Source organism: Aedes aegypti, chromosome 2 (genome assembly GCF_002204515.2).
Source record: "Aedes aegypti strain LVP_AGWG chromosome 2, AaegL5.0 Primary Assembly, whole genome shotgun sequence".
In the NCBI taxonomy this organism is placed as follows: domain Eukaryota; kingdom Metazoa; phylum Arthropoda; class Insecta; order Diptera; family Culicidae; genus Aedes; species Aedes aegypti.
In genome coordinates this window covers 242,183,736-242,235,328 of record NC_035108.1, presented here as the reverse complement: position 1 = coordinate 242,235,328, position 51,593 = coordinate 242,183,736, and the positions used below count along the sequence as shown (strand labels likewise).

At 37.5% G+C, this 51,593-nt stretch overlaps 2 protein-coding genes across 17 annotated transcripts; one reads left to right on the top strand and one right to left on the bottom strand.

Annotated features, from left to right (window-relative positions):
• Positions 1–4,908: 4,908 nt before the first annotated feature.
• LOC5568646 (cilia- and flagella-associated protein 53) lies at positions 4,909–17,902 on the bottom strand. The gene is made up of 7 exons (XM_001652425.2): positions 17,624–17,902; positions 17,504–17,556; positions 17,267–17,443; positions 17,040–17,202; positions 5,534–5,962; positions 5,387–5,473; positions 4,909–5,318 (listed from the first exon to the last, which is right to left on the bottom strand). Exons 1-7 carry the CDS (start codon positions 17,687–17,689, stop codon positions 4,953–4,955), a joined length of 1,341 nt encoding a protein of 446 aa, XP_001652475.2. The 5' UTR covers positions 17,690–17,902; the 3' UTR covers positions 4,909–4,952.
• Positions 17,903–20,986: 3,084 nt separating this feature from the next.
• On the top strand, positions 20,987–49,756 carry LOC5568648 (store-operated calcium entry regulator STIMATE). 16 transcript variants are annotated; one of them, XM_021844660.1, is made up of 7 exons: positions 20,987–21,309; positions 29,692–30,097; positions 37,155–37,299; positions 37,364–37,485; positions 48,188–48,375; positions 48,441–48,548; positions 48,825–49,756. In XM_021844660.1, the coding sequence occupies exons 2-7, from the start codon at positions 29,965–29,967 to the stop codon at positions 49,080–49,082; spliced, it is 954 nt and encodes a 317-aa protein (XP_021700352.1). In that variant the 5' UTR covers positions 20,987–21,309; positions 29,692–29,964; the 3' UTR covers positions 49,083–49,756. The 16 variants fall into 16 exon arrangements, with proteins under 16 accessions (XP_021700352.1, XP_021700348.1, XP_021700346.1 ...); XM_021844656.1 differs by having other exon boundaries at positions 29,681–30,097; XM_021844654.1 differs by having other exon boundaries at positions 20,987–21,369; positions 29,681–30,097.
• The last annotated feature ends 1,837 nt before the right edge of the window (positions 49,757–51,593 follow it).

The following is a 51,593-nucleotide window of genomic DNA, read 5'->3' as shown; positions in this document are numbered from 1 at the left end:
AGATAATTTCCAAAAGGGCTTAGAGCCGGGGTCCAATTGAGAAATTTTATTTTCGAAATTTTTGTTTCTTAAATCTGCAAAACGTTTCTTGATTTCTTTCTGCAAATCCTGCCATATAATTTTCATAGCAGGATCACGAGTGCGTTGAAATTGCCTTCTCCTCACGTTTTTTAAGACGGATCAAGAGTTTAAGATCATCGTCTATAATCACGGATTCAAATTTTACTTCACATTTTGGAATTGCAATGTTTCTGGCTTCAACAATGGAATTTGTTAAAGTTTCAAGAGCATTGTCAATATCAATTTTAGTTTCTAAAGAAATGTTAACATCAAGATTAGAGTCAACATACGTTTCATATATATTCCAGTCGGCTCGTAAATAATTGAAAGTGGAGCTGATAGGATTGAGAATCGCTTCATGCGATATTTGAAATGTAACAGGGACATGATCAGAATCAAAATCAGCATGAGTAACTAATTGGCTACAAAGATGACTAGAGTCGGTTAAGACCAAGTCAATCGTAGATGGATTTCTAGAAGAGGAAAAACATGTAGGGCTATCAGGGTATTGAATTGAGAAATATCCTGAAGAGCACTCATCAAATAAAATTCTGCCGTTGGAATTACTTTGAGAATTATTCCATGACCGATGTTTGGCATTAAAGTCACCAATGACAAAAATTTTGACTTATTGCGAGTTAATTTTCGCAAGTCAGTTTGAAGCCAATTAACTTGCTGTCCAGAGCATTGAAAAGGCAAATAGGCAGCTATGAAAGTATATTTACCAAACTGTGTTTCAACAGAAACACCTAAAGTTTCAAAAACTTTAGTTTCAAATGACGAAAACAGTTGATGTTTTATACGCCTATGAATGATGATTGCAACTCCCCCACATGCCCCATCAAGTCGATCATTACGGAGTTAGGATCTTTTTTAAATTTGGATCCAGGTTTTAAATAAGTTTCGGTAATAACTGCTATATGCACGTTATTAGCTGTAAGAAAATTAAACAGCTCGTCCTCTTTACCATTCAGAGAACGAGCATTCCAATTTAAAATATTTAAATTATTATTTGGATCCATTAGAAAAACGTAATCCAATAACAATTTTATTTGTAAATTTTACACCTACTTGGACTGCTTCAGTCATAGTGGTGGTTTTGAACATTGCATCAATCATTAGATTCAATTGTTCAGTTAGAAAATTAAAATCAGAGGCAGACATATCATCTGATGATTTCCCATTGGAATTTTCGGTAGACGAAGAAGCGGGGTAGGAGTTACCTGTGGCGGTAGGGTTTTTTCCATTTGATTTGAAACAAGTAGAATGGGTACTCATGGAACAAACAGGGGAAGAGTTCAAATTACCTGCTACGATATCGGCAAAGGATTTACCGTGGGTAGATACATTAGAAATTGAAAGATTCGAACGGCTACCCGACGGATTAAAATTTGTTTGTGAATGAGCATGATTATGATCTTCCTGGTGGGTATGATTCCTAATCAAGCGATCGTTAACTGAAAAATGAGCATTGTTCGATACTCTACCAGGCAAATTCCGGAAACGACCGTTATCGTAACGGATATTATCCTTCATTTGCTTGGCACGAGCCTCAACGACTCTTTTGCGTGAAATGCATTCCCAAAAGTTAGCTTTGTGAGGGCCCTTGCAATTGGCGCATTGAAATTTTCTGGTATCTTCTTTCACAGGACAGTCGTCCTTAGCGTGAGAAGAACCTCCGCAAATCATGCATTTAGCATCCATGCGACAATTTTTTGTACCATGACCCCACTTTTGGCACCGACGGCACTGAGTGGGGTTCTGGTAATTTCCTCCAGGTTTCTGGAAATGTTCCCACGTCACACGGACATCGAACATAAGTTTAGCTTTTTCTAAAGCTTTAATATTATTTAGTTCTTTTTTGTTAAAGTGAACTAAATAATATTCTTGAGAAAGCCCTTTCCGAACAATGCCAGATTGGGTTCTCTTTTTCATAATGATTACTTGGACTGGGAAAAATCCAAGTAAATCATTTATTCCATTTTTGATCTCTTCAGGTGACTTATAGTCACTTGAGAGACCTTTCAAGACGACTTTGAACAAACGTTCAGTTTTGTCGTCATAAGTAAAAAAATTGTGCTTCTTCTCTTCAAGATATCTGAGAAGAAGTTCGCGATCTTTAAGAGTTTCCGGCCAAACGCGACAGTCTCCTTTCTTTGCGATTTGGAAGGAAACCTTGATTCCCCTAATGGAGTTCAAGATCTCCTGCCTAAATCCCCCAAATTCGGAACAACTGACCACGATAGGCGGCACTCTTTGCTTCCTCACTTGAATCAAAGAGCCTGGGCTAGAGGCTGCTTCGATTTGGTGTTCGGAAAATTTGTCTAGAGCATCGAACTGATTGCTCATTTCAATACAATTATTCATTTCACCCTTGGAAGAAACTTCGCATTCCGGGGAAGCGTCCTTTCTTCCATTCTTGCCACGTGTAGTGACAGTTTTAAAACCCACTTTTTTGGAAGGAAGTAGTGAATTCAGAGATTCACCCTTCCTTTTGTTAGTTGTTGATACCATGTTTAGTTAATAAACGAGAAAGACGTGACCTTCGAGAGGTTTTTTCCCAAGACGGTGTCCAAGAAGGATTACCACCGCTAGCTTTCGCCAACGGGTCCAACGAAAAATCGAAGGCACGGGTCCAAACAAGGATCGTAAAGGGATCAATAGTAGAAAAAATAGTACTGAAAAGTACTGTTTAAGTAGCACTGAAAAGTACCGTTTTTAATTTTAGCACTGAAAAGTACTGTTTGTGTAGCACTGAAAAGTACTGTTTTATTGCTTTAGGTAGTTTTTAAGAAAACTTCCAAGAGCAGAGAGAATTCGTGTACGCACAGCACGAAGGTACGATGCGCACTGAATTGTTTTTCTTCTTTTATTCGATTTGCTTGCGTTTTGCTCGAGAGTGCTCTGTGATGGCTACAGCAATTGAATTCATTTCGCGCGTCTGGTTCGTGGATGCTCGGTTCGGGATTGATTATGAATTGGAGTTTTTGTCGATTTTTCGTGCGGTTTGTGCATTTTGATGGGCAGTGCTAAGTTACGGCTTACGCGATTCTTCATTGTTTGAGGAGCGACGGATTGCAGTTTCCAAAAAGGAATTTGGTGAGTTTGTTCTGATCAGCAGCGCATGATCACAATGCGTAAATATTAACTATTTGTCGGCCAGAACGTCTACCGAACGTATTCCATGGCACTACCCTTTCCATCAACATTCCACAAGATCCCTTAACACCTATGAGAGGTCGTAGAGTACTCTGCATCTTTCTTAAGGTGAAACAGTTTAGAATCAACTTCTAAGATTGCACTAAAACTTCAAAGGCACAAATCTCGCGAAGGAAGTATCCAACAACAGTGCACTTTTTATTTTGGCATAGTGCATTAGCAGAAAGCTTAAAATAAGAAGATCAGAAACGTTTGCCAACTATTTCTCCAGTTTAGTGCCTTTGAAAACGTGAGTAGAGGCACAAGTCGGCCATTGTACAGGTACCATTCTTTGGATTCCGAGATGTTTCACCTTAAGTAGGTGCTCAATCAATCATTCTTTTCACAAGGACATGGCCAGGGCAGCTCTCGACTGTTGGAGGATGCGTCAATTTTGTCTAAGAGTTAGAGGTTAGTCCCAAATTTCTGACTTTGGTAACGGACGGGAAGAAGGCATACAATGGTCTAGGACTGTACCACCTACGAATTTGTGCGAAATGCTTAATGCTAGTGCTAATCTCGTGCAAAGGTCCCATTATAAGGCACACCATTAACGTTTTTACATTGGTTAAAATCCTTATTGGAGTGTTCTTTTTTTAATTTTAATAATTAATCGAATTGGTGAATTGGAAAAGTAGATTGAAGAGTTTTCTTGGTTTACCGGGGAAATTATCAGGTAAGTTAAATCAGCGAATGGGTTTAAGATTTGTCGTATAATAGCACCAGCAGTCTCCCTCGGTTGAGGAAGTGGCGCATGAGCTACTGGCAAAAACAATTATTATTATTGTATTCCTCGGTATGGTTCAAATCCAACGTTCCTGTGCTGTGGGTGGATTCAATCAAGCGGCCGATAGAAACAGACAAATAAATTTTTTAATATATTAATATATATATATATATATATATATATATATATATATATATATATATATATATATATATATATATATATATTCTCAATATATCATTGTATAATGTACGAATATAACTTAGAAGTAAATTTTCTATTAAAACATGCGAGTAGGGTAGGTGTACCAGTTATGGACATAATGGTTCCCTATTTCGCCATACGTGATAATTTGATTGTTTTCAAATTTTTAATCATTCTTTGTGTTTTAGTAGTTTGATATCAAATGAAACTTGATGTTAAAACATTAAAAAATATTCAAAATGCGAAAGTTTTTGAGAAAGCACATATGGCCAAATAGGGAACCACTATAGCCATAATTGGTACACTTTCCCTACTAGAAGTTTCAGAAGGAAGAATGCCTTATGATCAATTGAAAACTTCAATAATAATGTGTCAACGTGCGTGATAACAAAGTAAGCGAGTCCCAAGGAATGGGACTGGTATGCAGGTATATTTGTGGTTTGCTAGAGAAGTTCTCGGATAACTAGTCCCATTGGCTTGTGTCCCAGATTTGGACTTCAAAAACAACCATTTTAACCGTGTTACAGTTGTTGACGATTTTATGATATTGTAATGATAGTGTGTAGAGTAATGCTACCACGATTTATTGCTATCAGCAGCAGTGGAACGAACACGTTTGCAAATATGTTTAGAAGCGTTTTTCTCGTCATGACGATTTTCATAATGGGACTGTATTGCGAGTATGGGCAGTATACGCCAGTATAATAAACAAGGTGATATACAAAGCCAATATTTTATTTCATTTATCTATTTTTAATTAACTTCAGTACTTCTTTCTCATCAATGCCGTATTGGGATGCTTTTTGAAATGGCTCTCGAACGATCCTTTCACGTAGCTCTGCACGAAATCTAGATCTTTTATGTTAGCTTCCACCAGGCGGTTAGTCTGTGTTTGATCATGCCGCTTACATCGTTCGCGTTCTAATGTTGCCGATTTGATTTGTTCTTTTAGCGTTTCACGATACTTTTTAACCGCAGTTTGCATCCTTTGATTTGCCTCAATGCTCTTCTGGAGATGATTTTCGTACAGTTGTCGCTCACGGGCTCCCTCTAATATTTTATCCTCTTCCTGTTTGCGGCGCAGTTTTTCCATTTCCGCTATTTGCATTCGCTGGGTCTCGTAGACACTCTATAATGTATAAAGGATAGGCGGAATACTTTAGAATTTCTATGACTTTTTATGATGAGAATACTTACATCTGCTAATCCCCAGCGTTTTTTTAGTGTTTCGTTACAATTTTCCACTTCTTTTTTGTCGTATTGTTGTCGCACATCATTTATAAGCTAGAATTAAAAAAAAAAACATTTGAAATATAGTTCAAATACTTCTAATACAAATTCTACCTTATCCATTTTAGCTTCATCGACCGAACGTTGTTTTTCAATGTGCTTTGAATATTTGTAATACTGATCAATTTGTTTCTTCAACGTTTGTTTCTCCGCATCACGAGTTGCCTTTTCCCGAGCTAATTCCTGTTCCATGCCTTCGTTAAATACTTTCACTAAATCGCGTTCTTGATCCGCCCGTTTCCTCTGTAACATAATGTTTGTGGCCATTTGCTCCTTAAGTTTTTCCGCCAAATCACTTTTTTTCATCTGAATCAACTTCGGATCGCCTTCGGGGAATGGAAGTGATGTACAGCGTGCTTCCTGTTGTTCAACCTTCTCCTTCTCCAATCGTAGGGTTCGTTCTTTCATTTGGTCCTTGATATCCAGCAAGGTTTGGCATTCCATGGATACGCGTTTTCGTTTATCGTTTAATTCACGATCGAGCTGCAAAGAATAATATACACTGTGCTCAATGTCGTTGAATATCATGAATATCAAATGACTATGACATTGACTATTGCCAATATCACTCTTCCCAATGTTCAGTGCGCATCGTACTCTCGTGCTGTGCATACACAAATTCTTTCTGCTGACTGATGTTTTTATACTAACTAATTTAAAAGCAAAAATAACTGTAATTAGCATGGCTACTTTTATACCTATTGATTTATTTTCGACTAGTGTTCCCGGCAAACTTCGTCTTGCCATCAAGTAGGCTGTTCAAAAACGCTATGAATCGTCCCATACAAAATGACGGTTCCTTTCACGCTTGTTTTTCCGACTTTCCCGGTGAATATCCTGGGATTTTTATACACACAAACACTGTTCCGACGTGTTCCGACGAATAAAACGGAAATATAATCATTCAAATCCGTTGACCCGTTCGGAAGCCATTTCGTGACATACAAACACGATTCCATTTTTATTTATATAGAAGATAGATTATTGTTGTCATTGAATCTCTTTGGCACCATCGGCGTAATTTTGATAGCGATAGTGAATTCAAAGCACGATAATATAGCAAAATTTGAATGGATTTTTCTGAAGTTTTGGAAAGAAAATTGAGTTTTACGTACTCCCTTAATAAAACTCAATTAAATTTTCTTAACAATATAAGACAATATTTATCTCCAGTGAATCACATAGATTTGTTCATATCAAAACACCACTTTCTAAAATAAAGTTCCACGAAGATTTATTGGATGACATCAAACATGATATCAAACAAAACAGGTCCCAATGATGTATAACTTAAGTATATCTTATTCTAGTTTAACAAATATGAAGCAATTACTAACAAAATCACAATCAACGATGAAAAAACAACGGGAAAGTCGAAAAATGAAGCGACCCTGTTAAACCCTTGTTTGATGCCAATATAGGCGCTCTGTTGTCCAAAGTTCGTTCTCCGGAACGGAAGTCGAAGCATCGTATTGTTTCGTAATACTCTTGGGTGGACATTCAAACCGAGTGACTGCAAAAGTACAGGACAGTCGATTCTCCTCTGCAATGTGTCAGCTACAACCATAGGTCGTGCATAGCTGAAGAGTCTCGAGATCAATTAGTTGGCACCGACTACTGTAACTCGGCAACCGAAGTGGATTTCGCCATGGAAGCCGACGGAGAGCAAAGCGAATAAAGCGATGCCGTACTGATTCAATCCTGTCAGTGCCATTCTGGTAGTAGGAATTCCAGACTACACTGCAGTATTCAAGTGTTGATCGAACCAGGGAGCAGTACAGGGACTTTAGAAAATGTACGCTAGTAAAATCTTTGGCAACGCGAAATATAAAGTCCAATGTCCTCGATGCCCTCGCAACTACGTACTACGTGGTGCTTAGAAGTGAGTTGTGGATCAAGAATCACTCCAAGATCTTTCACACTGTCAACGCGCTGAAACAGTGTTGAAGAGTTCGTACCGGAAAACTACAGGTCAACGAATACGGACAATGTTATCGATACTGCTTCACCTGTCGATGAGGTTCTCGTTTTAGGTGACTTCAACCTACCAACCGTCTCGTGGAAACTATCACACAATGGTTTCTTATATCCGGACCCCGAACGCTCCGTAATCCATGGTTGTGTAGCCGGTCTCCTGGACAGCTATAGTGTCGCTATGATTTCCCAGATAAATCACGTAGTCAATGAAAACGGACGCAGCTTGGATCTTTGCTTCGTCAGTACCCAGGATGAAGCACCCTTTATTTCGGTGGCCCCATGCCCACTAGTTAAGGATGTCCCTCATCACCCTCCATCGATTATTTCCGTCGAAAGAACCCTCCTCGTCAATTGCGTCGATCGTCCAGCAACTGTATCTTATGATTTCCAGAAAGCCGACCACCATAGTATTGCGGAAGTGTTGAGTAGCATTGACTGGGACAATGTTTTGGATCGTAACGAAGTTGATACTGCCCAAGTAACCACAAGCATTATACCATTGCATTAATAATTTGGTCGAAAGTCAACATTTTTTGCATTAATAATGTTATCATGCATTTATTCAATAACTGTCAAGCAATGATGCATTTGATTAACATTGAAAATGCTTTGTAGCATAGGCCAGGAGAAGTGGATGAACTTGTCATTCATTTTCCTGTCAATTTTCATACAAAATCTACTTTTTCTCTGCTATAAATTCACTCTGGGTGAGCCACTTCCCCTGGCCTATTATTTTAATATAGCATTATGCTAAGCGTTTAGAGTGAATATACAGTTATGCTGTCATACAAGATTACATAACCTCATTAAACGCACTCGAATCTGTAATAAATAAGTAAGACGATCGAGCACGTTCGCACTCGCTCATTACGTTATGTGGGATATGGAGTAATGAAATGATTTTCTTTCAACTCGAACCCCCATTTCATGATCTAAGGATATATGTATTCATTCAGAATTGTTGTATTTTATCTATGAGACTCTTTTATTCATAAGGCGCGAGAGGAAATGTCGATCAATTTCTCTCCCCTGAAATCTGTTTAAGGCGGCATCCACAAATTACGTAACGCTCTAGAGGGAGGGGGGGAGTAGGCTCAAGCGTTACGGCTCATACAAAAATTTGAAATTTTTCATACAAAAAGCGTTACGGACGCTGCCTAATACGCTAGGGTTTGGTTTTGTGGGTTAAGTTCTGTTATTTCCTCTACGAGAAAGAATGGTGATCAAATTATTTCTATTGATGTTTCATTTGGTGAGGAAAGGACACACAGTGGCTTCGTTTATAAGGAATTTTTATCCTACCTTATTACATTAGCAGCTTTAGCACAGGACACCAACGCGCTAGGCATCCAGCACACCATCATCCTAGTTGTGGGTTCGAATCCTGATTCCAAAAAAAAAAAAACATTAAGCTGGTAAAGAAACCCATTGAAAGGTAGTCAATGGATTCATTGTTTTGTTTATTTTTAACGCAAGCCCTAAACATACATTATTTTAAGCAAATATACAACAATAAATGCTTTAGTAGGGCTTGTGCATTAAAACTGCTTTACCAAGTATTGCATTAATTTGGTTGTTGTGGGTCCCTTTCCCACTTTAATTATGCTTTATAAAGCTCTTAAAGGTTATGTCACTTTAAAACAAAAACTGATAGTACACTATAGAGCAAACATAAAGTATTCATATATAGCTTCGTGGTTACTTGGGTGCTGCTTTAACCTTTTCACATGTCTTGGCATACGTCATTGACAGGCACGTCCCAAAAAGAGTGCATCAAGTTTCGCGACTTCCTTGGCAGACTGCAGAACTGCGAAAAATGAAGTCAATTAAAAGAGCATCTCTCCGCAAGTATACCAAATTTCAAACACCATCTCTAAGATGCCATTACGTGAGGCTGAACCACGAATATCAACGCTTAAGTCGTCAATGTTTCTTCCGATACCAACGTGAAATCGAACGTAAATTCAAATTGAAGCCAAAATCTTTCTGGAAATACGTTAACGAGCAGCGGAAGACGTACGGGCTGCCATCTTCAATGGAATTGAATGGGAGAACGGGTTCATCTACTCAGGAAATTTGCCAGCTATTCGCAGAGAAGTTCTCTATGGTTTTTAGCAGCGAGACTTTAACCCTCTCTTTCCCATGGTAGCACAGGTGATCCACCGATTTTCGACGAACGCTAACTAAAGCGAATTGCTACGATTAGCTTAATAATGATTGGAATAAACTAATACGCTCATTTGTCTCATCAAACATCGAAATAAGTGACCTAAGTGTCAAACTATTGAAAAACAATCAACTAACTATTGAAAAACAATCAAAAAAATTTATGATGGTTTTGAATAATATAGCTCATTTGCAACAACTTTTGTTCAAGCACTTTTTTTAGAAACTCCATTTTGACAGTTAAATTGTCGAACAAAGCTGTGGGAAAGAAAGGGTTAAGCAGCCATGAAGTTTCACTTGCAGCCAGAAATGTTCCTTTGAACGACCAAGCGAGGTGCAATCGAAATAGACGATGGAATGATCTCAGAAGCAGCAAAGCAACTGAAAGCGTCCAACAATCCTGGACCTGATGGAGTACCGTCCGTACTCCTAAAGAAACACATCGCCGACTTGCTGAGCCCCCTTCTTTTTTATTTCATTAGTCACTTTCGAGCGGCATATTTCCTTCTAACTGGAAGATTGCACACATCTTTCCGGTGCACAAAAAAGGAAGCAAGCGCCACGTTGACAATTACAGAGGGATTACATCGCTATGTGCCGTGTCGAAGCTTTTCGATCTCGTTATCATGAAACCACTTCTGTCGCACTGCAAGCAACATCTTTGTCCTGATCAACACGGGTTTACTGCCGGTCGTTCCACCGCCACCAATTTGCTCTGTTTGACATCGTTTATAACCGACAGCATGGTAGAACGATAACAAACGGATGTTATTTACACCGATCTGTCCGCCGCATTTGACAAGCTGAACCATACTATTGCGATCGCTAAGCTTGAAAGGCTCGGCGTCTGTGGCAGTCTCTCTATTGTGCATCCCGATAAAATTCAGAAAAAGAACTTCGCTCAATTTCCTCTTCTTTATCAACGAACTTAAGGTAACACACGATAGACTCATCGTGGCATCCATGAACAATCTATAGTTTGAACATCGTTGAAAAGAAAATATTTCTGTTTTATATCATATCGATCATTCGGTGATCTATCCGGATCATATGCTTGCTAACAACAGGCATGTTGATACACTTTCAGTTCATCTATGTCCGGTAGAACCGATATCACATCCCCAAAACTACAAAATTGATCATCATTTATGGATAGCAAACAGTTGCACCTTAAGCACCGCCAAAACATTTTCAATCGGAAGGATTTTGGCGCGCTCGAACTGACAAATCCTCCGTTGTGGTGAAACTTCTTCCGTCGACGTGATGTTGGACAGTTTTCTAAAACAGTCGAGATAAAAGCCGAGCCGGCAGAGCAATGACAGTTAGTTCGTTCAAAACTTCGCTTCGGAAGTCCAACCGGCGAACTCCAGATTGGTGCTGCGAAGTCAATATGTACAGCGTAGTTTAGAATACATTTTTACAGACAAATTCAAAATTAACATTTACCTGTTGTTTAGAATGAAAATTTGGTTTACATTGATTAAAAATATCATTTTAGAAGAGTTTTGAGCTTATGGCACAACAATTTTCTTACCTCAAAAGGGATTCGAACAATAACGTTTATTTTTGTCATTGGATCCAATCTATAGATTATACTCGTAAGCTCTGATAGAAATTTAGTTGAAAACTGGCATTTCTCATAATTTTACCTAAATTTCATATATGTCCACTAATAAATTGTCCAAATGTATTTCACTACATCTGAACACCATAATAAAGTACTTCAGTAATCAAATAGAGCTTCTAAATTTAGTTTTGAACGTTGTGCGTTTGAATTTTGGTAGGTGTATTGAGGATTTTGCCCTCTAATAGACTCACACCGAAATAATTTTGTCACACCAAAATATTCTCCCACCATGTTTGCCATATATTGGATGGCGTCGTAGCTAACAAAACTAACACGTAACGCATATGTAACGCATTATGTTGGATTGTACATTGAATGCAAGTTGCGTGCTTCTATGAAAGTGCCATAGAAACTGACGTATGAGTATTTATTTTTCCACGTTCAAAATGTGCATGAGAATCTATTCATCAACAAAACGAACAATACGAATATGGAATTGGGTGAATTTCAATACTTTTCTATTAATCCAAAGATGAATGTAAATGGAAACATTTTGTGATTGGCAAACAATAGATGACACCTATTACCTTCAATGTGGATAAAGTATGTGTAGCTCAATACTTCATTTAATAGTTTTTTACTAACTTGATGTGGAAACAGTATCCTGTACGAATATGAAATTGGGCCACTGTACCTCCAAAAAGATTTCGGTTTTGTTGTAAGGTCTCGTTAAACTTGTTGCTGATAGCGATTGAAGCAATGCCAACTTGTTCTCTTATAGGCGGCATTTAACCTTATATATTGCTCGCGCATCCGCAGAGTAGTATTTTTCGTGTAGCGCCTTAATGCGGTTCTCTTTGCGGTTTTCATCGTGCGAAGCTCCCTGGTTTGCCATGGCAAACCCTTGCTGGCAAGAGTTTTTTTTTTTTTTTTGGGAACATGCCTCTCGATCACGTGTCCAAGAATGTGAGCAAGAGTCAAAGCAGCATTGTCCACATCACGAGTGTCGAGAACTTCTGTCCATTCAACGGCGCGAGGAATTTCATGATGCCTTGATGGTCAGCTTTTGCAAGTCATACGTCACTTGCGCGATTGATTCACTTGTGCTGTAATGCTGGACAACCAGCTTGAGCATCAGAGGAGGATGGTTGACTTGCTTTACCAATGATGAGGGTGCATTGGATATGGGCGGTGCGACATCTTGAGCACTGACGAAGCAAAGATCGAGGCTTCGGAGATTCTCATTGGTTACGTGGTTGATCTGTCGAAGTTACACAAAATCGGATTCTTCTTCAACATGAAAATCGATGTTTTGCTGGTTTCTGCTTCACGACGCACAGATGTGATAAGGGTTTCACATATTTCATAAGGCCAAAAATGATCATTTTTGCCACTCACTCCTCTCCTTGTAACGCTTTTTGTATGAACATTGTTTTAGCTGTAACATCTTAATGACACCTACCCAATCCCTTCAGCGTTATTAAATATGTACAATATTTGTTAATTATTCATTAGGGTGCGGCTTATTTATAAAAAGTTCTCAAAATCAAAAATTCGTGTGCTCTTCCCAACTAACATTGCAAATGTAAACATTCTCTAGGCCCTCTTTATACGGCTTTATGCTGAGTAAAGGCGCTGTACATACGAACGAAAGCTTCTATGCGATCCTTTTACCAACAAATCTGGCGAATCTACTCAGCTACAGTCGAAGCGCGTTATTACGACATCGCAAGGGACCGTCGCAATAGAGAAAAGTCGTTATAGAGAGTAGATATAACATTGAAATATTTTTCATGGGACCGAAAAATGTCGCTATAGAGAGATTTTGTCGTTATAAAAGTTGTCGTTATAACGAGCTTCGACTGTATTTCTAAGCTGTGTTGGCAGTCCTTATTCATACCGATCATTGCTCTATCGCGACAGTTATACGACAAGTAGCTGTGTATCATCTTCGGAAGGCGCTTTCTCAACCATTTCGCAACTGTTGAATAATTTTTATACAGCTTCGCTGTATTATCGATTAAATATTTATTTCAAGCTGTTTCACAGCTTCCGGAATTCATATTATAAGTATCTGAATTTAATGTTCCCAACGTTACCTGCCACCGCTTGGAATCGAACTCACGATCCCTGCATCCACAAGTCTCGACGCTGTCCTTGTTGCCATCACAGTCTATATCGAAAGGCAAGGAAAACATACCGTTTTGTTCTACATCGAAAATGGTACACACAAAATTTTATAATGATCGTAAAAGATGTCATAGCCACGCTTACACCATTTCATCAGGCTGTAAAAGGGTGCGAAACGTCAAACGCAATGTTTACATCCAACTAGCTGAGTAGATGCGCCACAAGTTGTCATTTTACAGCTTACTGCTGTATGCTCACTGTATAACTGACGACAAAGCGCTTCTTAATTTTCCGGATTTACGAAACGACGAAAGTAACATTTTCAACTTTCGCAATCTAACCACTACTTTCGCCGCCCCGCTGTATGGAAAGACAAAGTGACTTAACCACGAATCAAAACAAAACACTACTTGAGCCGATTTTACACTGGTAGAAAAACGTCGAAAGTAACTGAATGAAACGGCTTATCATTTTCTTATAATTATTTTAGTAGGAAATATCAGAAACTACCTAGTTTTTGAACTTGAGCTGAGTGTATGCAAAATTTGAGCGAAGTACACGGCAAAAATTTTTTTAAAAGGTGATTCATTTTAAAACAGTTTTAGAAGATAGATTGTGATTTTTCCTAATTAATTTTCTCAAAACTTAATATATTGAGCAGCATAACAAATCATATTGTATAGAAGCAGTCGGATTAATGATGGCGAGTTTTATTCCACATCATTAGGTTGCTATCTTTTACGGTGTTGAGTTACAGCTTAGTGAAAGCAGCAAAAGCGATAACTGAAGAAATTTATTCAGCTAAGATTTGTAGCTGCAAAACGTTTGCGTTACAGCTGTATTAACGCTAATCGTTCTATTTTTGATAGCTTTCATTTTTTTGCTGCGTTCGCTGCTTCAATTCAACTGTTATACAGCATAAAGCAAACAATCTTGGCTTATAGCGCTAAAATTGTTAGTTGGGTTATGAGTTTAAATCACATTGAAAAAGAAACCTCAGAGTTTGAGCTAAAAATATTAAGATTAAGAGATGGCGCAAGCGTCTTTAAGGTGAATTTTCAAGTTATAAAAAATGAAGCTTCAGTGAACTAACCATAACTTCGGTAATTTCTAACGGATTTTTTTTAAATTTTAGCACCATTTTCAAAATTAAATTTATAAAAACTTTGTAGAACACCTAAATTGTCTAAAATCAAAACTAGTTTTAATTAAAAGTAGTTTACTCCAATTTTTTCCTCATTTTATTGAGGATTTTTCCCTCTAATAGACTAACATTTAAATAATTTTGTCACACCAAAATATGCTCCCACCATTTTTGCCACATATTGGATGGTGTCGTAGCTAACAAAACCAACAAGTAACGCACATGTAACGCATTATGTTGGATTGTACATTGAATACAAGGTGCGTGCTTCTATGAAAGTGCCATATGAACTGACGTGTGAGAATTTATTTTTCCACGTTGAAAATGTGCACGAGAATCTATTCCTTAACTAAACGAACAATACTAAAATTTTTATCTTTGTTTGACCGTAACTTCATGAATACTCAACCAATTTTAAATTTTTGCACACTTTTGAAGCTTATTTAATTGTTTTCAAACTTTTCGTACATCACACTTCACTAAACAATTTTTTTGAGCAAGTTATTCAACAAAAACTGCAAACAAATATGTTTTTTCAAAGAAAAATTCATTTTTTTTTTCAATTTTTTGTCAGTTTTTCTTTTTCTTGGCATTAACGTCCCCACTGGGACAGAGCCGGCTACTCAGCTTAGTGTTCTTATGAGTGGGTTAATTCTACGAGTGGCGTGAGGTGACAATTCTCGACTCGAGTGAAGTGACTCGCCATGCAAATCAATGGAGAGTCACTTCACTCGAGTCGAGAATTGTCACCTCGCTATTATAATACGACACCGACAATTGTCACCTGACACCACTCGTAGAATTAACCCAGAGCACTTCCACAGTTATTAACTGAGAGCTTTCTTTGCCAATGTTGCCATTTTCGCATTCGTATATCGTGTGGCAAGTACGATTATTCTCTATGCCCAGGGAAGTCAAGGAAATTTCCATTACGAAAAGATCCTGAATCTACCGGGATTCGAACCCAGACACCTTCAGCATGGCTTTGCTTTGTAGCCGCGGAAAACAAAAATATTTTTGCACATTTTAAAAAATATATTCACTATTCAACTCGTAATTAAAACAAGATTCTTTATAAACTTAAGTCTTATATTATTTGTTATGGCTATATCGGTCATGCGACTCAAAGAAAAAGGGAGTCTATAAAAGATTTAAAAAAATCTTCTATAAACTCCCTTTTCCTTTGAGTCGCATGACCGATATTATATTATATTATACACACTTAGATTAAATTACTGGTGTCGGTAAAATTTTACTGGGTTTTGGAACTACCGAAAAAGTCAGTAAACTGAAAACTGTTGCTACGCGTAATTAAAAAGCAAATTTCACCATGTTTTTTTATCGATATATAAAAAGAAAGCTCTCTGCAAAATTTAAGTGCAAAATCTCTGTTTTTCGATTTCTGACATTTTTTTTAGTTTACCGACTTTTTCGGTAGTTCCAAAACCCAGTTATTTTTACCGAACAGATTGAGTGTGTATATTATTATTATATTATATAAAAATGGTTAGGTACCTACTGATGATCACAGCTTGACATGGCATTTCAAATTTTCTTGGAACAATATTAAAAAATTGAAGCTGTCAAATATTTTGTTCAAAACAAACTTAATTTTTCATATAATAAAAGTTTTGCGTAAATATGGTGAACTATTTTACATCAACGCTAATGTGCAAGGAGTTTGGTTAAATGCATAGATTTACATACTATATTTCTGTGTCAAAATTCTGAAACATAAATTCATGAAACATGAAATTTAGCCAAAAATGAAATTTTACAATATTTGTTCAGCAAATTTTATCACAAATACTGGGAGTCAGTGATTTTTAATAATAAACTGCACTCTTACTGCTAAAATTTCTAGTCGAGCAAAAATTAACCATCGAAAATATCACAAAATTGATAACTTTAGTTTAGAAAAACTTTTTTTTCTTGATTCCTGAAATTCTATGTAAAGTTTATATTTCCATAAAAAATGTATTAAGGTTGAATATAATATTATATTATTATATTATATATTATATTATTATATTATAATAGCCATAACAAATAATATAAAAACAATCACGGACGATAGGGAGCCGGATCCTATTCTTGGCACTTTTGATTCACCTCGGCAGTGGGGTTTTTGAAAGCTACAGAGCTCATATTTTGCCACAATATGCGTCGTACTAAAAACGCTTCTTATTGCAAAGTTTCAGACGATTCGGCCGAGAAATACCCCCCATGCCAAAGTGAATTGTGGAAGTGCCCAAGTAGCTCTGCAATTTTCGGCAAAAAACTAAAATAATAAAAAAAAAATTAAAAAAACATGTTTTTGTGAAGTTCGTAACTCAGTGAATTTGAATTAATCGTTAATGAGTGGTCGATGGAAATTTCATCAGTGTTACGTCTGTTTTTGGTTTAACGCTTCCCTATTTTGTTGGTACGTGGTCACTGGTCATAGCCACGTAGGGGTAAGCTAGTTTGTAATAATCACGCAGAAGACATCCAAACGATATAAAATACTGCGAAGATCTATGGTCGTTTTTCTAGATCGTCGGTGCGGTGAAAAGTGAGACAAAACTGTTTCGTACCTTTAATTTGTAATTCCTCATATGAACCTCCTTCCACAAGCGTTCCTCGTCCAGTTGGGCTAGTTTGAGTTTTTTCTTGTCTTCTATCTGAGCAAGTTGACATCGTTTGGCCTCCTCGTGGTATTTCTGCTGAACTAGCGTTCGGATTTCATCACAGTTGTTGCTACAGAATTATAGTTTTGTGTAAACTCAATAAATGTAGTGTAATTTTGGGAAATCAAGCTTACAGTTTAAGTTGTATCATTTTGTTCTTGATGAACTCCTCCCGCTGGCGTTCCTTATCCTGTTTAACAGCCAATAGGGCATTCTCTTTGGCTCTTAGGCGTTCAATTTCCTGCTCTCGCAGCTTTTCAATAACTTCCGCTTGTTGTTGCATTTCTTCAGCTTGCAGTAGAGCTGCCAACCTGTAATTATTGATCCTGGAATTGAATTACCGACCCTTAATGATACAAATTTGATTATACCTCTTTCGCTTCTCTTGCATATGTTGTTCATAAGCTTGGTCGGCGTTCACCATCTGTAAAGGAAACGAATTGTGAGATTGTGATACTTTACACGTCAGCTGTGTTAACGGTTTAAGTTACTAATTTTTGGACTTCATTTTTTATGTTTATTTCCGGGTAGAATATGTTCATCCTTGCAAAATCCATCTGCTTGAACAGTAATAATTTCACGGCCTTACAAACTGTTTACTGCTGTAGTTATGTTGCTATGTCGGGTTGTTGGTGCGCAGTTTCCGGTTACCATAACAGTGCCACTTCACTTCCGCGCGCGCTTTGGCCACGGGTACCGCGAAGCGTTTGCGTTTGTGATAATTTGAAATTATTGTGCCCATGCAGCAAATATGTGATTAACCGGTGGCAGGGATGTCAGGTTGCGACTAGAGTGCCTGTAAACAAGAGTGACGTCATGTTCCAGTTTTGACAGGTCTCCTGCTCGATTGGAACGCGGATTTGTATGGAAATGACAGTTCGCCGCTGTTCCAATTTTGACATTGACGCCACTCTTATCTAGATCCACTCTGGTTGCGACCACACTGTTAACTTGGCATAGTGGTTTCTGCGCTTGTGTACATACACGTTACATGTCACCAACACTACTTAAAAAGTGCTGGTGGAAAATATAAACAAAGATCAGCTGTTCCCAGCAAAAGCAAACGGCAGTATTTTCAACCAGCAAATATGCGCACGTGTTCGTGACACCGCTCGGCTTGCTACTGACAAGAAAAGGAATCGCCTATCTCGATGCGTGGAAAATTTCTTCCCAGAAATGGTCCAGAAAATCACATTTTTCTGATCGCAGTACGCGGTTGAGAAGAAATGTCATTTCAAATGGAGCTCTCTGTAGGAAATTTCTTGACCCATTCAGTCAAGGAATTTCTTTACTTTTCTTGAGCGGAACAGCATACCTAGCTTAAGGCGTAAAAAGCACCCATTTTTTCCTAATGTATGAAGCTGTCAAAAAATGGGGTAGTTTTTTGTTTTGGATAATGGGTATTTTGTATCCTTTTAATAGTTCAAATGCTTTACTCTTTAATGGGTGAAGAATGTCTTTAGGATTTCTGATGAACACTCGTAGCTACCATTATCGTTTGTTCGTCACCCAAACCGTGTTCGGGTCGCTTATACTCCACTGCACTGTGACGTCACGCATCAATTTTGACAGGTACTGGTCCTGTTGTTTACAGTTTGGACTTAGTACTTTTTTCGAATCATTCTTAATTTCGTGAAAGTTTGCTGCGAGGAGAGGTCAAATCCACTGCAGATACCCACGGATCGTATTATTCTATGGGTTTGTTCACAAATTTCATAACGCCAAAAATGGCAATTTTCGATATCCACCCACCCCCTTGTGACACATTTTGTATGAATATTTTTAAATTTTTGTATGAGCTGTAACATTTTTAGGACACCCACCCACCCCCTTCAGCGTTATGAAATTTGTGAATGGGCCCTATCTTCCTACCGTGGAAAATCGTCACCATCAGCATGCTGGTGATAGAAATGCGAAGATGAAAAAATGATGGAAAAAACGACTAAGTCCGAAACATAAACAACAGGACCAGCAGCTGTCAAATAAGTGAGGTTAGGCTCGTCATATGCAGCGCTCTATTGTGGACAGTTGCGGACAAAATGGACAAGTTTCTTTATTTTCGGGTAAGTTTGAAATGGAAAAACTTAATTCATTTCGTTGTTAACTTAAGAAACGCTGTTGTCTTTGTAGGTTTGGCGAAAAACGCAGTTGCGGACTGGAGCCCCGGTTAGACTAAAGAAGGCAGATTTCTACGGCCAAATGCGGACGTATAGAAAACTGTATTCCGGCCAAAGCGAGGACCAACGTCTGGAATTAGTATTATATAGTTAAGATGATGATAAAACATTGTAGGTTAAGGTGCAAAAAAAATGGCACAAAAGTCAGAACTAAAAAAGCAGTTTTCTCCTTCAAAAATAACTACTTACTTTTTCAAATCGACGTAAGTAACTTTCACATGGTTTTGAGAAAATCAATTCAGAAGATTCACGACCTGTCTTTTAAAACTGTTTTAAAATTAATCAACTTTTTAATTTTGCCTACATTAAGCTCGCGTTCAAAAACTAGGGAGTTCCTGTTATTTCCCACAAAAAAAAAATACAAAATGATAAGCCGATTTATTCAGTTACTTTCGACGTTTTTCTACCAGTGTAAAATCGGCTCAAGTAGTGTTTTGTTTTGATTCGTGTTTAAGTCACTTTGTCTCTTCATACAGCGGGGCGGCGAAAGTAGTGGTTAGGTTGCGAAAGTTGAGAATCTTACTTTCGTCGTTTTGTAAATCCGGAAATTAAACGTTTTAAAAGTGAAAAATCGAGTTGGTTCAAAGCGCAACGTGTAGAATTTCGTCTACGAAACACGTAGAATCGAGTAGAGTAGAAAAGTAAGTTTGTATACTTTTTTGACTTGAGTCTGTTAGAATAAGTTTTCGAGAATTGATGAAAATAAAAATACACAGCCTTTTTATTTGGCAAATAAAAGAGCTGTGTGTTTTTATTTTCTTCAGTTTGTCTATTTAGAAAGAGAAAACTGTTTTTTTTTTCAGTTTTGACTTTTGCACCATTTTTACTTTGGCCTTAAGTGCATTTCGTTATTATTTCAAAGTTGATATAGGCCCTAATAAAGTGTTTTTTTTGCACATTGATTTTTATTGCTCTTGCTCCATTTATTTATTTCCATTTAATTCATATTAAATAGTTTAATCTAGAAAATGAATAAAAGGCTATATTTTACCCACTTTCTAAACTGAATTAATTCAAAATAGTGGGTAAAATTCACTCGTTGGTTTGACGTACAAGCGGTTTACCCTTTAAGGCCGGTTTGCTACTGACAAGAAAAGGAATCGCCTGTCTCGATGCGTGGAAAATTTCTCCCAAGAAATGGTCAAGAAAATCACATTTTTCTGATCGCAGTACGCAGTTGAGAAGAAATATCACTTTAAAGGGGGCTCTCTGTAGGAAATTTCTTAACCCTTTCAATCAAGGAATTGCTTTACTTTTCTTGAGCAAAACAGCATACTTCTCGCATACTCTGAGATAACGCCCTAAAAGCCATTGATAACCACGTGCGTAGCTCGTTGTTTCTGAGCAAATGAAAGAATAAGCATCCAAACCAACATCACGGGCAGGTAGATATTGACCCTTTCTTCCCCATAGCGTTGTTAAATTACATGAAAATCCATTCAAATGCTCAGAAACAACGAGCTACACACATGGCTACCAATGGCTTTTAGGGCGAGATCAGAAGTTATGCGAGACTTAGCTTTAACGAGTAAAGGCCCTTTACTCTTTTCATGAGTTAAACTAGTTTCTTTCAAAGAGGGTACTTTTTTACCCATTAAAGGGTACTTTAGTCCTACAGTGGATCCATCAAATGTGAGCACCAACTCGACACCTAGCCGTGATGACACCTGTCGAAAACCATACTTCAAAACTCGAACAACGAAAACGACGACAGCAGTACAGAGAGACATCAGAAAAGAAGTTCCATCACCAGAAGTGCATCTAATTTTTTTGTGGGGATTTCTGTGTTTGATAATCGTGCCTAAGTTGTTCCAAATCAGTTCCTAGACTCGACAATCCGTTGGTGAAACGAGAAATGTAAAAAGTGGATCGGATATTCCGCGTTCGGGACGTGTTTTTTTTTTGTGTGGCACACAAATATGAAGACGGGATCCTCTCGATGGATTCTTGGTACCGTCTAGAAGTGGCTGGCTTCTCAGATACGAAGACCAGAGTGTGACGTATGTGACTTCGTAATGTCCAAATCGGAAGAAATTCAATGACTTAGGCTTAGGGGATTAGTGAGTAGTGCTGCTGTCCGTTTACATATTTGCCACATCAATCAAAGTGTTTCGCACTAAGTTTTGTACGATATAATGCCATTTAGTGCCCTGTGGATAAGAAGATCCACGAAGATATCATTGGAAGAAAAGTCGCGCCTCTAGACGTAGACGTAAGGTATTCCTGCGGTCAGTGGATCATTAGGGTAGATCAACTTCATTCAACAAAGGTTGGAACTGTTTGTTCCGGAAAGATCGCTCAAAAATCATCCTATTCCTCAAATTGATGTTCTTCCAATAATTCCATTAGTAACTTACTAATAGTAAGGCTCTGCAAAATTTGGACGTGCTGCGTTCTTCATTTGGTAATTGATAATAAGCCGATATAGCGGTCAATCGTTAATCTAGAGCAGAAGGGAAGCACCCTAGTGAATATTATGTTTCCCATTTTGCCTGTCTGCCCACCCACAGTGTATTTTTTCGCTGAGTTCGTGGTCGAAATAGAATTGCTCCCTGAACCGTCGATTTTATCTTTTCATCATATGGTGACTTTTATCATATCTAATTGAATAAGTACTTTTTGAAGTAAAGATACCAACAAATATAAAGAATTATTAGTCTTCAAAGAACTAAGGTTCATTGGGTTAGGATTACAAATCATTGTTACATGTTGAAAATAAGAGTGGGTTTTGTGCATCTTGCAGAAACTAGTTAGAAATTATTGTAGCACTCCCTGGGATTTTCCCTACTTCAATCATTGGCGTAAATAAGGGGAGGCAAAGGGGGTTTGATAATATAGTTAAAAACTCACGATATACATTTTCTAAATCTGGATGATCATTGTTTGGCAGGCAATAGCAATACGTAGTTTATTATTATTATTATTATCTTTATTTATGAGATTTTCAGAATACGTAGTTTTAAAACGTGTCTTATTGCCATTCTGTTATAGAATTGGTAAGTTGGGTTGATTCATTTGTAGTCGTATTGATAATTAGAAAATCATCTCTTAAGCTATTTAGTATGATTACAAATTTTAAAACAAGCTTCGATATTTTGTGTTCAATTATCTAGAAATGCACAAATCATCTATTTTGAATTATTTTCCTAATCGCTGTTACTGGGAAATGTTTGTTTATAAGATTTTTTTTCTCTGTTCGGATGCGCCACTGCGACCAGTATTTAGATCTTTTGTGGCATTACCCGTATCCTTAGTGTATATGTAGTGCATGTCGCATTACTCCATTTCCATTGATAGGAAATGAAGCATCGATTTCTGTACAGTTCTTGTTTTGATTCCTCAGATATTGATACAAATCGACTATGATGAAAAGGTCCGGCTATTTACACCCTTCATAGAAATTTACATCTCAGCGAAGGCGCGCCCCTTAGCAAACATAATCGATTAAATTTCTGAGAAACCAAATCGGTACTACTGATGTTTGACCATGCAGCGGAACTCTAGTCCCATCCTTGTTTCGCTTTTAGTTTAGTCCCAGAAAAATACTAGAAAAAAAGGGCTTCAAGCTAGAAAATTTGTTTAGTAATCAGAATTCACGTGAGTCCTTGAATTACCAGTACTTACAGTCCTTGTTGCGCTAATACTCATGATTGTTATCCTGGCTTCAAGTGTAGTCTCGGGACTGACCAACTCCGAGTCTTTAACCATCTGCTAAGTGAAATAGATTGATTTTCAGAAACTGTTGCCAGTAACAAGGACTTTGTACCGCGAATTCTTGAATTACCAAAACATATTACCCTAGCCCGACAAACAAGATGAGACTAGGGTTCAAATTGGTAGATCTTACCCCGTAACGCACCACGAAAAGGTGATCTACCCGCGTTACGGGTTTTATAAGATTTACTTTACATCAATTCTGTTCAGAGATTTATTTCAAACGAACTATTTCTTTCGTTGTATATAGTTTTGCATTCATGTAAAATGTCTTCAATTAGAAGATGTCGTCGGACCCACTGTGCGACCGATTCTGGGTAGTGTGAGTACCGAGATCTGGCAAACTGACGTCTATCGTCTGTCAGCGACGTATGAATAGGAGCATAGCCATATGTCATATGGAGCATAGATCGTTCAAAACGTGTTATGAGCTAGGAAGATATTTGGACAACTAAAGTGAATTCTATTATAAATTATACTACAAGTGGCAAATTAGAGTTTGGGAAGCATTTCTCGGCCGACAGGTTTGACAATAAGCTAAAATGTAATTATACTACAACTAAATGTAACATATTTAGCAGTTGGAGCAATACACGGCTAGCTATACGGATTACTGGACTAAACCTGATCCGACTAGTACGTAATTGGAACTGTGAGTAGATCTGAAATTACATAAGGCCTCAATTGACATCGTTGTTATTATAGTATAGATCGGTTGGAGTCAGCACTACGTTAGGAAGTTCACCAGAATTGTAGGAACAAACGTAAACGTAAGATGAACTACTATATAAAGAACCATTAGAGATAATCCATCGCTTAAAATAAACTTTCAGCTTTAAAGCTGCGCTGACTACAGGCTACTAAAAAGGCGTTTGCATTCTCCTGGTAGTGACTTCCCAACAGAAGATGTGACGATATTTGTAAGAGAAGTAGATAAACTTGCTTCTAGATTGATGACGAGATATCTATAATGTATTGCTTTGTATTGTATTTTTTTAAACATATGACCATTCTCACAATTATTTCTAATTTGTGTATTTAAACGCAAGTTGAAAAAATCTTGAAATACTAACTAAAAAGGGTTTTCTGAAAGTCACACTAATATTAGAAATTTATGCATATAAAATCACAAAATATTCTTAAATTTCTCTGGACGATATTATTTATTGACAGATTATTTATTTTACCAAGCTCAATGAAACAGCTGTTAGTTGTTCGTCCTTTACTTACATCTACGCCAGTCTTCTGGTTAAAAACTGATGGCTTTTCAAAGATGAGCTCGTATTTTTCAGTAAATATAAATATTAGTGTGGAAAGTGTGGAGTGTTGACAACTTTCTTAGCTTAATCTTTAATAGATACCTGGGAAGATAATTGTTTGAAGTTATGTCATTATTTTTCGCAAGCAAGCAATCAAACAATCAACCTCGAACGTATCCCCATTCATTTTCATTTATTTAGTAAACATCTAAACAGATAACACTGAATCAACAATTCCACGCCACAATGCTTGGTTCGTGGTCGCATCTCTCCATCCTCGGTTCTGCTCCACGCTCGCCAAATCGATACGCACTTGATCCGCCCACCTAGCTCGCTGCGCTCCACGTCTTCTTGTACCGACCGGATCCGAATGCTATCCGGCATTCTTGCCACATGACCTGCCCATCGTATCCTTCCACCTTCTGGATACTGGGTTCGCCGCAGGGCGAGCTCGTGGCTCATCCTTCGCCGCCACAACACCGTTTTCCTGCACACCGCCAAAGATCGTCCTAAGCACCCGACGTTCGAAGACTCCAAGTGCTTGCAAGTCCTCCTCGAGCATCGTCTATGTTTCATGCCCGTAGAGGACTACCGACCTTATAAGCGTTTTGTACATGGTACATTTGGTACGGGTGTGAATCTTTTTTGACCGCAGCTTCTTGCCGAGGCCATAGTAGGCCCGACTTCCACTTTTGATGCGCCTCCGTATTTCACGGCTAACGTTATTGTCAACCGTCAGCAAGGATCCAAGGTAGACGAACTCGTCGACCACCTCGAACTATCGAAACACTGCTACATAGGCGAGCCCTCTTGCGCTCGTCCTCACCAGCTAACATGTACTTTGTCTTGGCCGCATTCACCACCAGTCCAACCTTCGCTGCCTCGCGTGTACAGGTGTGCCACCTTTTGAAATGTTCGGCCGACAATGCCCATATGATCCGCGAAGCAAACAAATTGGCTGGATCTTCCCGGGAAAGCTATTCTCTTTCATAATTTTCCATAGCTCTACGCGGTTGACTCTATCGTATGCCGCCTTGAAATCGATGAAAAGGTGATGCGTTGGGACCTGGTATTCACGACATTTTTGGAGGATTTGCCGCACAGTAAAGATCTGGTACGTTGTCGATCGGCCGTCAACGAAGCCGGCTTGATAACTACAGGTGACGGAAGATGATCTGGGATAATACTTTGTAGGCGGCATTTAGAATGGTGATTGCTCGAAAGTTCTTGTAGATGGGGCATATTACCCCTTCCTTCCACTCCTCCGGTAGCTTTTTCGTTTCCCAGATTGTGACTATCAGCCGGTGCAGACAAATGGCCAGCCTCTCCGGGCCCATCTTTATGAGTTCAGCGCCGATACCATCGTTACCAGCAGTTTTATTGTTCTTGACCTGGTGAATGGCATCCTTAACCTCCCTCAAAGTGGGGACTGGTTGGTTTCCATCGCCCACAGTACTGACGAAGGCATTTCCTCCGTTGTCCCGTCCTTCATTGCCTGTGCTCTAAGCGCCATTCAGGTGTTCGTCGAAGTGCTCTTTCCAGCTTTCGACCACCTCACGCTCGTCCGTCAAAATGCTCCCATCCTTATCCCTGTACATCTCAGCTCGCGGCACGAAGCCGTTGCGGGGTGCGTTGAGCTTCTGATAGAACTTACGTGTTTCTTGAGACCGGCACAGCTGTTCCATCTCCTCAAATTCCGTCTCCTCCAGGCGGCGTTTTTTCTCCCGAAAAAGGCGGGTCTGCTGTTGCCGTTTCCGTCTATAGCGTTCCACGTTCTGTCGGAAAGAATTCTTCTCTAGAATCTGTCTATATTCCTCGTCGAACCAATCGTTCCGTCGACTCCGTCCCACGTATCCGACGTTGCTCTCAGATGCATTGTTGATGGCTGCTTTCACTGTTCTCCAGCAGCCCTCAAGAGGGGCTTCATCCCAATGTTATGGATTTTACTTAGGTGGCGCAGGGTGTGATACGTGCCACTAGTTCTCTCTTTTATTCTCCCGCTGTTCTTATGTAGCGCAAATAGTGACGTCACTAAGTGTGTGACTAAGTTACTAAGTAAAATCCATAACATTGCCATTACTCTACAACATGTATACAACATAACAGTAATTCATTTGTTCATCTTATTCTCCCTCTTTTCGCTCTCCATTTTACGTTAGCCTAGCCTGCTCTTGCTTTCCTTTCACGCTAAGACACTTTCACGCAGCGCATGTGTTAAAACTACACATAATGAGGCAACCAATGCAGGACTGACTGGCTGGCTGAGTGAAAATTCTGTGTAAGTCGCACTCATGCTATGTGTAGCCGATGTGTTAACCATTGGCTGTGCGTGGATCGATAGAAATGGAACTGTCGGTCATCTCCCGCGCGGCAGCAAACAGTTGGCCATTGGTAGGATGAGAAGTTTTTCGGGATTTTCTCTGGCGAAAAGCCGGAAAATGGTCGCAAATGTGAAAGTTGTTTTCCCATTTGCTTCCGCTTCGGCTATTCCAATGAAAAAATCTGTGAAAAACTTAAAAAATGGATTTTTTTAATGTTTTCAGAAGCAAAACAAAAATGAAAGCGAATTCCGCATTCCAAGCGTTCCTCCTCTGTGCGCATTTCACTCATTCGGTTTGTTTACCACCGTTTGCACAAAACTGTGTACAGCCTCCTTTGCACAGAATCTGTGCTGCACGAAGAGAGGCCAATTTTGTGCGCTCAGCACTCATTTTTGAGTTTAGCAAGTTTAGCGTGAATTCTATCTTTCTGCCTTTGTCGTAATTCGAGTGGGTGTTCATGTGCACAAGTTCATCTAATGGTGTGCGTCTGTGCGTGTTCAGAATGGCTATCGGCGCAAGCGCGGGATCTAAGGGTAGCCACATGAATTTCTCGTATAGCCACGCTACCGACTCATAGGCCTAGGTATTGACTCGGTATTGACATTGTCTCGGTATTGGGTCAAAACAGAGCCATGCGCATGGAATTATACTATTTCATGCATGATTTGTACTCACGGTTTGCAAACCCTTGGAGGGTCGCTTACGGGTACCGCAGACGGCCGTTCATTCGTCAGTGAACGCACCGCTGGGCTAAACTAGCGTCGAACGATGTTGGTGATGGCGCTCTCCGGTTGTGGGCTTATGCGACGGGGACGGCCGACGCGACGCCGGCGGTGAACTCCTCTTCACGTTTGGTGCACGCTACCTTTCGCCTGGGGCGCGAAATACGTGCACAAGCCCCATTCCGGTTTCCGTACCTCCGGGATAAACCTCGTAGCTGACGGTGGGGTCAGAAGCGATCTTGAAAAGGTGTGATGTGTCCGGTTCCGCAGGAAGCCACAAACGTAATTAAAAGCACGTGGTGTCGTTCAACGACACGATTAACACACAACATAATCCGCACGTAAATTAGGCACACGGTTACCTGATCTCGTAGACACTCGCACGTAATTTCTGCTACACTAAATGCACTCAAACTCAACGGATCAATTATAGCTACTCGACTGATCTACATGGGAAAGAATAAATGTAACATATAGACCCACATGTTAATTACCTACCTTCAAAGACACATCACGGCGCAAAAATTAACTGTGATCGATCCTGCCTCTTTCACTAACCAGAACGAAGTGATCGATCATGGTCAGATTATCCTCAGATAGGTCACGAGATGCATATCATCTTCGTTATTTATCAAACCTGAAATATTTCCCGAAAGAAATACCCAAGATTTAATTTGTTTCCATGTTCGCGAAACATTCAAGGTCAGGGGAAGGGGGTTGTTCTTCACCGAAAGGCTTTCGTCAAAACGGCTCGTCTATATCTCAAAGACATTGTCACCTCCTATTCTTGTTGCAACAATTTTATTCCACAACATGAGTTTATCATCACTTGAACAGAGTATGACAAAGATCGATCACCACGTGCGCAGCGATTTTCTGGGCTTCGCATTGCAATTTTCGAGAACTTTCTCCGTGTTGGTAAACATTGATACATTATCAAACAGCATCCATGAAACAAATTCGGGTTTAAGTTCAAAATAACTGATAAATCGCGAGTTGAAAAGGTTGCAACAATGTTCATGAAAATTTTGCTTTTGATTGTGTCCTTATCCGCAACAGTTGTGACAAAAGGTTGTGAGCTAGCTTGCTTTGTTGTTTGTTTTTCGTCTTTTTTGATGACAATTTGATTCACTGCTCCGACCTAAAGAGAGACGACCCATTCGGGTAAGTTCAAAATCCTTTGAATGCTTTCCTTTCTGAACATGGACCCCGTTCAGAGGTACGCGCGCTATTTTGGCTACAGCGATATCATCCCTGTTGCATTTTGAGCGGCACATACCATGTGCGAATTGGCTTCAGACGGAACTCATTTACCATGTGGTTTGGGGGATGCTACTCGTGAACTTCAAAGAACTGTTCATGCAGGGAGTGAATTTATTTACCTAAGACTGGACTTATTTATTTACTCTAATGGAGAAATGTTTTGAAGCATACAAATACATTGAACTAAACATTAATTAACTCTATGGTCGTTACACGTTGCGAGGTAATTTTTAAACAGTAGCCATAGCCATAGCCATGATATTTTGAAAATTCTGTTCAAATGTTTTAAATCTTGAAAGTTGGATGATACTCGAAAGTTTTTCTGTCACAAGCCAGTTGTCTTCATTTGATCAGAAAAAATGAGTAACAACTATAAAATACTATAATTTTGGAAACCGGGTTCTTATTCTATAAAAACAACTCATTTCTTGCCTGTGAGGACTGAAACGGCTGTCATCCAAGAACAACTGGAGTGTAGCCAAAAATTTGGTGCTAGAGAAAGTGCTGATTTCACAGCTCGCCGCAAAAAATTCAATTAGACACTAAACATACGCGATTTACAAATGATGTGAATGCGATATTCTCATTTCTTTTCCTTTTTGGGAGTTGCAACATTTGTCGCTCACGCACAAAGCTTCAATTTATTTACTTCAGCACCCGCGCCGCACTCAAAGTGGCTGGCTACAAGAACTAGTGCTTTCTTCAGGGGGTTGGTTTTCCTCTGTTGGGTCGCCAATATTATGCTTGACGTCTAGGTGGGTCTCGAATCCAAAAAAAAATGGGAACCTATGTAGTAGTGTATGAGATATAAAAAATTGGCGTCTTGGGCAAAGTGTCCTGTATTAACATTAACTACATCTTTACCAATCGGCTAGGATCTCAATTTTTTTTTGTCTAACGAGATTTTTAGCCCTGGGCTAATTTATCTCGGGATCAACTTGCTGCACTTCTCTTCCGAGGCAAGCCGCTAATGCCAAAAGAAGCGCTTTTATAAATCAAGACACTTCTTTGAACAAACTTTGATGATTAAATCGACGGTTTATGAGCCTATATATTTTGACCACGAAATCAGCGAATAAAATCACTGTTCAGCTTTTTACCAGTCAGTCAGTCAGTGAGTCAAAACATACAACGATCCGTCTTTCGTGGCCAGTAGAAGAGAGAAGGAAGCAAAATAGTGTACCTACCTACAAAGGCCGAAACTGTGTTGAAGAAAATTATCTAACTGCTATAAGGAGGTGTATACGCCAACCACACAACAAAACGATACACGGGCAGCTCAGTGCTCAGTGCGGCGCATACATAATAAGAAGAGCGTCGATTCGTAAGAGCTGACCGATACCGATCCCCTGCAAGCAACAAGTGGCGGCGCCCCGATGAATACGACGCTGGACGACAGTGGCAGTACGGAATGGTCCACTCTGCACTGCAGCAAAGATGCACTGACCGACTTTTTCGGTTGGTTCCTGCAGGGCATCCTGGCCACGCTGGCCTTCACGTGTCTAATCGGTGAGCATGCTTGGGGGATAATACTTGGGGACATGATTGGTGCAGCAGTATGGCATCGTTTCGTCAGAACAGATTGCACTGATAAGTAGCTCTTGCTTTTTAAGGCCGCACGGGACATCATCATAATCACCCTATCCATTTCAAGAAGCAAATTCCAAGAACCACTCCATATATCAATGCGAAAATGTATTACTATGATTCTATATATGTAGTGCACAACCCAATACTTTTTCAGCTTCATCGGTTCACTAAAACTCGAGATTTGCTTCCACAAAGTTTTGATGATAATTGTTAGAGTGAGACGAAAGATAGGGAAATTAACACGGTCTCCCGTGTCACCTTAACTAGAAAAAAAAAAATAGATAAGGTACCGCGGGGCAAGTGGGTAAATGTGGTAAGTGAAGATAATTTGTATATTTACGTAAATTTATATATTTTAATATTTTCAAAGGAAAAAAGTTTCGGAAAATAATTTTCTGTATCACTTCTAAGTTGTGCTCTCAGTTACAAACTGAAATAAAAAAAAGTTTTAGAAATAATTCCTTTGGCCTTTGATTTTTCAACTGCACAATTGAATAAAATGATTGATGATGATGAATGATTGAGTTCAAAACCACCAATATGACTAAAGCAGTCCAAGTGGGTGTAGATTTTACCAATGAAATTGCTATTGGATTCCGTTTCTCTAGTAGATCCAATTATTTTTTTGAATATTTTTAATGGTAAAAAGACAGACGAGCTGTTTAATTTTCCAACACACATATAGTAGTTATTACTGAAACTGATTTGAAACCTAGATCAAAACTTGAAAGAGATCCCAACTTTTTTGTTTATCGTAATGATCGACTGGATGGAACATGTGGGGGAGTTTCAATCATCATTCCTAGGCGCATAAAACATCACATTTTTTATGGTCTTTTGAAACCAAAGTTTTTGAAACTTTCGATTTTTTTTGTTGAAACACAAATTGCCTTTTCAATGCAATTGCCAGTAAGGTAATTTGGATTCGAACTGACTTGCGGAAATTGACTAGTAAAAAGTCATTTTTTGTCATTGGTGACTTGAATGTTTAATATCTCTCAGGCAACGTCCACAAATGATGTAACATGTTTTGGTCGATTTTCGACACCTTCTCTCCCATCGTAGCATATTTTTCCATGCCTAATACATGGTTCGTCACAAAATCTTAGACACCTCCCTCCCCCCTTAAATGCTACGTTATTTATGGATTGTATTAAGTGGAATATTTTTTTTATTGACGCCTATATTGAGCTGTTCGGTAATCCAATCCGCATGATTATTAAATTAATTAACTTATTTTCAAATTTCTTTATTAGTATTATTCCAAACATTACATTCATTTCTTATATCTAGATGTTCTACAATCATCCTAGTTTGGTAAAACAAATTTAAGATTTTATTAACATTTTGTTAACAACATTACATTTCATTTGCCGTAGCAGTTCAGATTTGTTTTTACAGGTGAGTTGATTTCACCTGCTTATAAGAGAAAAAAACGCTTTCAATTTCGGCAATTCCAATGACAGAATTTTATTTTATGAGAAAAAAAAAAACGCAAAATAATATCTCAATTGGACTTTGGCTCTTGTCTTATCTAAAATAAAAAAAAAAAAGAATTTTAGAAATCAATCCGGCATTGAAAGAGGAAAGCAAAATATTACTGACTAACTGCAAAAAATCTCAAAATCTTGCTGTGCAATTTGAAAGCGCGCACAATTTTAATTTAGGACTCACTAGTCCAATTGAAAATCAAGTTACTCAGGACATCGAAACCATTGTCAATCAAGAGAACGTTTTCGAAAATTCCTGGGAGACTGATTTGGAAGAAGTGAGAACTATTATTAAAAAAAATCCAAAATGTTAAAGCCACTGGCGATGATGGAATTTTTTACATCTACATAAAGAAACTTCCAGAGAGTAGCTCATCATTCTTGGTTGATATATTTAATAAATGATTTCAGTTTTCATATTTTCCTGACAAATGGAAACAGGGTGTCTAGTATCTGAAAAAACATGGAATTTTGGCTATATTCAGAGAAATTATTTTGCATCCGTAATACAAGGTAGAATATGCCCTTTTCGTGACAGAAAATTTTTTCAATCATCAAAATTTTCGGCTGCGCCGATATCAAGACGCTACTAGCAATATTCAGTCCTTATTTTTTTAACGATTTTTATTTAACCAACATAAAACATGAACTTATGATTGGAAAGTTGGTAAAGGCAAGTACAGTTGGGTGTCGTTCATGAGCATTGAAACTTGGTGGAAAACATTCCAAATTTATTTACAAAAATGTTTTTCGACTATTCCACAAGTTCTTGAAGAAATTTCAAGGAATGCTTCAGATATTCTAGTGATTCTTTCTGGAATACCTTTATGAGCTTCTCCAGGGTTACTGCCAGCAATTTTTCAAGAGATGCTCAAATGAATTCCTTCACAAATTTTGTCAAGAAAATCGTAGAGCACTGCAACATTATTACCTCTAGTAATTTTCACATTGATTACTCTGAAAAAAAATGACAGCGATTATTCTAAGATTTCCTCCAAATGTTTTTCCACTGATTCACCGATTTTTCCAGTTGTTAGTTCTAGGAGGTTCACCACATATTCCTTCTTTGCACAATGGTTCATTCCATAGTTTCGATATTTTTGCATGAAATCCTACAATAATTCCTGCTTCTGACGAAATCTTTTATGAACTTTTCCAAGAATTCCTCAAAAAATTCGACCTGTAATTCCTCCTCCTAAGTTTCTCCAGAAATTTCTCCAGCATTTCATCAAAATATTATTGCGGTGGTTCAAACTTTTATCTAGTATTTTTTTAAATAATATTTCCAAACTCCGTGGATTCTTCAAAACTTTATTCAAGGTTCCACATAAGTTAGCTATTCTAAGAGGTATTTTTCTAATTGTTCATACCTTAATTTCTTCAGGGAGTCTCTTCGAATTTCTTTAAAAAGTCTTGTAGGACAATATTCAGAGATTCGAGGGTTTTTTTTTCAGTTATATTAACATTTTATCAAGAAAATCTTAAGAAGAATTTCATCAAGAATGCAGGAGTTCTTTAAGAGATCCTCGTAGGAATTCATCAAGGCATATTAGAAATTAGACAAAAATTTTTTTAGAAATTCCACGCAGATTTTTCTCAACATTTCCTTCTCAATCCTTGGCATTTCCCTGGAGACATCTCTAGAAGTACGACTAATTTTTTTTTTTGAGATTTCTTTGGAAAATTAAAAAAAAATACAGGAATTTCTTAATGAATTTTGAATTTTGAAGATGCTCTAAATGGAAATGTCGGAAAAAGTCCTAGGTAAATCAATGGAAAAATCAATGGATTTATTTCTTGAGAACATCCTTTGAAAATGTCTCCAAAGGTCTTTGGAGGGATTTCTGATGGAATCACCGAAGTAGTTTCTATGGTTATCATTAGAACAACTCCAAATTGAATTCTTGAAGGTATCAACAACTAAATACTTGGAAGAATTTCTTATAAAGTTCTTGAAAACTCACAAAAAAACTCCTGAAGAGATTGTTGGAGTTATCAAGGGACTTCGACAAGTCTTAGAAAATTATTCTTAAAGAAATGTCTGTTCAAATGAGGAACCAAAATTTCATGGCGTGGTTCATGTTGTTTTTTTTTATATATTCATAATCCACGTATCGTCTCTTTTTGTTTTGTTTTTTTTTTTTTCAAGCGAGAGGTATCTAAAATTCTTATTCTCAAGACTATCAAACGCTACCAGATCCGATTTCCACAAGATATCATCTTGGAAAAAAAATCCAAAATGCCCTCTGAATAAATTGGGTATATCGCTGATGTCCATGATTCAGAATCCCATTTTAGGGGGAAGGTTTTTCCCTTATGTTTGAATATACTATTTTCTTCCAGAGGCGATTCGTAACCTCACTTTGTACCTGTTCTACGAATCTAAAAATGGTTAGTTCGGCAGAATTAGATTATAAAGCAAACAGTAACTTGTTGGAATCGTCATTTCTAACAGATCTCTTCTCAATAGATGCAAATGTGTTGCTGAAATTCAACAATTTCTATTCGTTGAACAGGTAGATTTGAGGTTAGGGAATCGCCACTGTTTTTTTATCTGATTTTGATGGTTGAAGGCACTTTCAGATCATTTGAAAAGAATAATTGTTTTTTGTGGAAATCAAATACAAATCGCCGAATTTTTCATTGTTTTTTTTCTAATGTTGTTTACACGTTCAAAACAAACTGAAAATAAATTTTTTGTTAATTTAAATGAAAAATACTTTTATGTTTTATGTAAATCTGAGTACTTTGAAACACTTTTTTCAATAAGTTTTTAGTCATGTAAAATCAACAAATCATCAATCATTTCCAAACTTTGGAATCGTTTTCTTAAACCTGGCAAAACCTGGAGATCTTAAGGAATTTCATTTCTGTAAATGAGTAGACACCCTGGGAAAAAATGTCAGGGCTGTACAAATTTTAACATCGGTCAAAAATCCTTCGAAAGTTTTCAGCTTGTCTTGTCCAAGCTTGTCAAATCAGCTTGTTTTCCTTTTTCAGTAAACTTTTTGAAAGGGTCATTTTGAACAGAATGATGATCCTCATCAAAGAAAATTGATTTTTTGTCAATGAAAAATTCGGATTCCGACATGAATATTCGACCACTCATAAGCTTTTACGTGTAACAAATTTGATTCGTTCCAACAAATCTGAAGGCTATTCTACTGGTCTTGATCTTCTAGACATAGGAAAAGCATTCGACAGTGTTTGGCATGAAGGCTTGATTGTAAAATTTAAAACCTTTAATTTTCCAACGTACCTACATTGTTAGAATAATCTAAAGTTAGCTGTCAAATCGTACACTTCAGGTTATTTATCAGAACTCCAGGTCTGAAAGACTTCCTGTAAGAGCTGGTGTTCCTCAATGCAGCATTTTAGGACCAGTATTATACAATATTTTCACATCTGACTCAGGTAAGTCAGGGTTACCTCAGGGATGTCAAAAATCCTTGTTTGCGGATAACACAGGCCTCTCCGCCAAAGGACGAAGTCTGCGTGTCATCTGTAGTCGATTGCAAAAAAGTTTGGATATTTTTTCTTCATACTTGCAAAAATGTAAGATTTCTCCTAATGCTTCCAAAACTCAACTAATAATATTCCCACATAAACCAAAAGCTCTTTATTTGAAACCTTCAAGTAGACATGTTGTCACTTTGAGCGGGGTTGCAATAAAATGGTCAGATGGAAGTTTACCTTTAAGTATCTAGGCTCATAAAATACAAATGTAATAAATATGTAAAATGTCTCTATCTCCTTATTAATAGAAAATCAAAACTTTGTCTTAAGAACAAGCTTTTGATATTCAAACAAATTTTCAGGCTAGCCATAGTGTATGCTGTACCAATATGAACTAGCTGTTGTAATACCAGGAAGAAAGCTCTGCAGAGAATTCAAAATAAAATTTTGAACTGATTCTGAAGCTTCCTCCCTGGTATAGTACCTGCTATGGTTAGGGGCTGTCCATTAATTATGTGAGGGTTTATGGGGGGAGGGAGAGTTTGGGATTTCTTACGCGCCATACAATTTATTTTTAATTTCCATACAAAAAATCTTACCATGGGGGGGTTGAAAACCCCTGAAAATTGTCTTACGTAATTAATGGATCGCCCCTTACATAGAATATAAAATGTTGAAACATTGGAACAAACGTCAAATAAAATAATTAATAATTTGAGGCAAAAATCGTTACAATCTTCTATTGCCACGATTAATGCGTTATATATTTAGGTTAAGTTAGGTTAAGTAAATTGAAAACGTGTTTTTTTCTTTTATAAGCAGGTAAAATCAACTCACCTGTAAAAAATCTGAACTGCTACGGCAAATGAAATGTAATATGTTTTTAATAAAATCCTAAATTTGTTTTACCAAATTAGGTTGATAGTAATAACACAGAACACCTAGATATAAGAAATGAATGTAATGTTTGCAATAAAACTAATAAAGAAATTAAAAAAAATATTTTATCCAAAATTTTAGGAGTCTATTGATTGGTCAGATGAAGTTAAGTGTCTAGGGCTCATAAAAATCAGATTGAGGGCATTCAAGTCTAATGTAACAAATATATAAAATGTCTATATCCACTTATTAACAGAACATCGAAACAATGTCTTAAGTACAAGCTTTTGACCTTCAAACAAATTTTCAGGCCAGCCATGTGGTATGCTGTACCAATATGGACTTGTGTAGCTGTACCAGTTATAGACATAATGTAATATAGAATCCCTATTTTTCCATACGTGATAATTTGATTATCTTCAAATTTTTAGTCATTCTATGTGTTTAATTAGTTTGATATCAAATATATCTTGATGTTAAGGTGAAGATGAATCGAAGTCAAAGTTCAAATTTTCAAGAGCACGGATCTGAAGAACCAAACATCCGTTTGAGCTGAAAACCTAATCGATTGGTCACCACCCGCTACTGACCAATCGATTAGGTTCTCAGCTTAAACGGATGTTTGGTTCTCCAGATCCGTGCTCTTGAAAATTTTAAGTTTGGCTTTGATGCATCTTCTCCTTAAAAACTTTAAAAATTTTCAAAATGTGAACGTTTTTGAGAAAACACATATGGCAAAATAGGAAACCGATATAGCCATAACTAGTACACTTTCCCTAGCTATTACAACCAGAAAGAAAGTTTTGCAGAGGATTCAAAATAAAATTTTGAAACTTATTCTGAAGTTCCTGGTTTACTATCTATGAGTTACATAAAATATATGTTGAAACATTGGAACAAACTGGCATGATTAATGAGTTAATTCTCGTTCTTCAGGTGCATTCAGCTCACCTGTAAAAATTCTGAACTGCTATGTCAAATGCAATATAATATGTAGTTAACAAAATGTTAGTAAATGCTTCATTTAGTTTTTCCACATCAGGATGATAGTGTCGCCTTACACTGAACATCTAGATAACAAATGTAATGTTTGAAATGATATTAATAAAGGAATAAAAAAACCTCATGCAAGTATTCTCGTATCCTTACAGGTAAACGATTCTGCGAACCACTTTACAACAGACGATCATGGGAAACGTGGTGGTACGATACATCGAAGCAAGGTATCGGCGCCATGGTGATCCACATGACCAACGTCTACCTGGCCCCGCTATTCCAGGGGGATCCCTGTACCTGGTAAGTTCTTCTAAGAGATCAACGCCCACGGCATCCTTAATCAAGACCATCAAAATTGTTTTAGGTATATAATTAACTTTCTACTGGATTCCACTATCGGCCTATTCATAATTTATATCGGCATTAAAACCTGTCAGTATTTGGCGCGGAAGAAAAAATGGGATGCGATCAACTTTGGCGAGTATGGTAAGTAATCGATGGATTAGATGTTAATCCGGATGGGCTTTGACTCTTTTTTATCAACGCTATCTTGTCGTGCTATGCCAGCTGTTTGTGATTCGGCATTATTATTGTTTGGGGTTTAGAAAAGCATTTTGTTTAGTAAATACTACACAGTGGCATGATTGATTTGGTCTGCGTAGGTTTAACACGTCGTATGCGTTATGTGCTTCAAGCTGTTGGTTTTTTGCGACAGATACACGCGACATTAGTTTTAATCAGATTATCAAATATCACGATAATAAAAAGCACTACGGTCAACCAAGCTGTTGGCGATTCTACCCCATTACCCCGAATCCCATTACCCCGAATGCCATTAACCTGAACGCCATTACCCCGAATTCCAAAACCCCGAACGTCCCATCACCCCGAATGACATTACCCCGAATCCCAATATCGCGGGGAAATGTCATCAATATCATCATGTCATGATAATTGTAAATTCGGGGAAATTGCATTCGGGGTGATGGAATTCGGGGTAATGGTACATTCGGGGTAATGGAATTCGGGGTGATGGCAATCGGGGAAATGGCATTCGGGGTAATGGGGTAGAATCGCTGTTGGCAAGTATTGGGAAAGAGAAATTGTTTACTCCACGTCTTTTACGTTGGTTACCATGTGAGCAAAGTACGTTCATACAATATTCTACGAATACCATGGTAAATATATTCACATAGTAAGTATCGGCTGTTTATCTCTTTGTGTACATACATCACATCATTGTCAGACGGCATATGATTCATTCAAATGAAGACTGATTGCGATAAAATCAAAACACAGCATGCTTTTAGCTCTAGGCTATGTAAATATAAATGTCAAAAACATGACAGTCATATTCAAATTTATACTTATATCTTCTTCTTTCTGGCGTTACGTCCTAAACTGGGACAGAGCCTGCTTCTCAGCTGAGTGTTATTATTCTTCCACGGCTATTAACTGAGAGCTTTATTTGCCAATTGATCATTCTTGCATTCGTATAATATGTGGCAGGAACGAACCCACGACTCTCAGCTTGGTTTTGCTGAATAACGGCGCGTTTTTCGCTACGGCTATCTTGGGCACTCATCTACTTACATGTTGTATCTAAATAGTATCGACTCATGAAACCATACTAGAAACGAAATTTCATGGTTACTATGATGGTCCCTAGAAACAGCTTTCCAAAGGATTACTGTTCCATGACTCGATATTTCCATGAGTCGATGGTCCCTTCAATACCGACTCATGGAGTTTTCACTGTATTGCTGTTTGCGTTTGAGGTGCAAATCTTGACTTTGAAGCACAGTTGCGGCCAAAGTCGATGCGGCCAAACAAAATAATCAAAGGATACCTGGCAACGATCATCACTATCACCGCCAAAGAAAAGCTCTCTTTGACATCGCATTTCTTGTGGAAAATCTCACCGCGTTTGGTGTTCCCGCACACAGCAATATCATTAACCCTCTCTTTCCCATGGTAGCACAGGTGATCCACCGATTTTCAACGAAAGCTGGCCAAATCGTGATGGTACGATTAGCTCAATACTGATTGGAATAAGTTTATACGTTTATTAGGCTCATCAAACATTGAAATAAGTGACCTAAGCGTCAAACTATTGAAAAACAATCAATTTTTTTTATACTGATTTTGGATAATTAACTGATTTTCAACAAATTTTGTTCAAGCACTTTTTTTAGCAACACCATTTTGACAGTCAAATTGTTGAACAAAGCTGTGGGAAAGAAAGGGTTAAATATGTATCTATTTGCCATAAGTTTGAACTGAAAAATTAACATACTGAAATATTTTCAAAATTACATCGCAGTCAAAATTTTTTTTTGTTTGCATCAACTAAAACAATTCTCGAAAACTTATTCATACAGACTCAAGTCAAAAAAGTATACAAACTTACTTTATTGATCCTACTTGTTCCGCAGACGAAATTCTACACATTTCGCTCTGAACCAACTTGATTTTTCACTTTTAGAACGTTTTATTTCCGGATTTACAAAACGACGAAAGTAAGATTTTCAATTTTCGCAACCTAACCACTACTTTCGCCGCCCCGATGTATGGAGAGACAAAGTGACTTAACCACGAATCAAAACAAAACACTACTTGAGTCGATTTTACACTGGTAGAAAAACGTCGCAAGTAACTGAATAAAACGGCTTATCATTTTGTCATAACATTTTTATGTGAAATAATAGGAACTACATAGTTTACGAACGGGAGCTCATTGTATGCCAAATTTAAGCAATGTAGGGTGCAGAACCACTTGGGCACTTCCATGATTCACTTTGGCATAGGGGGTTTTTCTCGGCCGAATCAACTGAAACTTTGCAATGAGAAGCGCTTCAGTGCGACGCATATTGGGACCAAATATGAGATCTGTAGCTTTCAAAAAACCCCTCTGCCCAAGTGAATCAAAAGTGCCAAGAATAGGATCCGGCTCCCTACACGTCGAAAAAATGTTAAAAAGGTGATTCATTTTAAAACAGTTTTAGAAGACAGGATGTGATTCTTCTAAATTATTTTTCTCAAAACCGTATGGAAGTTACTTACGTCGATTTGAAAAAGTAATCGAGAATTTATGATTTTTTTGCCGTTTAGTATTAGACTAAACTTTTGTATACAATGAATCGGTAGCATTGCTTTATTACCTTTCATCAAAATAAGCATGTTCAAGTAGGCTTGAATCACGCGCATTGATAGGGTGCTCATCTTGTCCCGTCTACCTCTATACCTACTGATTGATAACATGGCTGCATATAGGTAGGTACTCGACTTTTTTGTCTTATCACGTCTGACATATTTGCCTATACCAGTTTTCGTCAGAGTGCGTTTTCCCACAAATTTCAATTTCAATTTTATTCATATTTTGTACATGAAAAGCATAGATATTAGTTTCGTTATTTCAGAAGCAAATTCCAAGGTTTATTCAGAAATAAGGTCACAATTTTCTTCAGTTGATAGATTGCAGTACACTTTTATGAACTAGACTTTGCTCTATTACTTCATGCTTTGAAAATCTTGTATAAAAATTTGAAGAAAATTTTCCACGTGATTTTAATTAAGAATTTTAAAACTGATTAAACTTATTTGAACGACAATGTTTGATAAATGAAGCGCTTTGAACCATAATTTATTGAACTGTCAGCAAAACATACAATTTCATGATTCAAATCAGACTTCAACACAGTTTTTGTACAAAACTCTCTCATACATATTGTCTTCTTTTACATTATGTCTTGGAAACGATTTTTCAAATAAAATAATAAGATTTAGTATGGCGGCTCATATCGCCCGTATAGTGGAAAGCCACACACAAAAAAATGTTTTCAAAAATGTTCACAAGAAAATTCCAAGTAACTTTTTACAAAATATGACTGTAGTTTGAAAGGAGATACTTCGAACTACAAATCAACCTTATGGAACAATTGAATTGTATTGTGTTTCTATGCTTTTCAAGACCTTTTGCTAAAATGGACCATACTGCCCCTATGGACCCTATGCATAAATCAGCTGATATTTATGAAAATTTTAATTTCTTTTGCTGATAAAATTATTTATTTAAACTTGTTTAGTATTGTTTATTATTGTGGTTTACGGCTAACCAACCGAGTGGAAGTTTAACAACTACCGAAAACCTAAACATTACATATACTTTTCAAAACCTAAAAAAATGCGCTCTCGGGCTAGGCATTGGATATAAATAGAAAGCGTTGTGTTTGGATGGGCATCTAATTCTTCCGAAAAAGGTGCACTTTGCGAAAAAGGACCACGTGACTATTGAGCTGAAATCGAATTCAGGTTAACTTCTGCGTCCATGAGTCCTCTCATGGCGTAAGGGTAACGCGCCCTAACTAGAGATCAGGGAGTCTTTTCACTGAGAAGACGTGTAACTTTTTCGCAAAACTTCACATCAATTTGTCCATTTAATCCAATTGCAAAGTATATGTAATGTTTAGCTTTTCGGTAGTTGTTGTTTAGTATTGTTTTTACGTAAAAGTATAGAACAACATTTTGATTCAAATGCCGAACACTGTGCTAATGCTGTCTCATATTCCGAACACCTTGATTCAAATTCCGAACAGCACAAATAAATCATATCCAAATGAACAATTAAGCAAATACATTGATCTGAGCTAGTTCTACTGGTCTCGAAATAGAGATTCATCACTACTCCCGAGATAAAAATAGATTGGAAGACGTTTAAATTGAATTGCAGCTCACTGGTTACATGGGGAGGGTAGATTGAGTATTTTCGTCCCTGTTTAGGACAGTGAACACTAATGATTTGATTTGAACATTTATCTTAATCTTGACTGTAAACTTCGTTAGGTCGAAACAAATTCTCGATGACAAATGTTGCTGTATTTTAAAAGATGTGAACAAAACACAAAAACTATCGCAAAATTTGTGTTATGAAAATTGTAAACATTTACACCATTTTGAAGTTGAAGCGGTGTTAATTAAAGACTATTTTATTGAAATGTCCAGCTTGGCAAAGTTGAATACGATAATACTGCAGGGTGGCCACCGAACAGGGAAAAACGGGAAAAGCTGGAAAAAGACGGGAATTTGAATCCATCGGGAAAAACCGGAAATTTAAGATGGTCATCAAACATCTTCAAGCTATAAATCAACAAACGACTAAAAAGTTGTAGAAAATTAATACGCTTGATGATATTGCCATTAAGCATATGTAATCTTGGACAAATAACATTTAAACATTAATGATTTAACTTCTTTTAGGAATAGTCTACTTTGTTACACTATACTGCCTAGAAATGTTTCACTTTTCTCATTGGTATGTAATGTTTCGAAATATTTTATGACTTTTCTCTGTTACTTGAATTTTTCTCTAACTTATCAGACTTAAAGTTTTGAATCAGAGTTCCAAAAGTTCTTGCAGAAGGTTTAAGCACTCAAACATATTTGATTCATAATTTTCTTTAGGTAACGAAAAATAATGAATAAATCCAAATATTCTTGACAACAATGCTTTATTTATAATAGCTTCTAATGTATCATTAGTTACCTAATCGACTGAAAATTCAATAAGTAAGGTGAGATGCATGCTTCAACATGTGTGACTTATTTGCTTTAGTGAACTCTTCATTTTTATGAAGAAAAAAAAAATCGGAAATTTAAAGGGGTACACTACCCGTCATAAATACGGACTCACTGAAATAAGTATTGCAACACTCAGCTGAATAATGAATCACCCCCGAAAAGTTCAGCATCACCTCAAAACAGGTTAAATCACATTGCTATATCTCGAGATCCTTACGACTTGCAATGAAGCGATCTTCAGCAAAGTTGTTCAGGGGATCAAGGACATCCGGAAAGCGAACAGTTTAGTTCGCGATTTTGCCGCTAGGTGGCGCTAGTGAGCATGTAAAATTGAGCATTTTGAACTAGTTCTAGCTTGTGATCCATAAGAGATAGAAAGTTCGGGTCTTCGGAAAAGTTGCTCAGGGGTTCAAGGACATCCGGAAAGCGATCAGTTAAGTTCGCGATTTTGCCGTTAGGTGGCGCAAGTGGGCATGTAAAATTGAGCATTTTGAACTAGTTCTAGCTTGTGATCCATAAGAGATAGAAAGTTCGGGTCTTCGGCAAAGTTGCTCAGAAAGTCAAGGACATCCGGAAAACGATCAGTTTAGTTCGCGATTTTGCCGTTAGGTGGCGCTAGTGAGCATTTCAAACTAGTTCTAGCTTGTGATCCATAAGAGATAGAAAGTTCGAGACTTCGGCGAAGTTGTTAAGAAGGCCAAGTACATCCGGAAGACAAACAGTTAGGTTGTAGATTTCGCCGCTAGGTGCCGCTAGTGAGCAGGTAAAATTGAGCATTTCAAACTAGTTCTAGCTTGTGATTCACATGAGATAGAAAGTTTGAGTCTTCGGCAAAGTTGTTCAGAAAGTCAAGGACATCCGGAAAACAGATAGATTGGTTCGAGATTTTGCCGCTAGGTGGCGTTAGTAAGCATGTAAAACTGAGCATTTTGATCTAGTTCTAGCTTGTGATCCACAAGAGATAGAAAGTTCGAGTCTTCGGTAAGTGAAGAACAGAAATAAAGTAAAGGACTTCCAAATATCAAATTTTTTGATTCCTAACTTTGCCACTAGGTTGCACTAGTACGCAAATTTAATTGAATATATGAAACAAATTCTATTTTTCGAGCAAGATGAGATAGGAAGTTTGAATCTTCAGCAAAGTTGTTCGGAAAGTCAAGGGCATCCAGGAAACAGTTTACTCTGAAGGGATGACTGTACCTTAACATTATGAATTTGATAAGATAGAATTTCCAGAATGCTGTTCAGAAATCTTCTGACATTTGGAAGTTGAAGTGATTAGGGATGGAATCATATTAAATTAAAGTGATTCAGGTCTGATCAAATGTATATTCAAGTGTATCATATCTCATTCATATGCTAGTGATTCTGGTATGACTTACTCCATGTGCGAGTGACTCAGTCAGGACTCATATTCATCATATTCAAATTATTCAAGTAAGAATCTCTTCATGGTTCAAGTTTGATTGACTTCATATCCAAGTGATTGATGCCTTATTCTCTTTATATTCATGTCTTTCGAGTTTGATTCATTCTACAGTCGACTCTCCATAACTCGATATTCAAGGGACCATCGACTTACAGAATTATCGAGTTATAGAATATACCAACGCAAAAAATCCCAAAATCGAAGAAACAAATTTCAGTATTTCCAATATATACAGTATTGGACAAAACATTTGCAACTTTTTCGATTTTCCATACAAAATGACCAACTTTGGTAAGCTATATCTCAGTTATTTATAGACCGATTTGAATGAAATTTTGACAGAACATCAGACATAACTTGAATTTTCACATATATTTTTGAGTAATTTTTCCAATCACAAGTTCAAAAGCAGTAACGTTTTGACTAAAGTCAATTTTTTGACGATTTTTTATAAATGACATAACTAAACATATTGAAGGAATAGCTTCATGGTATCTTCAGCAAAGTTGTAGATTTTAACGAGGTGAACAAGTTTGCTGAAGACAGTTTTTGTGTAGGGCTATCAGATTTTGAGATAAATAGTTTTGAATTTTTTGTCTAAAATTAGACTTTAGATAAATTGTTATAATTTATAAACCCGTGATTGGAAAAATCACTCAAAAATATATGTTAAAATTCAAGTTATATCTGATGTTCTGTGAAAATTTCATTCAAATCGAACGATAAATAACTGAGATATAGCTTACCAAAGTTGGTCATTTTGTATGGAAAATCGAAAAAGTTGCAAATGTTTTGTCCAATACTGTATATGATTACTTCTGTAAGAAAGCAATAATATTTTGTTGATATTATTTTACAAACAAATATCCCATTTTTTTCCTCACGTATTTTTTTTTTTATTTTAATGTTTTAAACATTTATTACAACTTGCAAGTATTTATTCACTTCCAGACAAGAATAAGTCCAAGTTTCCCAGTATAAGAAGGATTTTCAAATGGATATCGAGTTATGGAGGAAAATTTTCCTCTCACGTGACATCGACTAATGGAGATATCGAGTTATAGAAATATCGACTTATGGAGAGCACGATATATGGGAATTTGAAGGGACCGAAAAATCGATCGAGTTATAGAGTATATCGAGAGATTCACTTTATTATTAAGTTATTCAGAATTGATTCATTTCATTTTCAAGTGATTCAGTTTGTTCCATATCCTAGTGATTCTTATCTGATTCACTCATATTCGACTGGTTTAGGTTTGATTCATTGATTTTCAAATGATTTCAAGTGATTCACTTCATTTTCAAATGTTTCAAGTTTGATTCACTTTATGTACAAGGGATTCAGGTCTGATTGATTTCATATTCAAGAGATTTAGGATTTATTTCCAGTGATTTATGTTTGACTCGCTTCATATCCAAGTGATTCATGTCGGATTCGCTCCATATTCAAGTGATTCAGGTTTGATTCGCTTTATATTCAAGTGCTGCAGGTCTGAAAGTGCCTAGTTTGAAATGCTCAGTTTTACATGCTCACTTGCGCCACCTAGCGGCAAAATCGTGAACTAAACTGTTTGCTTTCCGGGTGTCCTTGTACCCCTGAGCAACTTTGCCGAAGACCCGAACTTTCTATTTCTTATGGATCACAAGCTAGAACTAGTTTGAAATGCTCACTAGCACCATATAGCGGCAAAATCGCGAACTAAACTGTTCGCTTCCCGGATGTCCTTGAACCCCTGAGCAACTTTGCCGAAGACCCGAACTTTCTATCTCTTATGGATCACAAGCTAGAACTAGTTCAAAATGCTCAATTTTACATGCTTCATGTCCAAGTGATTCATGTCGGATTCGCTCCATATTCAAGTGATTCAGGTTTGATTCGCTTTATATTCAAGTGCTGCAGGTCTGAAAGTGCCTAGTTTGAAATGCTCAGTTTTACATGCTCACTTGCGCCACCTAGCGGCAAAATCGTGAACTAAACTGTTTGCTTTCCGGGTGTCCTTGAACTCCTGAGCAACTTTGCCGAAGACCCGAACTTCCTATCTCTTATGGATCACAAGCTAGAACTAGTTCAAAATGCTCACTAGCGCCACCTAGCGGCAAAATCGCGAACTAAACTGTTCGCTTCCCGGATGTCCTTGAACCCCTGAGCAACTTTGCCGAAGACCCGAACTTTCTATCTCTTATGGATCACAAGCTAGAACTAGTTCAAAATGCTCAATTTTACATGCTTCATGTCCAAGTGATTCATGTCGGATTCGCTCCATATTCAAGTGATTCAGGTTTGATTCGCTTTATATTCAAGTGCTGCAGGTCTGAAAGTGCCTAGTTTGAAATGCTCAGTTTTACATGCTCACTTGCGCCACCTAGCGGCAAAATCGTGAACTAAACTGTTTGCTTTCCGGATGTCCTTGATCCCCTGAACAACTTTGCTGAAGATCGCTTCTTTGTAAGTCGTAAGGATCTCGAGATATAGCAATGTGAAGTTACCTGTTTTGAGGTGATGCTAAACTTTTCAGGGTGATTCAATATTCAGCTGTGTGTTGCAATACTTATTTTAGTGAGTCCGTATTTATGACGGGTAGTGTATATCTATCCTGCCCATACTCGCAAAACAGTCCCATTTATATAGGAAATCCCATATAATATGGGACTGTTATGCGAGTATGGGCAGTATCTATCTTCTATATAAATAAAAATGGAATGGTGTTTGTATGTCACGAACTGGCTTGGAAGGACGTCCGATTTGAACAATTATTTCAATTTTTTCATTAAGGGTTCCGCCGCGTTTGTGTGGAATAATATTTTTGAAAATCTTCCGAGAAACTTGTGAAAACGAGAAAGGCAGATTTGACATATACTCCGTGATTTTTTTCAAAGCTTCACGGCCTACTGGACAATACAACACTTGCCGGGACAACTGATTGCTGATAAATATGGTAGCTTTAATAGAATAGAAACCGTATTTTTGGCATAATTTAAGGGGGTTAGAAGCAAAGCAAAGGGATGTAACGTAAGTGACAGAAATCAAGTTTTGAGAAAATCGACTTTTAAGTTTTTTTCAGTTCATTCCACACTAATTGTAAGAGAGCAAAACAAATTCTACGAAAAATATTATTTTTCCTATTGAACACAAAAATCACTCAAAAACCGTTAAAATGCTTGAAGTAGATTTTTTAATATATTCAATTAAAAAACTACCAAAGGATCACTCGTTTACATTAGGGCCCCTCAAATAAAATCCGGGAAAAATTTGAATATCGGGAAAACCGAGAAAAAAAGCGGGAATTTCAAAATGGATATTTAGTGACCACCCTGATACTGATACCATGCTAGAAATATTATTACGTTCCTCAGTTATGTCAAAAGTTGTTTATTTTTCAGGCAAGAACTTTTTTTTGTTGTTTATGATTATGAGTCCTTTAAATTAATTCATTATTTTTATCTTTAAATTTCTATTTACCTCTCATTTAACTATTTCGACGTTGAAGTAAGAAAAGAATGAAAACTAATGACTTTCAAATATTTATTTTTTCTCAATTTCTGAAAGTTTCAATTGATTTTGAGTATATTTATGACGCCTTATCATTGATCATAGACAGAGTATCGACAGACCATGAAAGTTACAATAAAAAAACTCATTTTTTCAATAATTTGTGGGTTGCGAAGAAGACGCCTGATGGCTGGGTGGGTTACACATCTAAAAAGTTTGGGAGCCTATGCTCAACTGCCTTTTGGATTGCTTTTGTTATGTCTCCAGGAAACGTTATACAGTGATACCTCCATGAGTCGATGTTCCATGACTCGATATCGACTCATGGAACCATACTAAAAACATAATTTCATGGTTACTATGATGGTCCCTAGAAGCAGCTTTCCAAAGAATTGCTGTTCCATGACTCGATATTTCCATGAGTCGATGGTCCCTTCAATATCGACTCATGGAGGTTTCACTGTATCTCCTTATAGTCTCTTTTTGGTTATTGTATGGTCTCTTTTTGGTATTTTTTCAAGCATGACGTCTTTGAAGATACTATTCACAAGATTTTCAGTCGCTACCACTTCTGCTTCACGATAATCGAACCAAGACACCTCAAACAGGGCTCTGTCCTGCTGGCCCAATCAATCCTGAAGAAAAAACTGTAATGACTGATTCCGCATTGTTTTTTTTTTCTACTGCAGGGGCTCCCAAATCGTGGCTTTACCAGACCTGGATCTACGTTGGACTGATGGCGATCGTTAAGCTAATAACGACTCTATTCATTCAGCTCGACATCTGGGACAACGTGAAAAACTTTGTCCTGTCACCCTTCAAGGATCCTCGCATCGAACTGGCCGTGGTGATGTTGGTGATTCCTTTCTTCGTTAATGTATGCGCAAATGGTTCTATTTTAAAATAGTTTCCCAGTAATTGCCATTTTTTTCTATTTTCCAGATTCTCATCTTTTGGGTAACCGATAATTTCCTAATGAGGCACACACGAAAAAAGCGCAATACAGGTACTGCACATCACCACGGAAGGGAACATAGCCTGTTGCAAAAAGTAAGAGGACATTTTCAACCAAAAACCAATGAGTTATGAGAATTCCAGCCATGTCTCTCTGATTTGCCTCTCTTACTTTGTACGTGACAATTATTACCTGTGTTTGTTATATTCGTTGTCGTTGTTGCCGTAGATCGCTTCTAGAAGGTTTCGTTCGTTTACCATTAAGTTTTATTCATGCATTCCTGAGTAAATCAAAAGACTTTTCCGACATTCCCTCAAACTCCACTTGCTAACGAAACAATCATACTGAAATTGCGATTCCCCCTCTTTCAGGTAAAATACAAAATGATACAAAAAACCAAACCTAATGACTCAGAATCTGATACTCTTTTATCAGGCGATGAAGAAATTTTAAGTTTTAAGGCGTCCAACAGCGCCACGACATCGTCGTCGCTTCTGCAGGGGTCCGCAAGCTGTTCCTCGACGGCGCTGGTCGTGGACGATACGGCAATCATTCTCACCTCTTCGGCGACATCACCTAGCAGTAAGCAAACAACTGTCCAGCAGCGAACGAGTGTGATCAATATTTAACGAAGGTTTTGTTTAGTTTTGCTTATTTGCAACAATTTTTACCTATATCGTATCTGTATAAGTCATGTATAGTCTGAACAACGCATCATCCCCCAGCCGGGACGACACGAACCACTTTTTCATTGTTGAAACAGAGGGAAATCCAAGGCAATAGATTAGCTATGATTTTTTTTTCTTGTTGAAACTGAGAGTAAAAACATGTGATATTTGTGTGTCTATATCTACATATATACATATTTACATACATATTCAAGGCTACGTAAACCATTCAGGAAGCTTAGAAATTGGAATTGACGGATATCAAAATATCCCTCTCCATACCACAATGTTGTTGAACTTAATTACATTCAAGAAGGTATTGAAGGAGCAACGATAGGCAAACAGTGATTGGATATTAGCGCAAGAGATTGGTAACTGATGTGAAACTGAGCCCACTTACTTAGGCAAGTCGAGCAGATGATTAGAATTGAGAAACTGTAGACGAAACACGGATATTGTATTTTGTAGGGCAATGATAGGCTAAGTCAATCAACAATAAACTATTGAGTAACCAGCGAAAAAGTCGAACTAGGAAGGATTGGTTTTATTTTTTTTATATATACACAAACAGACATCAAAAGATTATATCAACGGCAGGAGAAAAATTGAAAGAATAAAAATTACCATTTGAATAACTGTTTTGTGTTTTGATGTTATAAGTTATGAAGTTATTCCCTATTAGAAGACGTCCATGAACAAGGAGTGTTTTGTGGTCACGTAGCTCTCCCCTGACGGCTTTACAGAACATAAATTCAACTACAGCTGAATCACCCGTAATTGGAGACGGAGCCTCCTCGATAAATTTGTATATTTGTATATTATCCACCTGCCTTTTGCTACATGAATTAAAACTATGTTCTATATTAAGGCCGAGTTCCTCATACGCGAAACAAACTGGTTGGACAAACCCTCGAAGTCATAGAACATAGAAAATAAACGGATCATCGATGCAAAAGGCTCGTTACTTCCAAAAGCAGTACGATACAATCCTTGGAGCGGCACGTAAAATCCAGCAATCGGAAGCAGTCAACTTAGCCGTATATAAGTTTGGCTATAAAAGCAACTTGTTGAGTTCTGCGTCGACGTATTCAAATCTAGCAGCCTATAGCGATCCAAATATGGCGGCAAATTTAACCGGTCGCGCCACGGAAGATTTCGTAGTGCTAGTATGATAAACTTCCGTTGCATGGTTTCTAATTTCAAGTTTCACGATAGTTGATGAGGAGTCCACACTATCGCAGCACTCTCTAAAATAAGTCGTACGAGTGAACAATAAAGAGCTGCTTTCATGCATTTCGGATCAGTGAAATCCCGGAAGATCTTTGCGATAAATCCCAACTGACGGTTAGCTTTCGCAACTCCATTAAATCAATGCAAATTAAACGTGAGCTTGAGGTCCAGCAAGACTCTCAAATCGCAAAAACTATCCGTTCTTTTAAAAACGATCGGTCGAGTTATTCGATAGAACGACATAACTATAGATTTGAGGACACTCAGCGTCATACGGTTCCGTCGAAACTAATCGACTAACACATCAAACAACGCTTGCAGACGAACGCAGCCTTTGACGTGCGTACTACAAAGTACAACTGAAGATCGTCAGCATATGCAAGCCTGCAACCATGCCCTAGAAGCAGCATTATGTCGTTTAAAAATAAAAGAAACAGGAGTGGACCAAAGTTTTTGTGAAAAATCTTCCTAATATTTAAGATATTTTCCTGCCCAGGATTTTCCAAGAGTCCGGGGAGATTTTGTTTGATCAATTTGTCCAACAACTTTCATCAAAGTTCGATGGAAATTCAGTGTTTTTTTCTATCAAGTATCGGAAACTAGGCTTTCACTTCAACTTCAAGCTTTATTTTTATTTGGACTGTTTTAACGGTTGATGAAATTCTGAAGAAGAAGTGCAAAGCTACTGAACATACTTACACTTATTTCAAAGTTTAAGAATAAAATAAAATGAAAAAGATACAATTGAAATAGATATACTCTAACTTCATGTTGGCAGAACAGTAAACTGGCCAGATATGAGAAGAATCTTCAAACTCTTCGGGGGGTGCACAAAATGAAGCCGCTGTCAGACGCCGTACGTTGGACAACCCTGCTTTAGAGATTCCGTTCGAGGGTTTTCATGAAATTCATTCAGAAAATCCTACACAGGATATTATCCACAAATTCAATTAATATTTTTTTTAATAATTGTCTCAGCAATCTATCTAGAAAATCCACCAAGACTTACTTAGCAATAAGAGAGTTTTTTTTTTCAAGGATCTCTGCACTAGTCCATCCGGAATTTCTACAGATTTTTTCGGAGATTACTATACGATTTATCCTAGAGGTATCTCCACATTTTTTCAGGAATGACTCCAATCATGTCTATGAAATAGCCTTTTTGGAGATATCTCTGAAAAAATCCTTGAATAAATTTCTTGAGGACATCCTTGGACAATTTCTCAACGAATTTCTGTAGGA

Bases quoted from the DNA above. Each gene is read 5' to 3' on its own strand.
- LOC5568646 (XM_001652425.2), bottom strand. From the start codon at position 17,689: ATGGATTTTGCAAGGATGAACATATTCTACCCGGAAATAAACATAAAA. The intron at 17,203-17,266 runs GTAAGCTTGATT...ATAATTCTGTAG, and splicing joins AAAATGATACAACTTAAACT to CAACAACTGTGATGAAATCC. The intron at 5,474-5,533 runs GTAGAATTTGTA...TTTTAATTCTAG, and splicing joins ATGAAGCTAAAATGGATAAG to CTTATAAATGATGTGCGACA.
- LOC5568648 (XM_021844660.1), top strand. From the start codon at position 29,965: ATGAATACGACGCTGGACGACAGTGGCAGTACGGAATGGTCCACTCTG. The intron at 37,300-37,363 runs GTAAGTTCTTCT...AAATTGTTTTAG, and splicing joins CAGGGGGATCCCTGTACCTG to GTATATAATTAACTTTCTAC. The intron at 37,486-48,187 runs GTAAGTAATCGA...TTTCTACTGCAG, and splicing joins GATCAACTTTGGCGAGTATG to GGGCTCCCAAATCGTGGCTT.